This window comes from Numida meleagris, chromosome 11, assembly GCF_002078875.1.
Source record: "Numida meleagris isolate 19003 breed g44 Domestic line chromosome 11, NumMel1.0, whole genome shotgun sequence".
NCBI classification, from domain to species: domain Eukaryota; kingdom Metazoa; phylum Chordata; class Aves; order Galliformes; family Numididae; genus Numida; species Numida meleagris.
Window position 1 is genome coordinate 441,763 of NC_034419.1, and position 62,658 is coordinate 504,420.

The 62,658-nt window shown below is 43.6% G+C and overlaps 3 protein-coding genes across 10 annotated transcripts; 2 read left to right on the forward strand and 1 right to left on the reverse strand.

Annotated features, from left to right (window-relative positions):
* On the forward strand, nt 13,002-15,263 carry RPL29 (ribosomal protein L29). The gene is made up of 4 exons (XM_021409718.1): nt 13,002-13,110; nt 13,275-13,319; nt 13,961-14,025; nt 15,031-15,263. Exons 2-4 carry the CDS (start codon nt 13,283-13,285, stop codon nt 15,142-15,144), a joined length of 216 nt encoding a protein of 71 aa, XP_021265393.1. The 5' UTR covers nt 13,002-13,110; nt 13,275-13,282; the 3' UTR covers nt 15,145-15,263.
* On the reverse strand, nt 21,169-28,215 carry TNNC1 (troponin C1, slow skeletal and cardiac type). The gene is made up of 6 exons (XM_021409437.1): nt 26,966-28,215; nt 23,864-23,894; nt 23,539-23,685; nt 22,632-22,746; nt 22,386-22,522; nt 21,169-21,818 (listed from the first exon to the last, which is right to left on the reverse strand). Exons 1-6 carry the CDS (start codon nt 26,987-26,989, stop codon nt 21,787-21,789), a joined length of 486 nt encoding a protein of 161 aa, XP_021265112.1. The 5' UTR covers nt 26,990-28,215; the 3' UTR covers nt 21,169-21,786.
* NISCH (nischarin) lies at nt 28,418-59,365 on the forward strand. Of its 8 annotated transcripts, none has more exons than XM_021409429.1 (21): nt 28,418-28,681; nt 34,092-34,175; nt 34,468-34,650; nt 37,870-37,918; nt 39,433-39,596; nt 41,160-41,255; nt 42,000-42,095; nt 42,676-42,828; nt 43,635-43,703; nt 44,095-44,280; nt 44,480-44,608; nt 46,013-46,126; nt 46,934-47,042; nt 50,996-51,117; nt 51,603-51,646; nt 52,136-53,449; nt 53,855-54,029; nt 54,841-54,994; nt 55,574-55,702; nt 56,577-56,738; nt 57,976-59,365. In XM_021409429.1, the coding sequence occupies exons 1-21, from the start codon at nt 28,433-28,435 to the stop codon at nt 58,602-58,604; spliced, it is 4,410 nt and encodes a 1,469-aa protein (XP_021265104.1). In that variant the 5' UTR covers nt 28,418-28,432; the 3' UTR covers nt 58,605-59,365. The 8 variants fall into 8 exon arrangements, 7 of the variants coding, with proteins under 7 accessions (XP_021265104.1, XP_021265106.1, XP_021265105.1 ...); XM_021409431.1 differs by having other exon boundaries at nt 56,582-56,738; nt 57,976-58,110; XM_021409430.1 differs by lacking the exon at nt 51,603-51,646 and having other exon boundaries at nt 52,233-53,449.

Sequence of the window (62,658 nt, forward strand, 5' to 3'; positions counted from 1 at the left end):
GGATTATTTTTCATTCCCTTCATGTATCACTGAGCCATATGCAGACTGATCTCCGCTTCACAGATCCTGAACTCTTGAAGTTGATTTTGCCTCTTTGATAATAAGGCGAATTACATGATTTGGTGCCAGAAGAAAGTTATGTAAAGAAAAGAGAAACACAGCTCCAGAGAGGGGTCATCGCTTGAGACAGGGCACTTGATTCCCAGGAGGTCCTGGTTAAAACTGAGTCAATCAAGCAGCTGCAGCATGGCTGTTTTCTATGCATGGCCTGCATCTGAGTACTGTCCTCCAAGGAGAGAAAGCACTGTTGAACTCAGTAATTGGCAATGCGTTACTTCAAAGCCAGCGGCTGTTGCCCGCAGTGTCCCATTGGTTCAGCATGGCCTCTCTGGTGGCTTTGAGATGCTCATTGTGGTTGTCTGAGCCTCTGCTGGAAATCACTAGGAATTTTTGGACCGTGTGATAGCATTTTCTACATGCAAAGACTCAAGAGAAGGACATACTCCATTCACTCCTGTGTTTGTATCATTAGAGAGATGGCTACTGCCTCTCCTTCAATTCCCACAGAATGATGAAAACCTGAATCTTTGTTTCCTTCTCTTGCGAATTACAGATCAGATTCTGGTCCGGAAGAGGCTGGGTTGTGGATCAAGCACATAGCACATAGCTGATGGAAAAGCCGATGATGATAAATAAGAGGGTTTTGGGGGTCATCTGTTTTCAGCCAGCCCATTCAGGCAAGAATAAGCTTTTATTTTCTTCACCATGACAGCATATGTCAAGCTAACAATGGCTGGGTATTCCTCTGAGGCTGTAAAATAAGCTCATTCATACTTTCTCTCTCTTTGTTGCAGACAGAACAGAAAAGAAAAAGAAAACCCTACTGAGCTCCTGCTCGCTCTCCTGACCAAGTGTTCTCCCACTCACCACTGTCATTGTCATTCCCAGCAGCATCACACCAACCACAGGAGCAGGGCTGGGGTTTGAGTCCATGGCCATGTTCCCACTGAGATAGGGCTGAGTCAATGCCCTGTGCTGGGGCAGGGGGCCCTGGAGCCCATCCTGCATCTTAGGCAGCAGCAATAGTACATCCGCACCTGGAGAATGCCCAGCACCTGGGGATGGTTGGCATGAGACCTGATTCAATAACACCCCAAATTTCAGAGCTTGTGAACAGCCATTGAAATCTTGGTAGTCTAATTTAGCTGAAAAGCAGACCTCACCAAAAAATAAATGGCCTCATAAGCGCTGGAACAACGTGTCTCTGCTATAGAAACTGCAGAAATTCCCTGTGCTTTTGGGATGTGGCTCTATATTTGCAATTCAAGTCTTAGACCCTTAGCAATGAGACCCAGGAGGTATTGTAGGGCTGGTGCTGAGATGTCACTCTGTAATACAGGAGTGATTTTTATCTGCTGCCCCTCAAAGTACACACCCCAAGAAATGGTGGTAAGAGCATCTAAGTGTGGGTGAGCTGCTCAAACAAATGAAGTGACATTTGCATTGTTTTTCAGCTGTACTGAGTCATCTTTGCAGAATTCACCTGTGATAGCCACGTATTCTGTGGACACCTTGGCTGTGAGCTCTGCCAGCATCACTTCCCACTGGAGACAGTGCTGGTGTGTTTGAACTTTGTACGGAAAAGGAAGGTTGTGGGTGCTTGAAGGCAAAAGCCTGGAGAATTAATTATCTCAAGAGGCACTGGACTGGACTGGATTGGGATTAACCTTCATTGAGTAGTTTCCCCCCCTCTGGATATTTCAAAATTTACTAAGAAACACCAGCTCCCACTGGCACTGTCTTGAAGGTCTTGAGATGTCAGACCTCACCCCTACCCCATTTGTTTGCAGATTTAAGGAGGTGCTTTGTCTTGACTAATCCATGGAAATGTCCTAGTGGCTATGCCAGTAGGCAGGGCTGGCTGCAGCAACATGGCCAGGGCACGCAGCCCAAAAGAAGAAATTGCATTGCAGAGGAAGGAAGACTCATGGGACTGGCTGAGGAAGGAAGAAATTGGAGTGAAGAACCCTCCTCTCTATTCAGCAGGTTTAGGACCTGCTTTGGTGTGTTTTACCGGTCCAAAAAACAGAGCAAGCATCATCCATCCACTGAATTCCTCCCAGATTCTCCCATTGCAGAGTGACCTGTGCAAACGCCAGCAGATGGGAGACTGAAATAGCAGCTGCCATTGCTTAGGCCCCACTGATTTGTCCTGTGGTTTTTCCATGTCCTTTAATCTCCAGTAAATAATCCCTCATTTCCTTGTGGTCTTTCTAATTCCATGGTCTACACCAGCTCTTCCTGTAAACAGCGGGTCTGGTGGCCCATAATTGAGGCTCTCGCCAGCTGTGCAAAGGGCACGTGGCAGGGCTGTGCTTTGGGCTGGATGTGGCAGTTCCAGAAGGCAGAATAATGGAAATGAGGAGCCTGGTTCTCCTCTTCAGCCAGGCAGAAGGCAGGGGAAGCCATGGTGCAGCTAGTGAGTAATTCAGGTTTAAAACAAGGACATATGGAAACACCAGCTATATGGAAACATTAGACATATGGAAACATCAGCTTGCCCCAACACTTCACACAATCCAGTCTTAAGAAATCATGGGTAGCCCAGTGCTTGAAAACACAACTGGAATATGAAGTGTGGAATATGGAATGTGAAATGAATTCCCTGTGGCACATGCAAGATTTGCAGCCTGTGCAGAAGCCATGAGCAGACCTTGCTCAGCCCTTAGTTGCTACATTTCCAGTCTAAAATCTGGAGTGAATTCCTGAAATGAAGGATAGAGATGAAGGCCTGTGCTTGCTGAAGGCCCCTCTTGGTGCTTGTCTGCACAAGGTCTGGATCTTTCACAGTCTTGTGGATACAAATCTTCCAAATCCTCCTGTGTGCTCCAACAGCAAGGGAGGCAGAAAAGGCATTTTCCAACCAAAATCTCCTCAGTTGTATTTTGACTTCAAGTTTTTGAAAGATTTGCAGAGTCAGATACCCCTCCTCAAGCCTGTCAGAGTTTATTTTCTTCAGGTGAGTTCAGGTTAAAGTGATAGTGGATCAAATAGGATTTCAGTTTTACCTCCCATCTGAAAGCTCATTGTCTAGGTTTCTGTTGACTGGTTGCTTACATGGAACTTTTCACAGGTACCAGAAGCATCCAGCAAACCAAACTGTATTAAAGGTGTACATTTCAAAACACAGTCTGCTTCCACTTCAGAAGGCATGGAGCCTGTGCTAACCCCTCCTGGTGCCAGCGTGGCAAAACGCCAGCAGGAGTGATCTCAGCATCCTGTGAAGATAAGATGGAGGAGCTGAGGTTTCTCGTAACCTTGCAAAGCTGATGCTGCATTCTTGCAGTGTTGAGCTGTTGGTTGATACGTAGCCCTGCACAAAGTCAGACTAAAACAAAGTTCCTGCAAGCTATGAGATGGCTGCCTGAGTCCTGCTGAAAGCATCATAAGCGTAGATGAAATTGCTCTTTATGTATTTATTGGCTCTCCCTGGACTCAGGACAGCAATGTGCCTCCACCTCTCTTTTTTTTCCAACGACAGGATGCAAGCAAGCCTTGAGAGGGGCAGACAAGCTTTGCCCAAGCAGCAATAGGAGCCCTTGAGCCCTGATGCCAATAATCCTTGTCTGGAGTCGGTCCCATTGGCTCCAGCCACTGCAGAGCTTGCTGGTGGAGAAAACCACTGCATTGGATCAAACCAGTGTTAAAGGAGACTTCACAGAAGTTAATAGCTAGCGGTCAAGAAGAGTTGCCAGACTCTTGCTTTCTCAGTAACTAATATAAGTGCTTTTTAACACAATTAATGTGATGTCTTGCTGAAGACTGAAGGAAATTGGAATTAAGACATTTCTATTTTGACAGACTCAGTGGAAAACTCCTGTTCAGACTGGTAGGAATGAGACCAATAAATTTCTGTAAAAACTTTCTGAATTCAGCCTTCAAGATAATAGATAGGCTGTTCTGACTGTGGATAAATAAACTCTGTTTTAATAAGTGTTTAAAGACTTTCAGGATGACGAAGTGGAACATACTTCAAGTCTCCAAAGATGGGAAGTGGCTTCTGAGTCAAATGCCAATCCGTGCCAAGGCTCGTATTTTAGACTGAGATCACTCTTCTGTGACTTGTTGACCATGTTTTTGTTGTGTTTTGAAGAAAAAAAACAGGAAAACATCTCAGGCTGAAAATAGCAGTGAAACATTCCTGCAAGCCTGTTCTTAAAGAAAGCTTCCCAGGGGACATAAAGCTTCAGTTACAGCCCAGAAAACCGGCTCATCAAGCAATGAGTGAGGTGGAAAACCCTATCTTGGGTGACAACAGGCCCACCTGAGCATTGCTCGTTTCTGTCAGGGCACCAGAAGAAAGCAGGAAGACTGTTCCCACCAGCAAGTGCTCAAAGGGTGGCCTCAAGGTGGGAGCACCTCTCTGCCTTCCCATTTGGTGTAGACCAACCCGACTTGCAGCTCTTGCCTGCTCTGGCCATCCCAAAAGCAGGTGGTGGAAAGGCCAGATCAGCACCTTCTGGAAAAGCAAGGCAGGTCTCCCCATTTATGCAACCTGGGGCTTAATTCTCCAAATAAAACCAAACTAGACTTGACCCAAACAAAATGGCCGAGGAGAAATTATGAAGCTCTGCTTGGTCTGTTCTACTCCAGCTCTACCAGCTGATATGAATTGTTAGGCATGCGGGACAGAGGCCAGCAATGTGTGCTTTGCTTGAGCTGAGGCTAAAGTCCTGTTCCTGGGGAAAGGGGTGGTTCACATACAGTGGACTGAGCAGAGGTTGGTGGGCTCTGAAGGGATGTAGATGTCTGATGGCATGGGGCCAGAGGACTGCTATAACCTGAGATATACAAGTGGGGCATCTTTGGTAGGCATCAGAGGTTGTGTGAGCACAGCTCTGGCCAAATGTGCCCAGTTTTGGTGCCTCGAGAGCAAATAGATTCTTGAGGGTCTGAGAAGAAGATGGCCCAAGGAGCTCTGTCTCTGGTTTCCCAAAGTAAAGGAAGGAATATTTGGACACAGCTTGTGATGTACAAAGGTGATGGGAACAGGGGAGTAATGGGATTTTCAACTGAGTAGGCAAAGTCCTACAAGATGGCTGGAAATAGACGTAAATGAATCCAGCCTGTGAATAAAGCTCTATTGTTCAGAAGTCATTAATCAGGAAAGTAACTCAGCAAAGCTTGTGCAGATCCTCTACTGCTGAGAATGCTTTCATTGAGATTTATTGTAATTTTTTTCCCTAAAGCAGAAGCTGTAAGGCAAGGTTGTGCTTGCTGAGGAGCCAGAGAGGAGCAGCAGAGGCTTTGGAGGAGGCTTTGACTCATGCTCAGAAGATCACCTGGGAGATGGCAGGCACAGCAGCATCCCTCCAGCTCAACACGTTTCCCCTGTGCCTCTGCTGCTGCTTCAGCAACAGAGCCTGATCTCTAGCTGCTGATGGCTGGAAGGCAGGCGGGGGGCTTTTTTTCTAGCAGGGGATAGAATATCTGCATTCAAGTAGCAGGCTCACACTGATGCTGGCTGTAGGAAGTGCGTGCTCCTGCTGCCAGAGACACCACAGTTGCTACAGCAACCGCAAAGCACTGAGACAAGTATCCTCCCTCCACCACCCTCCATCCCCCCAAAATAAAGCAGAGCAAGGGAGGTGTTGGGGTGTGAGAGACGAAGGCCCTTAGCACTGCACTGAAGCTCCTGTCCTGCAGCGGATGGTACTCGCACACTGCTCCATGACCATCAGACGCTTTGAGCGTTGGTCCATTCCCAGGTCTCCATTTCATTACCTACATTTGCAGCCCATCTGAGCAGCTCAGCCTGCCTTTTCTCCCCACAGGGCTCTGCTGGTCAGATACTGCACATTTGCTGAGTGCCCAGGCTGCGGGGTTGAGGATGTGATGCTGGAGATGCTCCAGGGAGCACTGCAGCAGGTTGGGGAATGGGAAGATCCAACCCAGGTGTTTTATGAATGCCTGCCGTCTCATTGCTACCTAAATCTGGCTCACCAAGGTTCCCAGCACTGCAGCAAAAGCATGTGTCTTCTCATATGAATATTTAATGGCAGGAGGAAGAGCTGCAGTAAGAAATACTTCGAGGCTTACATAAAAACAGAAGGTTGTTTCAGGTAGCCAGAGCAGAAGAAAAAAAAAATCTTTAGCTGTAATTTTTCAAGATTGCTCCACAATTGAAAGAGTGGAGGTGTGATGAAGCAGGGTAGGGGGAAAGGAGGGAGAATGGACTGCTGGTGTCTGCACTGCATGCTCTCGCCTACCCCATGCAACTGCCCCCTGCTTTCTTACACTAGAGTGGAAAATGCGTGAAGACTGCCTGTCCCCAGACTTTAGCTGGGCTCTCTGCCCTTCCCCTCCACTCTGAATGCATCAGGTATGTACTGCAGATGAGGATTTAAGGGCATCCATCTGCCAGAAACTTTCTAGGGATTTATTGCACTTCGCCCTGAAGTGGCTTGAAAAGCCTGGCTGAAATTGCAGCAAAAGCAAATGTGTTTTAATCACCACCAAACCATGGATCAGGAGAGCCTTAGCACAAATGACAGCTTGAGATGGGGCTGATGCAATAGGAGAGGGCCAGCCCCAGACATCTCCTGTGGGATGCAGCTCAGGTGCTGCCAGTGGATGGAGCATGGCTGTGCCCACACAGATGTACTCATCCTGGGTGGGATGCCACAGTTCAGGCTATGTCAAGTCCCTAATGAAGCCCACTTCACAGTGGGACAGCGGGCATCATGCTAAAATCAGTAGATTTAAGCACCATTTCCAAAACATGTTGGGCACAAGTGCTATTTGTTTCTCACTGATGCTGACACCAAGCACAGTACAACACTGTGGTCTACGCTGGGCTGGGGCACAAAGAAACACATTCAAACCCATGTTAAATGTCATGAAAATGTAGGCTTTCCCAGTGGGGATGCTGAACTCTGCAACAAATTTGTTTGCAAACCCCATCCCATTCAGCCATAGTGCAATCAGATTTTCAGTTTAATTATGTGCAAGGAGGATGTCAGTCATTTATCAATGCTGACTTTGTACAAGGGCAACACTACTGGGCTGTTTAATAATTTATGTCCTTAATATCAGGGGGTGGTGTTTGGGAAAGTTCCTACTGCTGCCAGCAGGATATTAATCATACTTCCAAGAGAGCTGGTCTGAGTGCAGCAAACTCTTACAGCATTCATGAAGCACACTGAGGTGCATTTGCATTAGGGGTTCTGATGGAAATGTGATCTCTTAATTAGCAAAACCTACTGAAGAGATCCCAGCACAAAACCAACAGTAGGATCTAGCATCGGATGCTGCACCCAAAGATCAAGCAACTGCTGCATCAGTGTAGCTAAATGAAGGAAAAGAAAGAGCACAAGAGATGTGTTGTGCTGCAAAGGGGAGTCCTGCCTTGCTGCTGGTATCTTGCAGGTATCTCTGCTTAGCATCCCAGGAAAGCCAAGAGGGATCTGCTGGAGCATTCCAGACAAAGGACAGCAGGAAGGTGCAAGGAGCACCACTGACTTGCAGAAATCAGCACCTGAGTTACCATCCTACTGATTTCTGATTACTGATTATATAGCCAGGATATGGGCAGTACTGGCTGTTCCATAGAAGAACATTCCATTTGAGTAAAGAAATGCCCTTGCTTCTAGAAACGGGGAAAGTGCCAAACGAGAGGCTTCTTTGACTCTTTTTCCAAATATGTGCTCCTGACATGATCAGCAGTAGCATCCAGTGGTGGACAGGTCTTTGCGCTGCCTGGGCAGCTGTTTGTCAGATAGTTGGCAAAGAGCTGCGGAGCTGTAAATCCTGCAAGAGATGTCCTGAAGTGTTGTTTGACACTGAATGCAAATCCCCTGTCCACATCCGTATCATCTGCGTTCATGGAAAAAGAGTTGAGAGCACCAGCCAGGGATGGTGGTCATTAAAACCCCTTCCTGCAGTGCTTATCTTCCCAGAGCATGAGAGAGTAACTGGAACCCGGAATGTCCTGTGTCATCTGCCTGTTCTGGGAGTGCTGGTGACAGGTTTGAAAAATCAGTTTGGAAGAAGTCCTGAAAAGGACCAAGCCCATGTCCCATAGGCCCCTGAGGCATCCCACTATGTTAAGCAGAAGAGCTGTGATGTGGTGCCCAGGAAGGATGTTGAGGTCATATGAGCATTATTTTAATGGATTAGTCATCTATTTCAGAGCTGTGCAAAGTCCTAACGAGGTCCAGGGAAGAAGACAGACATTTCTAGGGCTGTGCTTACCTGGATCATCTTTATTTTAGATATATTTATGTCCCAGAGTCACTGTCCTTGCATGGCACAGCCTTGGGGAAGTGCCTTGCATTGGCTTCTACCCAATGAACCAGAATGGTGTCCTTGGCTGAAGTTCCTAAGCAAAGCACTGGTGTCTCAGAGCAGCAGCCCTGAGTGTGACTGCTGTCCCCCTTCCCTAGTGTACCATACCCACTGAGGGCAGGAAACAGCACAGAAGAGCATGGGCTGTGCTCAGAGCAGGGTTTGTGGGATGATGCTGAGCACAGTGCAGTGCTACAGGTATGAATTAACCCACTTAGCACCTTTGCTTCTCTTGGTCCACACACTGTTAAAGCCTGTTGTATGGAATGCCAAGCTCTTCAGCTTGATTTTAGCATTGTGGTCTTGCCTTAAGAGAAGACTACTTGAGTGATTTAAGTCCATGTCACTGGTGATAAATAGCTGCAGAGTTAAGAGAGATCTTCCTCACTGTTTTTCTTTTTTTTTCCTTTTTTCTCTCTTTTTTTAGCCTTCTGCTTAGTTTGCAGCTGGAAAAGAAAAAAAAAGTGTTTGTTTTCAAATTATTAACAACTTGGTAAAATGAGCTCATAATAAAAATGGGCTAATAGTACATCCAGGCACAATCAGATGAAATGCCTGACTCTGAGCTGCTACAGAAGCAACTTAGCAACACAAGCTCCTCTTGATGCATCAGCTTCTGTTTTACATGCTCAACTGCAGCAGTGAGAAGAAATGCTGAAATGAGCTGAGACAATGTAGCTATTTAAAATGTGATAGGGGAATAGGGATGTCCCAGGCCAGACACATCCTTTGAACCTCCTTCATGGTATTCAGACAGCCAAGCTGCAGGTGGTGGGTGTTTGGTGCCTCCTGCCTGCAGGAGGGGCAGAAGGAGCTGGAAGCAGGGCTACCTCCAGCAGCACCCATCTGGGCACTGTGGGCTTTTACCAAAAAAAAAAAAAAAAAAAAAACAGGGTCATAGCTCTGCTCAGAGTATATGCAGGATTAGGCTGTGCTTATCTCTTTCCCCTTCCCCTGCCCTGCCTGCACGCTAACCTACTTTCTCGTTTTGTGGAAAGAACATCTTGGATTATGGTGCTGCAAATGAAAGGCTTCAGTCATTGTATCAGGAGAATCACAGGTAAGCACAGAGTTTAATGTCAGCTTTTTGGCAGCTTCTTTATTCCCTCCCTGCTTTGCACAAACAAGCTGTCTTTGTGCGGAAGTTCATTTTTCCTTTTGAGACCGTGGTATTTGTCAACACGGTTTTTCAATAATCCTTGCCGACAAAGCAGTGCCAAAGCAGATCTCTTTTACTGTTGCTGAAAAGCTACCTGATCCTGCTGCAAAGTGCAGCTCACTGAGGTCTGTCCCCTCTATCCCTGCCACCAGGCAGGAGGATAAAAGCTGTGCCCAGATGACAGGTCTGAAATCCCAGTGCAAAATATAACCCCAATGTAATTTCTTCCAGTGCTGGCGATGTTCGGAGGGAGCTGTGTTGGTGTCTGGGGTGATTTGGGTGATTTTTTGCAGCATGGCTGTATTTCCTTGCATGCATCCTGTTTCCTCTGGCCCCCTTCGCTCAGCTTCTGGAGTCCATCAAGAACATGGAAATCTCCAGTTCCCTATTTGCTTATTGCTGATGGTTCCCAAGTTATTCTAAGGTAAAAGTGTAAAATGGGAAACAAGCTTGAATGGACAAAAAAAGGCCATTAAAGCCAGCTGGAGTGTGGGGAGGGACTGAGGTGCAGCAGAGCTGCATGGAGGAGCCAACCTGCTTCCAGCCTGCTGCAGCATCTTGGTGGCCCTGTTCATCACCTGATTGCTTTTCTGCCCTGGTGTGCAGTCCCAGCAGAACCTCCACCCTTGCAGACCATTCTCCCCTCCTAGAAGGCACTCCAGGCTCCATTTTTGCAATTGCTTTTGGAGGCATCCAGACAGATCTGCAGCTGGACAGGACTGACACAGAGGGAAATCTTTTAAATCCCTAAGCTGCCCCTAAATCCACCAGCATCATTTGAACGTCTCAAATAAACAAAGAAACTCTACAGTTCTGTACATTTATAGCTATGATGATATATTTTGTTTGCAAGCCCTGAAATGTGGAAGATCTAATTTATGTGTAACTTTGGGTTCACTGAATTCTAGGTCATTCTCCAGACAGGTCAGTAAAGGTCCACATAAGTCATCCAGAGCAATTTCCCACTCCAGGTGGCTAACACGAACGTCCTAGCACCTTCAGTGAGGATGCACCAAGGATGCAGCAGCCTCTGCTTTGTCTGTGATGGGCTGCTCCTGCTGCCAGGCTCTGAAGCAGCTCCTACACCACCATACCAGCTCCATCAGGCTCCCTGGGCTTCACAACATACTGAAAAACCCTCCCCATTTCCATCATATCCAGGTGCTCTGGGGAAGCCTTACTTCTTTCATCAAGGAGGAACTTACCAGCATCAAGGGATGCTCCTTCTCAGGGCAGCACCACTAGCTGCCAAAACACTCAGAGACACTTCTGCTCCAGGAATTCCCCTTCCCTTGGACCCTCATGATGGTTGTCACCAATTTGTCTTAGCTCATTAGGAACAGCTCTCCCAGGTTTCTCATGCAGGGGACATGGTATTTGCTGGCCCAGTGAGGGGCAGGTTTAAGGAGAGCCTTACTGCAGATTGGCTGGTATTTTCAATATGCAAAATGATATTTTTAATATTCTTCTTTGTGTCTTTATGAAAATTATAATGGATGTCAGGGCAAAATACCACAGTTGGGTAGGATGCCAAGTTATTTGGAAAGTTTCCACATGTCCTACTGTTATCTGCTGGAGATGTCCCTTCTCCCTGAGGGGACTAGTACTCCTGCTCTGAGCCCAGAGTGGCATCCGTTATGCTCAGGCTCCCTCTAGTGCCTCTATGCCCTGGTGTCCCCATCCCTCCAGGTGGCTTCTCCAGGTCCATTTGTCGCCAGGAACTGTCCTTCGTCCCCACTGCCTTCCAGCTTTGCTGCTGTGGACTTAAATCACAGCCAAGCCTTGCTTGCCCTATCCCTCAGCCCAGTAGCTCACCAGTTTTAAGGAATGCTCCACAGCCAAAGCAGAGTCCTTCTGGGATCCTTCTAGCCAGCACCTGAACAGGATCACAGATTCATAGGGGTTGGAAGGGACGTCTGGAGGTCATCTAGTCCAATCTCCCAGCACTAAGACTTGTTGGCACCACAGGCACCCTGTGCATTTCACTGTGAGCTGGGGCAGCCCTGGGAAACACTGGGAGAAGATTATCCCATGCCAATCATCCATTAATATCAGGACACCACAAAAACATCACTTGCCAACACTTGCCATCACTTGTCCTGTTAATCGCTCTTTTGGGCTAGTTCCTCCAAAAGCAGCAATGCTTTTTCTGATCTGTACCCACAGGCCTCATCACAAAAGCCACTGAACTGTGTGATGTAAGAACATTGACAGAGAGGACATGGTTGTCAAAGAAACTTTATTGTTTTATGTTTATTTGGGTTTTTTTAGTTGTTTTGCAGCAGGAGTAACTACCATCCTATTCAACGAGCACAGCCCCTGTAATGGGTGATACATGGGGTAACGAATTACATCTGTAATCTATAAAAGTGTGGCTGAAGGTTTTGAACTGTTTGATCAGCCTTGGTGAAGCTGTCTCTGGAGGCATGGCTGCTCTTCAGAGCCTGGGAGAGACTTGACAGATCCCAACCACTCAACAGAGCAAGATGGTCTTGATCCTGCCCTGGATCATCCTTTCTTTTTTGGAACTCTTTGTTGCCTTACAGTGTGTTACAAACAAAACTGAACACATCCATGCTCAAACTCATAAAAGGAATGCAGTACTACCGTTTTACTGTAGTTGCAAGAGGCTTGCTGAGACCATAAAATAAAAACATCTGCTTCTTCCTAGGAAGGAAAGTTCAGAAATGGGTGAAAAAGAGTTTTCGTAATCCAACATGAAGGTAAGGGGGCCAGGCAGTGTTTGCATCTCCCTTCTGCAACATAGTGAGGGTGAATGCTTTCCTGGGATCTGGTTTTAGGGCTGCTGAGTTCCTCTCATTGGTCAGGGGACTGGGAGAGGAGATTTGCAGGTCAAGGAGGATGCACAGTGCCAGCAGCTTTCCTGCTTCCATCTTTCGTACATGCTATGTCAGCAGCAGCTGCCCAGACAGAACTGACAGCATCTAAAAACATTCTGTGACTTAGAGCTTGCTGGAAATAAGGGATGTGCTGAAATTAAATTATGTTAGCTTTCTTTTTCCTGCAGTCTTTCATTTCAGCTTCATCACTGTTCCCACTTTGCCCATTTTGCCCGAGGCCCGTGTATTTTTTCCCTGTTTTTGTGACAGGATGACATGCACACAGGCAGAATGCAGCAAGGCCGATGGCTCCACAGGCCATTGGCCACCCGAGCGCCTACTGCTTCCCCTCCCGTGCACTGCCCCAGGGACTTCGGGCAGGAGTTCGTTCACTCTGGATTAGTTTAGGCGATTTCAGCAGTTTGGCAGCGCAGGCGCCATGTGGGGACCCAAGCACGGGAGGGGCTAGCGTTGTCGGGGTCATTGTCACCGGGGGGAAACGTGCGGCCGGGGAGCGATCGCGGTTCACACACCGCCAGGACTGCGGGGCCGGTGCGGACTCGCGGGCTCAGCCGCTGGGCGGGGAAGACGAGAGAGAGGACAGGGAGGAACGGTCGCGAGGCGGAACCTCCACGCCAGCGGTGCTTATTGCACACCCGACCGCAAAGACTTCCGCAACAGTCTTCCGGTGCGGCCGAGCCCCATTTCCCAGCGGCCTTTGTGCGGCCTTTCTCTTCCGGTGTGAAGCTGTCCGCTGCGGGCGCGGTACGTGCGGCTCTGCGCAATCCGGTTCCATCCGCGCTCCGCCGGCCGCTCCTGGTGCTGGGCTCCGGCCCGGCGGGCTGCGGGGGGACCGCGGGAGGCGGGGCCGAGCCGAACGAAGGCTGCGGTGAGCCGAGCTGAGCTGTGTCGTGTCTTTTGTCCCGCAGGTGCCGCCATGGCCAAGTCCAAGAACCACACCACGCACAACCAGTGTGAGTCGGGGCCCGGCGCGGGGTTGTGGGTGGTGCCCGGCGGGGATTCGTGGCGCCCCTTCTCTTGCTGTAGTGAGATCAACTAGGGAGGAGGAGGTAGCAGAAGCTGAGCGGTGGCTGCCACTGCCAGGGTTACAGACTCCATAACCACGGGAAAGCAAGTGTCACGGCTCTGCGTCTTCCTATGTGATGCATCGCATCCAGAGAGAAGCGTGGTCATAAAGTCATTCCTGTTCTCTATTTTCTTTTTTGCGTTCCCTCAAACTAATTGGTGTAAGCTTGCAGTGTTCATGGTCAGGTTCTGCTGGTCCTGGCACGGCCAGCACTAGTGTCTTATTACTAATGCTGCACATAGGCACTGGAAGGTGCCTCAGGCCTTTGCCTGTGCACGTGGATGCGTTGCTTGTATTTTAATAATAAATACGCAGCCTGAAATCCTTGAATTACAGAGGCTTGCATTACTGAGAATACAGCATGCCAGGGTGTGGGAATGGAGGTGCTCCCCTTATCTGACTTTAGCTGGGATTTGAAGGGCTAGCTGATTTTTCATTCTGCATTATTCTTGCAGCAGTATTTAAAAGAAAGCTAATGCAGCTTTCCAATAATAATTGAAGTTGTAATTTGTATTGTTTCTCACATAGCCCGTAAGTGGCACAGAAATGGTATCAAGAAGCCCAGATCCCATAGATATGAGTCTCTCAAAGGGGTGAGTATTTCTGTTCACATTTCTAACCTGTTCAGACTCAAGAAAATCCAGTAATGGTGTTTGTTTGACTGTTGGCATTTTTGCAGATGAGGGCTGTGGGCTTCTCATGCATTGTTTGCTCACCTTACTTGCTGCTGTGATAGTTCTAACCCATGTGAAACACACTGTATTTCTACAGAACTGCTTTTTACCTATTGCCCACCTTTGTCTCTGTCCTGCTTGGGATCAGTGTCGCTAAATACTGCTCCCAGTGAAGCAAACACAAGTCAGTGTTTCACTGCTCTCCTTCGCTTTAAATCCTGCTGTGTCTGTCTCCTCCCTTCCCTTCAGTGTTATTTTAGTGTCGGTACTAATACACAGGAGTTCCTTCAGAAGAGAATTGGCGTTGCTGGATGGTGCACATGGAAATGACAAAATTGTGAATTTTCTGATACTGAAGACATGGTACACCACTATGTTTCTCTGCACAACAGAGAGGCGAAAAAAAAAAGGATATTGTTCTGGTTTGGGAGAGTGCTGTGATTCTGTTTACCTTGTAGATGTGATAACTTGCTTTTCAGAGGTGATGTAGAAGCCTTTGCCTTGCTCACTGAGGGTTAATTGCTCTGCAGATACTCATCTACAAGTGTTGCCTTGTACCAAGCGCACATGAGTTAAGTTGGCTAAAATCCTGCTAGTTATGTGTACCAGGGAAAATGCTCCTTGTTGTAAAGAAGGTGTGTCTCAGTGGGACACTGATAGTTCTGAGGATTGCTCCTAGCCTTGAAAGGATGTGTTAGTGACCCAGTAGCTGTCAAAAGACAGGAGCAGCTCTTTATAACACAAAAATGAAATTTGTCTTGTTTGCAGCATTACTCAGTTTGTTCTTTCTGTATATTTATCTGTTGATGTACCAAACCAGAAAATGTTTCTGCATTAATCACAGCTAGAATTGCAGTAACTGGAATATGATAGAATCATATGCGTCCCTTTACAGTGGGGCTCATTTTTCCTTTGTTTTCGTAGGTTGATCCCAAGTTTCTGAGGAATATGAGATTTGCCAAGAAACACAACAAGAAGGGGCTGAAGAAGATGCAGGCCAACAATGCCAAGCAGGCAGCTCTACAGAAGAAGGACTGACGTGGTTTAAGACAAAGAACCAGTTTGCCTTTTGGCATGTGTGTTTAAAGCATTTTTGTACAAATAAAATTGGACATAACAAAGTCTTCACCTCCTGAATTTGAGGAGAACCCTCAAAAGTGCCTTGAGTTTTATTATAAATGCCAATTGTGTGTCATCACATCCACGTGTAGTGACCAGTGTGTGGTTTTGTTCCCAGTCAGATAAGCTGTAGAGGTTGTGTATTGGTGTTCTCAGCCTCCACAAGTCCTAAGTAAAACAGCTGCCCCTTCCTCAGTAGTGTTCTACTGCAATTGTTGGTATAGAGTGTGAACATCTAATAACTTAGCTTGTTTTCAAGTTGTGAAATGGATACTGAGTGAAGCTTTAAAATACAAGCAGCAATGTGTTTTGCATCACACAGACACTTAGATGACCGTATTCAGTATAGGTAGAACTGGTTTTGATAATGGACGTGTGTGTTCAAAGCTGTCTCATACTGCAGTTTTTGCTGTAGTTCTTAGTGCTGTTAGGGCACAACCAGACTTCTGAGTGCTGTTCCTTACTCATCCATATTACTGTTCAAGAAGGGTAGCTGCAGCAATGGAAATCTTGTTAACTGCAATGTAAGAGATCGTAGCAATTAATGTAGTAGTGGTATGTGTTGTCTTCTAAAATGCTTCAAGTAATAATGTGTTAAAAGATGATAAGGGTTATAAGTCTGTATAAAATACCTAGATTTTTCAAAGCTACTGTATTTCAATGAGAGTCTTTCACTGCAGTAACACAAGAGTCCCTGTCTGATGTAGCTAGTTGGCTGATCAGATCAGGGAAGTTGCATTCGAAAGCATAAGAAGAGGTGGTGCCATGACAGGGTTTTGCTACTGCAGATAAACAGTGAACTTGCTTTTCCTGGTCCTACCAGTCAGCAAAGTTGGCTCAAGATGAGTATTTTCATTGCTGAATAGAACCATGTGTTAAAAGGCAACAAACCTGTCTTGAAATTGCAATTGCAGCACTTGTCCACTTGGTGGTGTAAATCCACAAATCAACGCAAGGGTTGGAAGTACATAAGTACAGCAGTAAAAGACCGGTTGGTTGAGAAATAAATGTTTGACTGAAACATCCAATGAATGAAAATGTTTTTTTAAAAAATACCTTAGCCAATTACTATAATGAAATACTTCGTTGAAATAAGTATTTTGAATTCTTTGTGGCCTGAAGTGCTTCTACAAGACTTTTCCCAGTTTACAAGTGATTTTTTTTTTTTTTTGACTGGTCAGCCCTAGACCAACCAACACAGAGATTTACTGAAATCACAGGAGTGTCTTTGCAGCCGGAGAGATGTGCAGCCTCCATCTGCATGATTCCTACTGCATGCATCTCTTGGACTCTTCTCAATGTTGAAGTTTCTCAGCTTGAAGAACTTAATTTCTGGGCAAGAGCAACGTGCTAGTAGGGAGGGGTGGTGTGCTGGTGTAGTCATGTTTGGAGAATGCAGTCATGAGTTCATATCACTGGATAAAATCTTTTAAATCTTTAAGACAAAAAGACCAGCTGGTCCCTGCTGCCTTCAGGTGAGCCAAAAGCCTGTGCTTGCCTGGGGAGAGGATCCTGGAAATGACAATCATCCCTGGAAATGACAATCATCCCTGCAAAGCTTTTTGGCAGCTGGTTACATTATCTAGACACAGCTCTATGGTGTTTAAATCCTGATGGTACTGGTGGTAACTGAGATCAGAGGTCTCTGAGTTCCATGGCAGCTGCCTTCCTTGGTTCAGTGAGCTTGTCTACAAAAGCACAGCCGCATAATTGTGGTTCCCATTAATACGCACATCACCTTGGGATGCTGCTAGTGCTGGAGGAGGCAGAGTGGCTGGTCCAGCTGCCTAAATGAAGGTCAGTGTACTGCAGGGCTGTATGGTGACAACGGTAAAAGAAAAAGCACAAACCCTGGAGAGGACTTGGCATTTGTTTTGCTGCACCTTCACCTGTATGTCTGTAAATTTTCAGTCTGCTTTGAGTTCTACATTTTACATCTTGCACTAAGGCTTTTCTGTCGAGGAAGGGGGACTTCATCTCTAACTCCTCTTTGTGTCTTCCACTAGAGGGCTTATATTGTGAGAGCATCTTACCCACAGCATGTGGTTTGAGGGAAGAGAGACAAGGTTTGGGCTGAGAAAGGGATGTCAGCACATTAATGAGAAGCAAAAAATGGACAATGTGCTGCCAGTGGCTCTGCAGCTTCCCCAGGGCTGACTCAAAGCGGCCTTTCCATGCTGCCCTTCATGTCGCCCTTCAGTGGGACAGCTTCCCAAATATGGGCTTGCTGACTTTCTGACCAAAATAGCGTCTGCGTGACAAAATGCAGCACAGAGGAATGTAACCTTAATCCAGGCATCATTGTGTAGCAAGAGGCAGGAGTCTGCGAGCTTCCACAGCAGCTTGGTGTCAGGTTTGTTGTCATCTACCCCTCTCTGTGATTTCCCTGCACACACGATAGTCCTGCGGGAAACTGCCTGGATATTGGCAGTTTGTAACCCCATAACAACTCAATTCGTGAGTTCTCTCCCTTCCCTTCCTTAAGGATGATGATGTGCCAGCCCAGAAGGGAAAGCTGTGAATGGGTGCCTGTGCTGGCATGCCCCTGCAGTGGGTCTTCCTGCACTTTCATTTGCGTGTGAAATCATGTAATTTCTGTCCTGGTTTCTGTTGGTTGAGGGAAGCTGACAATCCTTTTGGGGAGGATTACATCTGCAGAGCCCAGGGGATGGAACTGGCAGCTTCACACCACTTGAAACTATTCCCATTATGCTGAGCTCTGTGACCTTTGACATTTAAAAACTTCAAAACCCGTATGATGAAGTCCTTGGCATCCCACTGGAAGGTGATGTTTCTGAGGGAGTCTCTCTGCTTAACCACTACCACACATCAGGTAATACATTTCATACTTGCTGATGATGATTTCTCCCCTTTGCAATGAAGAGTGCTCAGTATTAAGTTCTAGGTTGGCTCCTGTTTTCCCTACAGTGAAAAAAAAATAGGGCGCAAAGGGCATGTAACTGAACACTGACCAGCTCATTTTGCAGAGGTGAGCAATTGCACTGAAAGTCCACAGTACAGAAATGGGGAGGAGAACTAAAAGCAGTGGGAAATGCCCTGATGGGACGCAGTAATCACCAGGGACATTGATGTTTGCTGTGAAAATAAAAAGCAGGTCTGGATGCACATTGTTCTGATCCCCTTCACCACCTTTCAGTAGTGTGCTCCAGCAAAAAATGCATGAACAGAATTTGAGTTCCTCTTTGCCCGAGTTTCAGAGCTGTCACAGGTGTTCCTTCACAACAGTGGATTTGGCACAGTGAAATTTTGTGTATCTGATGTAGCTTAGCTCACTTCTGTTGCCCTTGTGGCAAACTTGCTTCAAACTAGTGTAGAAATCAAATCTGCTACCACCAAAAGGAAGCAGAGCAAGTGGCCCAAGAGCTGTGGCTGCATTCAGTGGCACATGTTGCTGTCACATGGCAGCACAGTTCTCTGTTTCATGTGGGTAGTGCAGAGCAAGAGCATACAGATATGTGGGCTGTTTTACAGAATGGCTTTTGTCTGATTAGGAAAAAAAAGTGGATGTTTTGATGACTTTATTTCTTGAAGCAGTGCTTGTGAACATGACACATTCCTTAAAGCCCTCTAGCACCACAAGTACAACATCCAGGGGAAACTGCAAATTTCTGAGTTACATACATGCATAGGGTTCTGAGTTTTCTTCTTAGCACATCTCCAGGCACATCTCCTGCACAGAGGCTTTAACGGGGCTGATCGTGTGCCAGCTACAGGTTTGTCTAAGCTGCTTGGCTGTCTATCAGGTCATGTTAAATTCCTAATGCAGTTGTTCCTGTGCTTTAGCCAACAGTGAAATCTACCCACACCACCCCATGGCATTTGCCGGCTTACACTTGGACAACAGTCAGCATGTTTAGAAAAACTGGTCTTGCAGTTTTTCTGACTTTATGCTGAGCGCACTGACCTGCCAATGCCTCTAAGGACAGAAAAAGCCCAAATATTGCCCAGCATTTCTGCTCTTGTAGGAATAAGTTTCAGCTGCTACAATGCCTCGGTCCTCTTTCTCTCCAGCCACCATCATCCATGTTTTGTTCTCAGGGAAAAGAGTGGGGCAGCTAGTGAGGTTGTTGTGCGTTGCTGCTACCTGTGCCTGTACTCCTGGTGCTCCTGAACCAAGGGCAGAGTGCTGAGGTGTGGTTGCATGGCTTCTCTTAACCTTCACAGCCATCCTTTTCCCTGAGCTCATGATGTTCAAGGAACGTTTAGATGTTGTATTGAGGGACATGGTTTAGTGGGCTTGTATTGGTGGTAAGTGGATGGTTGGACTGGATGATCTTGTAGGTCTTTTCTGGCCTTGGTGATTCTATGGAGTCCAGGCCTCCTCCCAAGCCACCAAGTTGGCTAAAGGGGCAGAGGTTAAGCTGGGAAAGTTCCTTATTTCCTCTCATGTTCATAATTCAATGAGCCAAAGCCTATTCCTAAATGGTAGTAAATGTCTTGGAAATGTCCATGTTGAGTATTGGGATTTGGTTGGGACAAAGGAAGGCAATGGGGCTGTCAGTGGTGCCTGCTGAGATCTGATATGGGTGTGGGTTGCCTGTTGGCTGAGTGGCTGTGGGGAAATTCGGTGTCCCTGCCACCTCACTGGGCAGGTCAGAAAGAAAAAGGCTGAATTTTACAGCTGTAACATTGCTGTGGTTATAAGCGTGGCTGAGACCCAGTTGTCTGCACCTCTTGTACAGATTTCTAGGCCTTGGTAAAACATTCCAAAGGTTTCCTCAGATGCAGGAGGCCTCAGCAGGACTTGTTAAATGACTTGCGCTACTCGAGTGGTGGAAAATGACAGTCGTGGAATCATCCAGTTGGAGAAGACCTTCAAGGAATCAAGGCAGCAGGCTCACTGGAGACAAGACAGTAACAGCAGCGCTTCCTACCATAACGTTCAACCCAACAACTTTCTGCACCTTTGTTGGCTTCTGGTGCATCTTCCGTTCTGCAGAGTCAGCAGAAACTTGGGTGTGGGCCCAGAGGGGAGGCAGAGAGCTATTGCCCCTTCCCTGAGCCTTTCCAAAGGAGGCTCAAATACAGGTGTGTCTGAGGTGTGTCTGGGGTTAGAAGGCTGGCATGACTCTTGCCTTTGAGTAGTAGCACTGAATGCACACGGAGCACATGCTCCTTGCTCTGGGCTGCATCTGGCCCAGGAGCCATGGCACTGAGGGCTCAGGACCCTCAGGGAGGCCTTCTGTGTTTTCCAGGTGTATGCATTAGAGATGTTCCTAAAATATCCTGGGTTTTAAGGAAAATCTGCTGCCCTAGCTCATTTCCTTGTTTCCTTTGATGTTACAAGCCCTGCTTGGGCAAACCATTTGTTGCTCCTTGTCCAGAGGAAAAACGCAACCCCTCTCACATCTGCACTTCAGCTGTTTTAACCTCAAGCCTGTTTGGTGTGCATTAATAATATTCAGTACTGATAGAAATGACAGCATGTGTCAAGACAAAGCTACAGCTGCTCGGTGTGTTTTTTTGTTTGTTTGTTTTCCATTGGGAAGATGTATTTTAGGAGAAAAGGCAAAAGGAAGGAAGATGGTGACACCTGCCCTGGGGTCAAGAGCAGCACCTGCAGGGCTTGCCCAGGAGCAGCCTGGTGCTGTGCCCTGCCCCTGCCAATATTTATTTTGCTTGAGTAAACATTTGATTTTAGCAACATGAACACAATGTGTGAGCCGTGCTGGGATGTAATTCGATGGGAGGAGGCAGCTATGTGCAGGGGGAGCTGCTAATACCATAGGAATGCCGCACTTCCTTGGAGAGAGAGAAGACGGTGCCCAAGGCATCAGAAACAACACCACTCGTCCTCCTGACCCTGCTGCCACCCTGAATATGTCTGTTGAGATCATATCAGGGTCATGCCCTGCTCAGAACCCTTGGGGCCCAAACACATGTGATTTCTAAGGGAAAAATGTTGGGATTCAGATTCAGTGTGAGATGCCATAGTGCTATGGCGTGGCTCCCTCACGGGGCAACCTGCCTCCCTCCATACAGAGTGAGACAAGAAAGGTGTTTCCAAATCAAGTAGATGTTTTCCTTCTGTATGTATCACAGGGTAGCCATCAGGATGGGGAAGAAGGGAGGGGTGTCTTTGGGACAGTTGTGGTGACATCAGGGAGGAAAGGAGATGTTCCTTTCCCAGGGTTTTAAAAACGGAATACATGGTTGTTAATTCATGTTTCATCACTAAAATGTTGCCAGTGCTCCAGTTAAACCAGCAGGCACCAGTGCAGGCCCCCGCTGCCCTCACCATGGTGTGATCAGTGGGGCAACGCAACATGGCGGTGACACAAAATGGTGGCTCCCTGGCAGTTACCCACAGCCACAAGGAGCGTCCCCTTTGGTTGTGAGCCTATGGCCAAGGTGCAGCACTCACCTAACTGCCAAGGAACAACTATCAGAGGCACTTGATAGCAACGTGCTTTTATTTTCCCTATGGCCACCCTTCTCAGTGCTCAGTCTTCATGCTGGCAGCCAGGGGACGGAACTGAGGAGCTGAGTCACAGAGCGGAAGGGGTTTCAGAGATTTGGGCTGTCGATCCGGCCTCAGATTTATTCAACTCCCTTCATGAACTCCAGGAACTCTGCCAAGGGGGAGACATCAGAGATGAGGGCTATTAGGTGGCACTGAAGTACTTTCACAGCTGCCATAGTACGCACTTGGCAGCTCTCCACATCCCTTTCTCTTTTTCCATCTCTCTGAGGCACAAGAGGCCAGGCAGATGGCTACCACTTCTCTGGCCGTGGCCAGAGCTCCTCATGCCTGACGATGGAAATGTCACCAGTGCCTAGTGTCACGCCTAGCCACAGACTCCACTCAAAAGTGGTCTGCGGATCATTTTGGCAGCACTGTCTTCAAAATAAGAGCCCTTCAGTGCTGATGCTTGTGTTTAGGTGGCAAAAGCAGATGGGCAGGTCTCAGTGAAAACAAACCTTGCTGTACAGCATCAGTGGGGAGTTAAGGGAGGCCTAGGCCCTTGTAAACATTTTCCAAGCCTGAGAACCTCCCCAGCTCCAGAAGAACCCAGGCTGGGATCAGGCGTATTGCCCAGCTCTGCCTGCACAAGTTCACACCTGTCCCCAAAGACAGCTGAGACCATGGGAGCTCCTCAAGGACTCACAACCAAACTTCAGGCAAGAAAGACTCCTACCGTCATAGTCAATCCTGCCATCATTGTTTTTGTCCCCATCTTTCATCAGTTCTTCTATGTCATCCTCAGTGATTGTCTCTCCAGTTGCCTGTAGCATGATCTTCAGTTCCTCAAGATCGATGTAGCCATCAGCATTCCTGTGCGAGGACAGAAGAGCTTAGGAAGGGACCCAGACCCACACACTGGAGATGTGAGCTAGGGCCATCTCACCTCTCCCATCACCCATTTAGTGGCCATGGCTCTTACTTATCAAACATCCTGAAGAGATCTGAGAGTTCCTCTTCAGTTTTTCCCTTGCTGTCATCTTTCATACACCGGACCATCATAACAAGGAACTCATCAAAGTCTACAGTGCCGCTGCCTGTGGGCAGAATGAACACTGTCAGACAGTGGGTGCATGGGTAAAGCCAGGTGAGAGGACAAAGTTCCTGCTAGGAACTGAGGGACAGAACTCAGAGAGCAGCTCTGTGTCAGGAGGCAGCTTGCAGGCTGGAGAGAGTGACTGAGGCCATGGACTGAACTCATTACTCTTTTTTTTTTTACCTTTTGCAGTCATTTTGCTCCAGCAAACCAAACATACTGCTGGAAGCGTTGACGAATATGAATTCCTGCCATGGAGGCACCTGTCCATCTCAATAATAAAAACTCCAGCAGGCAAGTATTCATGCGCTATTTTTGCACCAGCAGTATAGTACTGTTGTTTTCAATGACACTAAGATTTTGCATGATTTTTGACTGCTTTTATATTTTCCAGTTACTTAGTATAGTATTTCTCTCCAACCTGCACACAGTGTTTTTTGTGTATGTGCACTGATTTGATCAGTATACATGTCTATGTCTGTATACGTTTGAGCAGTGAAAGACTTTCCTGCTAATAGAAATCTAATTGTGGCATTTATAAAATACCAGTTGCTACCAAATTGGTTCAAGCAGTCTGGTCACAATAGGGATAATAATTTTTATAGTGTTTATTAGCCTGGAAATTTCCAAAAGGAACCACACTGAAGCGTGGGGTGTGTTGTGTCTGTCAAAACCCCAGCCCCTGGCTCTCAGCAGGTGCCATCCCCAGCACGGATCCTGGCCGAGACCCATGGGCAGCAGGGAACACTGGGCATGGGGACGGGGCTTGAAATGAGAAACCAAAATCTCTCACCGTCCTCATCCACCTCATCAATCATCTCCTGCAGCTCCTCAGGGGTAGGGTTCTGCCCCAGCATCCTCATCACCTTCCCCAGCTCCTTGGTGCTGATGCAGCCATCCTCTGCCCCTAGCACGAAGATGTCGAAGGCAGCCTTAAATTCTGGGAAGAGAGTGGAGAGGAGATGTGGGGGTCCTGTCCCATGCTGCAGACCCAGGTGGGGGGCTTGCCTGTGGGAAAACCCAGGGGACACAGAAGCTGCCTGTGATGTGATCCTAGTGGATCAAAAGCCCTGGGAGCTCATCTTCAGGCTGCCGTGTCAGGTTAAATATGCACCTACCATTTTTTTGTTCCTCTGTCAGCTGCTCAACCTGTAAGTAAAAGACAGAGAGCAATTCATTTTAATTCCTCATCACTTCTAATTGCTAACCCTCCATGAGCTGCTCTCATGGCCCCATGGCCAAGACCATTCCCAGTAGTTGTTTTCAGCCCTAGATTCAATAAACTATCAAAGGCATTAAGATCTTGTCTACTTCCACCAGAAGTATTTTTTGTAGAGGTTCTGCCTCTATTCCCTTCAGCCTGTTTTACTTCACCTCGTAGTCCCAGCACTTGTGTAAACTCCTTGGTCTATATATGCACCCCAAGCAAAATGGGCTCCTGGGGTGAAATGGAGACATGCCACAGGCAGGTTATTGTGCATGAGGAGCAGGCTCCAGTCACTGCTGTTCCCTGCACCTGAGTGCTGGAACGCGGAAGCAAACTGAGGCAGATGGGAGCAGCTGGAAGAAATGGTCCCTGCAGCCACCCAGCAATGGATGAGATGAGCAGGCAGATTGCTCCCAAGTCCGGTGACTGTCAGTGGGAGCTTATTAGTTAGCAGGAATTAATGAAAACTGATGAGGAGAGCAAAGAGGAATCCACCAGATCCTCGTGAAGTGCGTTTTTTTTCGGATCTTCTTGGAGCGCACCACCATGCTGCGGGCTTTGTCCCTGCCTGCAGGCAATGCTCAGCTCGCGCTGCTGACCCCACCGCCATATCCACCTGCCCCTTTGGTAACATCCATTACAATGACTTGTCCCTCCCACACCACCTCTCACAGCCCCCACACCCATTCCCACCAGGTTTGGGTTGAAGCAGAACCCCTCAGCCCAGCAACACCCTGTCTTTGAAGCCAGGTTTTTCCCCAGAAAAGCAGTGATTTGGCAAAAAACAACTGGAAACTCTTCCTGCTTGCAGAGAGAGACAGGGAAAGTGCTTTATCTTAGCAGGAATTAGGAAAAGAGCCCTATCCAGATCCCTGCAGAGCCTTTTTGGGGTGAGAAGGCCCTGCCAAGAGCAGCAGGAAGAGCCCCAAGCCCTCTGCAGGCATCATTTGGGCAGCTCAGCCGATGGCCACGGCCGCTTGGGTAACCTGACCCCCCGGCAGTGTTTGCTATTTATAAGCCCTGATGAGAGAGGTGCAGGAGATAAAGATGAACCCTGTGATTGTTCCCAGGCTTTTGGTATGCATCCCTGGAGCCTGTTATCCTGACACTTGTCCCTGGCAACACTCTTAGCACTGCTCAACAGAGCTGAAAAATGCTCCTGAAATAGCTTTGTGCTTGCACACCCTTATCTAGACATGAGTGGGTGAGACTAAAACCCATTGGGTTCTGTGGCTGCACTGAGGGAATTCAGCACGGATATAATATTAGTATATACCCTCATAGGTTTGCTGACATTACGCAGCAAATAACAAATCCTTACTTCTAAAGGTTTTTTTTCGACTACTGCATGTTGGCTTTCTACAGGATGTGGAGCTGTGCTGAACGGAATGTAACCACACAACGACACTTTTACTACACAGCTTTCTCCCAAGCTGTTTATTGTGCCCTCTGGTCACAGATGCAGTTCACAGCTTTCTCTCTTTTTTTTTTCCTCTGCCTCCTGCTTGGGAATGGCTTTCTCCTGCGGCATTCTGGGAAGGCAGGCACCAAACCCACAGGATTTTGCTCTTTCAGCTCCTTTCTTCATCCCACATTTCCATTTGAAGTCAGGCAGGGAAAGTTCTTGGTTTTTTTTGGTTGTTTGTTTTTTTTTTTGTTTTTTTTTTTTTTTTTTTTTTGCCAGAGAAATGTTTTCCTACAGTTAAATTCTTGGGAACAGACCCATGAAAAAGCTGTCGATTTCAGCCATGCACGCTCTGTTTTGCCTCTTCTTTTTTTGCCTTTAAACTGGCAGCTCCCTGTCAGAGCCCACCAATTCATTTCTCAGGTCAAGGACTCTACTTGCAGTATCCGATGGAGGAAGTTTGGGTTGAAACCCACAGGCTTCAAGCTAGAGCTGACCTTCACCATGGATTTTTGCCCATTTTGGGGTGGAAAGGCACCCCAGGCTTTCTTCCTAATCCATGCATGAAGTCCCTAAAGAATACAGCAAGGACCTGTTCCATGAGGGAACATAATTAGTTTAAAGGCTAAATTATAGTGGGCTGGATTTTCATTGATTTTACAGGGCATGTTCTTCTCCCTTTTGCATGCTCCTTGGGGCACACAGCACATTGTCGTACGCTATCCACCTCATTCTTCACACACTATCTGGATCCCAGGAGGGTGTCACTGCTACAAGGTTCAGGGCTGACCAAGGGACAGGAGAAGAGGCAGCATCTTGTTTCTGTCAATTTTGTTTCACCAAACAATGTCTTTTTTCTCTTTAAACCTCTTGGAGTTGTACTTGTAGAATTGTATTTTTCAAGCTTTTTGTTAAAAACAAACCTGATCAACCTTATATTAAAAAATATATATATTAAAAAAAAAAACAAAACCCTTACACTGTATTTTAACTCCGGGCACACAGCAGTGATTCACACAACCCAGAATCTATTTCATCCTTATCACACCCGCATATCACTCTCTGTCTAAATTACAAACTGATGCACTGAGCTTATTATGGACCAGAGCGTTCTGGGTGTGCAGGGCAAGCGCTGCGTGCAGCTGCCGGGATACTCCGCATTCCCAGAGAGCCTGCTTCCCAGCCTGGATTCCTGCACAGCAGACAGCAGGGGGGTAACAGCGGCAAAGCAGAGGGGGACATTCGGAAATACTAGCCAAAGCAGAGAGGTTTTAAAAGTCTCACTGAAAAGCACTCTGCGGAGGAAGGGGGAACTTAAGCAACGGTGGTTAGAATTTTAAAGCACCAGAAATGGGAGGGTTGAACCCATGAAAATCATCCTCGCTTTGTAGGAAGCGCTGCTCTGCCGGGATGTGACCGCAGCCCGCAGCCGCCCCTTTCACTTCGCGGAGGCTCGGAACACCTCAGCGCTGGCAGGTTCACACAGACGAGAAGATGTGACTCTTCCCGAGCCGCCCGCCGGCGTCCTGTAACTAACAGCTGCCCCGCTACCAACATCTCCTCGTCGTCCTATTCCTCCCCAGAATCCCAGCCCGGGCAGGCACTCACCGCCGCCTTATAGATGTCATCCATGGCTGGGCAGAGAGGGCGAGGAGCCAGGGGGCGTCACCGATGCGCTCTGCCGCTGCCGCCCCGCCAGCCCCACTGATATAGGGGGCTGTGGCCAGTCCCACGGGATGCGCCAGCCCACTGCAGCCCGGCCCCGCAATAGCGCTTCGCCTCGTGCCTGGGCTGCCACGCGTGGCACCGTGCCTGCTTGCAGCGAGCAGCGCGGGACGGCCCGGACGGCCCCCCTGCATACCCCGGGCAGCGGGAGTCTGTCCCCTGCCCCGGGGCCCGGGGACGACGTCCTTGGAGGAGCCGGGAGAAACGTGCAGCATGCGGCTGCGCCAAGTAGCGGGGCAGAGGCAAATCGGGAGCTTTCCCCGGGCCTTCTGCATTCCGCTGGGGCTGCAAACAACCACGGGGCGCTGCCAAGCGGTGCACGTTGGGATGAATTCCCCATCCTTCAGGAAGCGGCGACCTGCAGCCCATGCCCGCGCGGATGGAGCAGCCCACGTTCGGGGCCGGCAGCGCTTTGCCCCCAGCGACAAGCAGCGGTTTCAGGGCAGGGAGAAGCCCTTACCCCGAAGCAGCCCGTCCAGGCCGCGCTTCTGGGGGTGCAGCACTCCCTCTGGTGGGCTTTGGCCTGCGGACAGCCAAGCCGCAGGGATGGATGCAGCTGTTGGCTTTCTCTCCTCCAAAAATAAAAGCCACCTGCCTTCAACAGAAATCGTGCTGCAAGCCAAAAATTGGTTGTCCCTGTTGAGCACCCAGTGGTGGTGGTCAGGGCCACGGTGGGTTTCTGCGCTCACTAAATAATTTGCAGCAAAGGCTGCGATGGAGAATGCTTCTGCAAGCGCCGCTCCTCAGCTGAGCTCTGGTAGCCTTTGAGATGAGGACAGCTCAGTCCTTCAGTGCCTGGGACACAGCAGAGGCACGAAGGCCACTTCAGCCCCCGCGGCCTGGCTGCCAGCCCCAGCCCCAGCCCATCAGAGTGCAGCCGAGGCCGATGCTTCCCACAACGCCTGCCTGGGGGGGTTATTTCCCAGCACGCCCCGTGGCAGACGTGAGGCAGTCAGAAACTTGGCCCAATTTGGCCCGCACAGCGCTGCATTGCATTGCACAGCACTGCACTAGGCTGCACAGTACAACACTGCACAGTGTTGCACTGCACAGCTCAATACTACACTGCACAGCGCACGCTGCACAGCTCAGCACGGCACCGTGTTGCATTACATTGCGCTCCACTGCACAACACTGCTGCACAGCGCGCACTTACACAGAACTGCGCCGCCTTCCCTTACGGGACACGAGCATCCTCCACAAAGAGTAAGCACGCAGGCGCAACAGACACACCCAAGCCGCGCCCCCTTGTCGCTTAGCCACGCCTCCCGTGCGCAGACGGACGCGGGGCCAGGCCAATCCCACCTCTCCCTGAGGCAATCCCCGCCCCCCAAGGGCCAAGCGAATAAAATGGCTGCGGGCGGGGCCAGCCGCACCCTGAGGGGGCAGAGCCAAAATGGCGGCGGCGGCGGCACAGCGGGGCGGCCGGGGGGCCGAGGGGGGAGGCGGCAGCGGCGGCAGCAGCAGGAGGGGAGCGGCGGCGGCGTGAGGGAGGCTGCGCGTTTCTCCCACATCATGGAGGCGGCGGCGGGCGAGGATGGCGAGGAGCCTCTGCGGAGCGCCCGGATCCTAGGCTCCGAGCTCGTGGAGACCTACACGGTAAGGGCCGCGGCCGTCGTTCCGTGCCATTTCCAGATGAGATCACGGGATTTGGGGTGGTGTTGGCATTCGGCGGTGCTTCTCCTGGAGGAAGGCAGAGGGGAAATGTGGTCCGCAGTGTTTTTTGTTGGGAAGGAGCTCAGGTTTTGGTGTCTCACTTCCATTTTTCGACGGGTTGCGTTGTTGCGGAGCTCTTTGCTGTGTTTTTCAGGAAGCTTCTCATGAAGCCGACCTCAGCGTAATAGCACACACGCATCTCCAGCACACCGCCCTTGGTTTATGTAACGCGAAGTGCTCGCTCCTCCTGCTGGCTTTTAGCGTGACCGCATCTGTTGGATGCAGGAGGTGGGCCCGGTTCTCTTCCTCTGAAGGGGAGGAAGAGGAGAGCAGCACTGCTGGAGCAGGGCAGTGCTTGTAAATGGTTGCTTCTCGTTCCAAGTAACGAGTCTTCCATGTTACTGCTCCTGAACAGGTTCCCAAAGAAAACTTAGAGCAATTTCTGTCTTTAATAGGACAGAGAATGTGCACAGCTGTAGTACATGAAGAACATAACTACTCTCCATGCTGCCATCCCCTAAACCGTCTTTGTCTGGGGAGGTGAGGAGCTGTGAGCAGTCAGTGGTTGAAAGCTTGAAATAAATTCTTGAAAATAGCTTCAGCACTTTCTGGCAACTACAGGATGTGTATTCATGAGAGCTGTGCTTTTCAGGATGTGATTCACTCCTGAGCAGAGCTGTTGTTCCAGTCCTGTGGTGAGACGTGCAGCGTGCTGGCTGGAAGCTTCCATGCCAAGTGTGCACTGTGACTCTGAGCTGTTAATGTTGGTGTTGAGGATTTTCACCAGTATTTTACAATACCTGTGCAAGACAAATTACAGTGAATTTGAGGAAACGTCTAAGTGTTATTATCACTTGCTCTGCCAGAGGTTACAGGTAGGGGAAGGGAAATGCTAGCTGCTTTGCTGCTTCAGTGCACAAACTAGTATCGTGGTACCTTGGGCGATGCCGTCAGAGTGCAAGATGGAGCTGTAATTCAGGCATATGGCTTTGTAGGTAGCATTCAGCAAATCAGCTGCTGATTAGGCTGGCAGCTAAGTTAACAGAAGTCTTTCAAGATTTCTCTTTTAATGATTGGAGTTCTGGAAATGTGCTATTAAAATGCTACTTTTCTTGGAGGCTTTAAAAGTAGCCCACTAGGAAGGGAAGTTTGAAAGTAATTGATCCTGTTTTTTGATTATCTTGTTGCAGGTTTGAAGGTGTCAAGATGTTAAGCTTGCTTGTTTGTACAGCCATGAAGAGTGTTAGCAGGACTGCAAACCTGCAGCAGCTTGTATGAGAAGGCTTGAGCAATTAGATGTAGGTGTAATTTTAAATGAAGACAGAAATGATTTACAAAATGATTGGCAAAGTGAGATGGTTTGCAAAAATTGGAATTTGTTTGGTTTTAAAATTGAGTTGTGTGACAGTAAGGTCTTTACAGTGACCTGCACTGGAGCAGAAGTAAAAATATCTAAGGGTGTAAGAGTGAGTCGCATCTGTTAAAGATTAGAAAGGAAGTAGTGGTAGCAAACTGCATCATTAACCATTAATGCGTAGCAGACAAGATAGTAGCACTTGTGTTTACATCCTTGTCTTTGAAAGAATCTTTTTTTTTTTAACACTGGTGCTCCCCATTGTACTCTGTATTTCAGAGTTTATAATCTCAGCAGAAGGGGGCCTTATTTTAATGGTATCTGGATGATGGTTAGGGGATTAAATTCTGTAAATTTTATAGGGAAGACCCACAGTTCTGTGTAATCTTGAAATTATTTTTCAAATGTGGTTCTTGTTGGAATTGTTAGGTAGGAAGGCAAGGTATGGATTAACCCAGCAGAGAAGATATGCAGTTACTGATAGTGTTTCTGTTGAGTTCGAAAAGCATGAGCACCTTCACCAAGCATTTCCCCTGTGTATGCTGGTTGGACTAGGTGCTGACTGAAGACTGGCTGATTGCTAGAAGGCCTCAAGGCTGCCAGCACTTCAATTGTTTCCTTCTGTGCATTTGTTTAGCCTGAAATTGCTTTCCTGCCTTTCTTCTCTTGTGCAGCTGTTTTTAATACAAGGTTTGATATTTAAGGAAAAGACTGTGGCTTCCTCAGGTGGGTGTAAATGGACTGCCTGAGGAGGCAGGGAGGAGCAGATGCAGTTGTGTCATTGCTCTGCAATTTGGGAACTGCTGGCTGCAGCTGCACCTGTGCCCTAGGCTTTGGCTGTAGGCAGCTTTGCCAGGTACTTGTTTTTCTCTCAGTGATACTGAAGTTTGTGGAGTTGGAAGAAGGATACTGCAAAAAGGCAAGTTCTCTGTACAAAACAAGATGAACAGGTTTTGCTAAGCTTTTTGTAGACAAGAAGAAGTCTGAGATCACCGATGTTTGTTAACAGCTGCTTTAGAAGCTATACATCTTAATTTGCTTAAGTAAGCATTTCACTTTTAAGGATTTAGGAAGGTAAAAGGCGTGCTGTAAGGGAGTGAGTACTTAACTATGAAGACCTTGATGTTATGGGTAAGAAAATAGAAATACAGCACTAGATATGGTAAACCTTTGCCTAAAATAACATGTAGAAAGGCTTACAAAAATGTATTACAGATAAGAGTTTAGTGAAGACACTGGGAGGTAGGCTCCCAGGTTGAAAACCTGTGGATGTGAATGTTTTCATGTTTAGCTGAAGAGTAATGCAGTTTGTCATAAATACAGGTGGAAGTTTCACATGGTAAGCTGTCATGCCTGGGAGAAGGTGCAGCATGGTGTTTCATCTCCCCATGTGTGCCTGCCAGCAGGTGGCTTGGTGTGTGGGCAGACATTCATGAATCTTGAACTGCTGGCCATGTCCTGTTAGTCCACTCAATTAAATGAAAATGTAATTACATACCTGGCTTTTCTTAAAAGCCCAAGATGTTTTTTTGCTCTAGAATGAATTGAAACAAGGTTTTAGAGCACATAAGTCTGTTGCATTGGTACTCCTCAAGATAATGACAGATTGAGGATGAATGTGCAGTCTGAGGGGTGGGTCTGTATGGCTGGCTGCAGCTGTGTTCTACGTGAGGAATGCTGTGAGGGGTTGGTGCATCTGAAGAATCTGCCTTAACAGATCTTTTCCTGATAAGACTGTCCATTTGGCTCAGTGCTCTGTTTCTGGAAGTGCTCGGGACCTTGTCATTTTGGTAAAAGCTTTCATGGAACCTTTGTTGTATGTTTGCTTTGTATTGTATGCAGGGAGGAGGCATGTAGCTTTGTTGTCTGATGAGCTTGCAGTTGGGAGCTGTGGAGTTCACTGGGTTTTCAGTATCTCATCTGAGATTTTATTCATTGCATATTCAGTCTGCATTGCATTTAGCTATACTGCCTTAATATACTAATACATAATATATATTATGTACCGTATGTACCCTGCCACTACAGTGGCAGTATATATACGTAATATATACTGCCATCTGCCATAATTTAGCACACTCAGATTTAAAAATAACTAGTATTCTTATGATGGCTTCTTTGCATAGTACTTCTGTGGTTCTGAATTTAATCTGATGATTTCTTTTAGTCTCCCCTTGCATATGAGGTACTGCTGACACTCAGGTTATTCCTGTTTTGGTTTGTCATCAGTGAAGTAAATGATCCAGACTGGTGGTTTCTCAACATAACCTGCCTGGAAATCGTATGCAGGCTTTAATTGAGATTGTAATTCTTGTAGGCATTCATCTGTGTTTGCATTACTCACCCAAACACTGACATGTCCTTCGCTGTACGCACGAGTTGGGCATCTTGATTTGCTCCTCCGTAAGACGTTTTGTTCAGCAAGCCTGTGCATCAGATGCATCTCATACCTATTATATTTTTTTTGAAGTAACTTCACTTTTAAAATGCAAGAGGCATTCTGTTTAATGTGTGGCATTCTCCTGGTCCGGGCTAAGAGTGAGTGCTAACTGTCTGCCTTTTATGCAGCAAATTGAAAATTCACTCTGGTTTTCATTTCTTGAAGTTGACTTACCAGCTAAGCGTGCATCATTCTCATAGTAGCTATGAATCATGTCTGTGTTATCTCTGATGGGAAGCAAGTTATCATCTTTATTAAATGCTTTCAAGATTTGATTAAGATCTTTTCCAAGGAGTGAAGTTGGATTGGATAAGTTTTGTGTTGTTTTCAAGCAGATATGGAACTAATTTGGTGATCCTTGTCTGTTTTGTACTTTGTGTTTTCTTTTCTACATTTAATGTTTCTTTGGGATTGCCTTTGTCCAAAGGTGGAATGTGAACTTCCTGCAGAATCAATAGTGCTCAACGGGGAAAGTCACCTGCAATGAAAATCTTGTGTCCTGCTTTTGCTACATGTGAAGCTTAAAATAGCTTTGTCTAAATAAGTGTTGGTTTTGTTTTGAGAATTGCAATAAACATTTGGGTGCAATTGTAGTGATCAGGAAGCTACATTAGGTGTTTTACTCTAAAAGGAATTAAATCCCCCAGCCAACTGGAGGATTCACCTACATTTCTGAAAAGTTCACAACCAGATTCCTGCCTAACTGTGAAGTGGCAACAGAATGTTCGCCAGGCTCCTCTCCCTGCTCTGCAACTTGGTAGATTGAAAAAGGGATGCTGCTAACTCAGGCTTGTTGTGGGTAGCTATGAATTCTCACTTGGCTAGCAGAAATGTTAAGAAAAAGTGGTTTAGAATTCTTGTTTGCTTTAGATTTTGGATTGCAAGAGTAACTTTTCTTTAAAAGAAGCAGCATCTGCATGTTTTAGTTTGTGGAACAACCTTGTGTGTGGTGTTAGATAAAGATGGTAAAAGGCCTGGAGCATCTCCTCTATGAGGAAAGGCTGAGCGACCTGGGTCTGTTCAGCCTTGAGAAAAGAAGACTCAGAGGGGATCTGATTAATGTTTATAAATATCTTAAGTGTGGGAGGCAAAGGGACAAGACCAGACTCTTTCCAGCGGTGCATGGTGATAGGACAAGGGAAAATGGCCACAAACTGAAGCATAGGAAGTTCCGCACAAATGAGCATAAGAACTTCACAGTGTGGGTGGCGGAGCACTGGAACAGGCTGCTCAGAGAGGCTGTGGAGTCTCCTTCTCTGGAGATATTCAAGACCTGCCTGGACACCTACCTGTGCAGCTTGGTCTAGGGAGCCTGCTTTGGCAGGGGGGTTGGACTCGATGATCTCTAGAGGACCCTTTCAGCCCCTGAAATTCTGTGATTAGGTGTCCTACCTCAGCAGAGTCACCTTAGAGTTTGGATTAGCTGTTAGTTAACTGCAAGATTAGATGGAGATTCGATTCTACATACTTTATATGTAGCCTTATAGTGTACATGTCAGCTTTCTGTTAAAATAAATGCTTTTCAAGTTCCTTTCTCTACTTTACATTCTTTGTTTCAGGTGTACATCATTCAGGTCAGTGTTGGCAATCATCAGTGGACAGTCAAACATCGCTACAGTGATTTCCATGACCTACATGAAAAGGTAAGGGTATTAAAACTGTGGCCTAAGCCTCTTACAAAACAATTTCTGTAGATCTGTTGTATAGGACATCTTTTCTTCCCACCGTAACAGTGGGAATATCTACTAGATACCACTGCACTAAATCCTACTTGACTGAGCAGTTTTAACTGCCCATGTTGCATTTTCCTTTTGAACTGTGAGAGATGGGGATGAATAACTATAGCCTCAGAAACTTGTATTGATACTCAGTTGCATCTTTCCTGTAAGTTGTTACCACACATAGGAAGTAGTAAGTCTGGTCTTTATCTTTCAGCTTGTTTCAGAAAAGAAAATAGATAAAAACCTGTTACCTCCGAAGAAGATTATTGGAAAAAATTCCAAAAGCCTGGTGGAGAAGAGGCAAAAGGAATTAGAAGTCTACCTGCAAACACTTCTTGTCAAGTTCCCTGTTACTGCTCCAAAAGTTTTGTCTCACTTCTTACACTTTCATTTTTATGTAAGTTTTGGTTTTAGCATATAAAATGCAGTCCTGAATGTCCTTCTGTAGTTCTCTCTTAAAGAGAATTTCATGCAGTCTTTTTAAAATAACTCTCTTTCAACCTTTTGCATAATATAATAAAAACATGAAGTTGTTGGGTTTTTTTTACACCAATTTTGACACCAACCTCTTTGCAGTAGGTACAGTCCCTGCCCACACTGCTTGCCAGCATAGTAAGATCAGAAAATCCCTAGTAGAATAGTTGAAGTGGTGAATAAATCTGCAGCTGAATTGGTTGTTAGGCTGAAGTCAACAGCTCCAGCTCTCAGAAGGAACATTGTGTAATTGATCCACTTCCTCCCCTACTCAGCAGTTAATGGGCAGAGCTGTGGTTCACACTGAAACAGTTTCCAGTAGACCAAACTAAGGAATATAGCACTTCTGTAGGAGAGCATGCTAATGGTGAGGCCCCTGGAGACATAGCTCCATTCAGCTGACAATGTTACAGTAAGGAAGAAAGAAGCCATGGCTTGCTTTCATGTTCATACTGCAAATTGTTCATTTGTCTCTTGTGCATCATTAAGCTTTTTTTGTAGTACTGCTTCATATTGCAAGGGAGAGAGTGGACTTTATTTTATAGAGAGGAAAATGCACTGGAGAGAGCTTAGTGGAAAGAAAAAGCAGTAATTGCTTTGGTGTGGGGTGTGCTGAGATTGCACTTTGTAGTTTCTTATGAAGGCTTCAGAAATGAGTCGCAAATGGTCCATTAGGTATGTTGATTAAGCCTTAGCAACAAAAGTAAAAACTACTAAAGTTGCATTGTGTGAACATAAGCATCCTGGTTAGAGTTTAGACTTAAACTCAGGTAAAGCTGTGGGTTTTGTCCATAGCATTACTATTACCCTGCAGAGTTGATTGAGAAGCACTAGATTGTATAATGATTGAGTCCTCTAAATGAATTAGAAGTTTTAAATTTATTAAAAATATGTATGATAATGTAGGGGCAGTTCTGTTCAGGTGGAACAAGCTTTCTGATGACTGGAAAGTTGCTTTTTCTTTCTCACTGACTGTTCTTTCCTAAATGCTATTCAATGTTTCATTAATGTTTCAGTGCAGCAGCTTCAGCAAAGTTTCTCTTATGCAGGCTGAACTTCTTCCTATTCCTTGCCCTGTTTTTCAGCTAATTTTTTCCTCTTGCTGTAGTGTTCCTGTTTTTTAAGGCTTTCTCAAAGATCTGGTATTATTTGTGTATGGAAGTTTCTGTTTTTGTATTTTAGAAGCAAAGGTGTTGCTTACTCTGCATTTTGTTGGCTCAAGGGAATGGAGATTGAATTATAAACTCCAACTCAATTGTTTTTGCTTGGAGCTTGCAAATATTTACAGAAAAAAAGTTAGCTATTCAGCAGTAAAGCTAAATATTTACCACAGCAATTCTGCTGGAAAATAATCTTCCTGTAGAACTTTGATCTTTTAAAATATCTCTATCGGATGACCTACATGTGTTCTTGAGGCAGTAAAATCCCTGCTCTTGTCTTGTTACTTTGGGTAGAAAGGCTGCTATACTTTCTCTTGTAGTGTTTCCAGTAGGGGCTGTTTAATTTTATTTCCCGTAGTAATAGAACTATATGGAGTAGAAATAGATGTTTTTATCATAAATATATTTAAAGCGCTTTCAAGCCCTTATGTATTGCAGGGACAGGTCAGGTACAACTTGGCAAGGAGATGCAGTTGTATGTGATAGCAATGCATCACCTTGGCATTGAATAGGATGTCTGTGGAGATACAGGGATGCTGATTTTGTTGCAGTCTTATATTTTGTCATCTCAAAAGATTTGCTTTAACTTGCAGATACGAGCTTTTGCATGAAAATAGAGTGTTCTGCAAACAATGGGGCTTCTGTGGGGTTGAAGCAGAAAAGTAGCTGGAGCTAAGACAGAGGTCTCTTGTAAGTTTGACAGAGGAACAGAGTAGCATTTCTTCGCGTGCTAGTCGCTAAGCCATCCAATTCATAATCTTGTTTTAATTATGAACATATACAAATATCTTCTGTGTGTCTCAGGTGATGAAAGGGATAATGTGAGCAGGCTAGATGAGTGTAACTGGTTGGTTCAAAGAAGAGGTAGTTGTTGAATTTTGTTTGGAATGCAGCTCCTTCTAGCTTGTTGTTCCCAGTACAACAGTGTGGAGGCTTTGTTTCATCCTCTGAGTGGGGTGTCAGTTACAGTAAGAATGTGCTTTTCAAAAATGGCTGCCTCATGAAATGAGCTAAACTGTTTCAGATGCCCTGTGAATTTATCCTCTCCTTATAAATGGAGGGATTTGTCAGTGAAGTAAACGCATCAGATACTCATTTCGTGATGATTTGTACTATTTGTTTATACTGCAGCTATGTTAAAAAGAGGTGTGTGTGTCTAGGGGAATTTTCACTATCACAAATGGTTTTATGCTTTTTGTGTCTTTGAGAGAGAACTGTTAAAAGTGTTCAGAACTATTTGTGAACTTCCTCAAAGCATGTGTTCTTTTACGGAGAGAAGTATGCTCAGATAGGAAATAAGTGCACTGATCTTTGTGCACCTTCAAATTTAGAAGGAAGAAATTCCTGCATTGGTGGTCCAGTGTTTTGCTTTCCTCCTGGAGCTGTCAGTGCCTAGAATGGAAGATGAGCACCTAGGTAGGCCCAGAAAAGTAGAGAAGGTGGAAGATGGGGAAGTGGTCTTTGCTTTGTGCAGTGGGCTTAATAGAGAGTAGAAGTTCACAAGCTGAGTTATTTTATCTCTTCTGTGTAGGCCTGTTAATGTATTGGGTTTATTTTGTCTTATTGGCACTCAAAATCTTAAAATTCCTGGGTTGTTTTGTGGTTTTTGTTTGTTTGGAAAATGTTCTACTTATAATAGCTTCTCCATAACTGAACTCTCTTTCAAGCTGGGCTGTTATGACTAGTAATAGTTACTGTAGCTGCTGTTGCACTTCTAATACATGCAGAATCTGGTTATTTAAATGTAGTTCAGTATATTCCATCTAGGAAATAAAAATCATATGAAATAAGTAATTAGGGAATATTTGTATGAAGTATTTTCAAGTTACAAAGAAATCAATAAGACATGGACACAGTTCCGTTGTATTTTTTTTAGACTGTACACTAGTGAAAAAGGGAAAGCAGCAATGGTGCACACTGGAAAAAAATTGCTATTAGAAGTATATAAATAACATTTAATTAGAATGATTTATTCTTCGCAGGAGATCAATGGGATCACTGCTGCTTTGGCTGAAGAGCTCTTTCACAAAGGTAAATAACTTGGAAGAATTAGCTGTGAATTAAGTGACAATTTTCCTCTGTCTGTGTGCATTTGATACTTAATTTCCAGACAAGCAGAAATCTGAGTTTTTGATACAGGAAGATTTTCTTTTCTTTTTCCTCTTTTTTTCATTTTTGGAATCAAAAGAAATTGGCGAATTCAGATTTTGAGAAGAGCTTGCTAGTTCTTTAAAGGATAAGCTGTGGTACTGGCAATCAGAAGTTTTCATTAGCCTTTTCATCTTGGTGTGTTGTGTAGAGAAGTTTGGTTTATATCAGTGAGTGCTGAGATGGAGTGTATTAATGCTCTTTATCTAAATATTATTGTTCCAGAATTGAGGAAATGTGAGACCTGTCAGTTAAATAAAGGATTTACTGATGCTGGCAGATGAAAATGAGATGCACTTCCTATACCTGCAATAGCTCTAACTGTTCAGTGAACAGCAGAGGTTTGGAATGATTAGACTGTGCTTGTTTTGTCTTGAAGGACATGCTAGATGCTAGCAGATGTTCCAGACGGCTGAGGTAATAGGTGAAGCGTGTTTCAGAGTGCTGTTCAAGATTGTTCTGGCTCAAAATTAACTTCAGATACAGCCATTTCAGAGGGTCCACTCACCAAATTTTGGAACATTAAGACAATTGCTGAAGAAATCTATCCAGTCTTTGTAGCCCATGCAGTCTCACTGCTGTATATGGGTATATTCTTTTTACGTGCAGATGAACTCTTGGACTTGCTCCTACTGAAGCCAAAGGGAATTGTATTTCTCAGCATTTCTGAGAACTCTGCTTATGATGAAAGGTGGTGCTGTCTTGTCTATGAGTCAGTCTGGTGTCCCTAAAGGGAAGAGCAGAGGGATTCATTCCATGTGTGTGTTTTCTACTGTGCTCCATGCTAACTCTTCAGGTGACTGTGGAGAGGTTGCTGTTTTCTACTGTTTAATTGTAGTTCTGTAGTAAAACAAGATTTTACGGATATCAGATTGTGCATTTCTGTCCAGGGAGCTTCCATTGGTTTTAGTGTGATGAAAGATCTCCTGTTTTCAAAGAAATTGTGTTTGCTATAACTGAGCATTTAGGCAAAATTGCAAAAGCTGCAAGAATTATTGTTTTGATGACAGGCACTGCATTTTCTGAACGGATTGAAACTTTTTTGGGAAAAAAGTTTGTTATCTCTTAGAGTATGTGAACTTTGTCTGATTGTACTCCTGTGAAGGAGGGAAGTATTTGCAGTTAGTTGCACTAGGAGCTTCAGGCTTGTATAATTAGTGCCTCTTCAAACAGCTATATTATTCTGGTTTTAAAAAATTCTAATTCAACTGTTCTAGTACCTGTTCAAAGTGGCAAAAATTGAGTTGTTTTGATGTGTTAGTCTTGAGCTTTTAAAGCATGAGACAGCTCTTTCCTCTCTAACCTTAGATTTTTCGTGTACCACTTATTCTTTATAATCACTGAAATAGTGCAGCTCACTGCAGCAATGTGTTTAATGTCATACTCTTGTTTTTCAGGAGAGCAGCTATTAATGGCTGGAGAAGTCTTTACCATTAGACCACTGCAGTTATATGCTGTCACTCAACAGTTGCTACAGGGGAAGCCTACGTGTGCTAATGGAGATGCCAAAACAGACCTAGGTCATATTCTAGATTTCACTTGTAGGCTTAAATATTTAAAGGTGAGCTATATGTGCACAAATGCTGGAGGCATTGTTCCTATCAGACTTTGACATTACTCTTAGCAAACTTTTGGAGCTTAGTTTGAATGTACAGGAGCTTTTACTGATAGTAAATCCCAACAATCATTTAGAAGTTCATGTTAAACGTGTTTGTTCTGCCACCTTGAAATATGTATGTTGTTCTCTAACAAAGATGCTGATTTGCTGTGTGGTGTGGTCTTTTCAGTAGTGCTCTCTGTAGAGCCGTGGTCACAGATTGTGGGTGCTGGTAGGACTGTGTGGATAAGTATTACTTTCTCAATCCTGTATTCTTTGCTGGCACTTGTTAGGTCAGTGTATCTGTACAAATACATGCATGTATATGTATGCATATATAACTAAATTCTGTCCTTTTTCTCATCTTTGATTATCTAAAAAAAAAAAAACCACCAAACAAACACAAGCCCTCGCTTTCATAGTTGAAATTGACTTGAAGTTTTAGCTAAAATGCCATGTCAGAATAAATATAGATAGCCCCAGAACAGATATATGTTTTTACTACCTGTTAAGTGCTGTGGAAAATGTTTCCCTGAGTAACAAGCAGAGGAAGCGTCACTGGAAACCTAACAAGCTGTAGTAGCAAAACCACCCTTGTACAGCTATTCCTATTGCTCTTTGGTTGCCTTTGCTGTTCTGTGGGTGTACAGAATCCTCAGAACTGATGATTCACTGGCTGGAGAACAGTGTTGTTTTTAGAAAAACCATCTTCAGAATTTCTGACCTTTCTGATCATTTGAGAGTTCTTTCAGAGCTTGTGTGATTCAGATTAGACCGGAGAAAAACATTAAAGATTTCTCCCAAAATTATATTCACAGAATACATAAAGGAAATAACCCTTCTTTTTTTGTGCTGTTAGTGTTCTCCAGGGGCCAGTCTCCAGTGGCCACATGGAAGTTTTAGATAGTTTTATTGGATGTGCACCAATGGAGTACTGTGTTTTCTCTAAACCCATGTTGTCAATGCTCTGAACTTTTCCCCTTGTACTGGTGTGGAAGGCAGTTCTGTCTTAGAAGAACCAGATCTTTCAGAGAAGTTCTTTTCAGAGAATGTGGCTCTGCCACGTTCAGCTCAGCATGAAACCTTGGTTGGTCATGGAATCATAGAATGGCTTGGGTTGGAAGAGACCTCAAGGATCATCAAGCTCCAACCCCCCTACCGCAGACAGGGCCTCCAACCTCTCATAGTAAAGAACTTCCCCCTGATATCCAACCTAAGACTTCCTTCAACTTAAAACCATTTCCCCTTGTCCTGCCATGGTGTCATTTTTTCTGTGTTCAGTGTGCTGCAAAATGCAAACACAAGGTGGCAGTTCAAGGTCAGTGCTCTATTTTTGCAATTAGCTTGTTCAACTAAATGTTTTTTCCTAAAGACTTGAGACTACAAGGTTCTTGAATCAATCCATGCTCCGACTTTGGCTGTTTTCTCAAGATACTGTGCTTACGATGTTGTCTGAGTAAGACCTTCTGAAATGTGGACAAGTTGTGTTATGTGCACTAAAACTCTGTTCTTAAATGTTAATAACAGGTCACTGGAACAGGAGGACCTTTTGGAACCAGTAACATACAAGAGCATCTCTTGCCATTTGATCTATCAATTTTTAAATCACTTCATCAAATAGAGGTATGGCTGAGGTACTGCTTACTTATACAGGCTCTGAATCCAAGCTCTGCTGCATATCTCCTAATATTGGTAACTGTATCCTTAGACTTGGTGCTGGAAATTGAGTGCAATCTTTAGATGGAATCTTTCCTTAGAGACTTGTTTTTTTTAATGAGCCTTGGATATTAGGGTACCAAATTAAGACTACCTTGCACTGTGTGTCTTCAAAAAGAATGAGATTTCCAGTATATACCTAAACAGAGCAGCTTTTTATTGTCTTGAATATCTTACAACTATAGTATGATGTGATCTTATTACACAGTGCTTTTTATTTGTAAACCACCAAATAAGTGTGAAAATATCCTGACATTCAGTTTCTAAAAGTGCATTTTGGGATATGGTGCTTCTTGCTTGATAATTTCCTGAGTGTTTTCAGTGGTGTGCTTCTGCAAAGGATGAGGTTTCAGTAGTTGTTCACTGAATAAGTATTTTCTGAAATATTTTCCTCACCACTTCAAATCTTTGTTGAGAAAGAGTAACCAGTTTTTTTACCCTGTTTATGGCATTTGATTTGTGCTGGCATTTCTGGTCTGAATCTCTCCTGGTTGTTTGTTACCAAAAGGAGGTTTTAATGGGATGCCATATCTACTTTCCAAATGGGTAATAGAGTGGAGAATCTGATATTGAAGCTTCTAGCTAATTGTTCCATTTTCTTGTTCTAGCATCTGTGATTTTTATACAAATTAAAATTTTCTTCTAAAATAGGTAAATCATTGTGGAGGAAAGCTTATCACAGGGTTGACTTCTTCAAAACACACTTTAGCCACAATGAGTGTTCGATTTTCAGCAACATCAATGAAGGTAAGAGCAAGTTCCTCTTTCTGGTGTGTGTTTAAAGTGCATGCCAAAATAGCATGCGTGCTGTGGAAACATCCATTTGGAGTCCATGCACTTTTCTGTGTTACTTGCACAGATTCTGTTTTTACAACCATGGGACTTGAAAGGATTTGCTAATCTTTCTGTGTCTCAAATTATTTTAACACTGTTAAAAAGTCTCAACTTTTTTTAAACACTGGAAGTGTTTACATGTGTCCCTTCAGAGGAACATTTGTGATGTTTTTATTGGAATGTATTTTTCTGTTAATGCAGCGCTGAATGCTTACCTCGTCATTTCTCTGTGCTTTGATTTGGTGAGGGGTATCTATTTAGCATAATTTTCAGTCCTTATGTTCTTCTGTATTCTCCAATTTGACTGGCTGCTAGTGTTGGCATTCCTGTAGATATAAAAATTCCTGACCCAGCCATCTCATCTTTGTTAAGGCCGACAGCTTTAGATTATTATAAAGTTTAGAAGCATTCCTTAGGGAAGTCTTTGGACTATTTTCAAAGTGGCTAGCTCTAATTTGAAGACATAATGTTTTACTGTGCTCATCTTAAATAGGAGATCCTAGTACCTGAGGCCTCAGAGTTTGATCAGTGGGAGCCAGAGGGTGCATCGTCAAGCTGTCCAGTGACAGCAGTTATTCCAACTTGGAGAAATTTAACAACTTTGGATATGAGTCACAATAACATCTCTCAAATTGATGATTCAGTGGTAAGAAATGTTTCATTTTTGAAAAAGTATGTCTTGTCTTTTGAGGCGCGTTTCAATAGAAAGCATTTTGCATTTCCTTTATCTTTTTTCAGTTGCACCTACTGTTTTTTCTAATGTTGGTTAGCTACCCTCATTAATACTTGGGATAATTTTTCTTTTACTGCCTTGATATTTTCTTTGCTGCAGGAGAAAAGTTTGTCATTCTATTCTCAACAAGCAGTGCTTTCATGAGCACTGACTTCTTGGAACATGTTTTAAAACAAAAATCCTCTTAGGCTCGACTTCGGAGTATTATCAGGGCTGAAACTTCCTGCATGTTTGAACTTGTGGCTTGCTGGTAGCCTTCTTGACATCAAAACAATATGAAGAGCATGGAAACTGGTTGAAGTATTTTTGACGGTCCCTTAGTTTTATGTTTGATAAATCAGTTCTTAAGGAGAAAAAAAGATTAGCTTTCATCACAAGAATGCGTGTCAAATATGAGCATAGGTTGTTGTTTTTTTTTCACTTTACTACTCCTATGAAGAAGGAAATAATTACTTCTGTAACTCAGCCAGAGAACATGAACTAGCAGTGCAGTTTACTTGTTCAGGATTTTTTTGTGATATTGTTTTTTGTAAGAGCAATTTTCGGTTCTTTTGCTGCACTATGCCATAACCATTGCTTTTTTTTGAAGCAAATGCTGAGGGATTGTGTGCAGGATAGTTTTCTTTACCTTTTCCTTACCATCAGCTAATAGTGAAACAAATCTGGCCTGATTTATGAACTAAAATGTTTCACCCCAGGCATTTTTTCTCATCTTCTAGAAATTAATTCCAAAGATTGAATTCCTGGATTTGAGTCACAATGGAGTGTCACTAATAGAAAATCTACAGGTAAATGATGCTTTTGAAGGTCAGTTTTTCTTTTCAGACTGCTTAGAGAACAGAAGTATTTTCTTTGGAGTTCTATTGCTTGTTTTGTTATGGAAAATTGTTTAAGCCCAAGTTGCTTATCCCTTGTAACATCCAAATACTCTTACAGTGGATGTTTCTTACTTGCTCTCAACACTGGCAAAGAAATTAAAGTATAGACATCTTTGCATTCATTGCAGCTGTTTCTCTGGGTCAGTGTAAAAACAGTTGAGGGAATTTCCATCTGACAGGCTTAAACCTATGTCCAGCATGAAAAATACTGTTGAACAAGAAATGAGCAAGCTGTAATAGTGTTCCTGATACTGTCGAATTTTAATGTATTGCATGTGATAGATTTTCTTTTCTTTCGTAGCATCTTTATAACCTTGTTCATCTGGACTTATCCTACAACAAACTTACATTGCTGGAAGGTGTTCACACAAAACTAGGAAACATCAAAACTCTGAATTTAGCAGGAAATCAGCTGGAAAGTCTGTATGGTCTTAACAAACTTTACTCATTAGTCAACTTGGATCTCAGCAGCAACAAAATAGAACAGGTAACTGTTGATTTTTTTTCAGTACCAAACTGAATTGTGCTTTGGAATACAATGTATTTTAGTGGGACCAACTGCAAATAAATCCAACTGTAATTATTTTTTGCCTGCTATCGTGTGTTGTAGCTTGGGCAAGAAATGCTCTGTGTGTGTGCTGATTTTCATTTAACTGATTTGTGTTAATTTATTCATAAACTTTCAGATTGATGAAGTAAAAAATATAGGAAGCCTCCCATGCTTAGAAAAGGTGGTCTTATCCAGCAATCCATTGAGCATCATCCCTGATTACCGGACCAAAGTACTTGCTCAGTTTGGGGACAGGGCCTCAGAGGTAAGCCACAATGTACTTCTTCCTTTGAAGCTGGCACCTGAAAAAACTTTTTTTAAAGCATGGTAAGTGAAGCAGTGTGAATGTTACCTCAGCACAAGAAAGAAATGGAGCTGTTGGAGCAGGTCCAGAGGAGGACCATGAAGATGACCAGATGGCTGGAGCACCTCTCCTACAAAGAAGGGCTGAGGCAGCTGGAGTTCTTCAGTCTGGAGAAGAGGCGGTGCAGGGGAGACCTTATTGCTCTCTATAACTACTTGAAGGGAGGTTGTAGTGACCTGGGGGTCGGCCTCTTCTCCTGTGTAACTATTAATAGGACAAGAGGGAATGGCCTCAAGTTGCACCAGGGAAGAATCAGGCTGGACATCAGGAAATACTACTTCTCTGAAAGAGTGGTCAGGTGCTGGAATGGGCTGCCCGGGGAAGTGGTGGAGTCACCAACCCTGGAGGTTTTCAAGGAACAATTAGATGTTGTGTTGAGGTACATGGTTTTGTAATATCAACTATTGGTGATAGGTGGACGGTTGGACAGCATGATCTTGCACGTCTTTTCCAACCTTGGTGATTCTGTGATTCAGCCTGGAGAAGAGAGGGCTCTGGGGAGACCTCATTGCAGCCTTCCAGTTCTAATAAGCTTATAAAGATAAGGGAGACTGACTTTTTATATGGTGTGATAGTGATAGGACAAGGAGTAACAAGGAGTAATGGTTTTAAAATAAAAGAGAGGAGATTTAGGTGTTGGATGTTAGGTGGAAATTCTTTACTCAGAGGGCAGTGAGGCCTTGACACTGCTGCCCAGAGCTGTGGGTGCCCATCCCTGGAGGTGTTCAAGGCCGTGCTGGATGGGACTCTGGGCAGCCTGAGCTGGTGGGTGGCAACCACCCCATGGCAGGAGATCTGGAACTAGATGATGATAGAATCATCAAGGTTGAAAAAGACTTGAGGATAATCAAGATGAGCTGTCAGCTCATCAGTACCATGCCTGCTAAACCATATCTCTAAGTGCCACATCTCATTAAAGTCCCTTCCAACCCAAGCCATTGAGTCTAAAATCAGATGGATTTTTCAGTGTGAACTGGAAAAGGTCTTCAGAGGACAAAAGGATACTGATATTATTCTACCACACTCCTGGATCTGAATGAAACTTTACTGTCTTCATTGGATTAAAAAACAGTATGTTAATATTTAAATAGTTGTGCTAAAAGGGTACTGAAGAAACTTAACCATTTGAGTTCACATTAAATTCATATCCCCTTGGAGCAAGGTCAAATGTGATAATTTTTTTTGCATCTAATATTTACTAAGATGCGCGTAGTTTGCATTAAGCTAAGCTAATTTTTTATTATTAAAATAAATTGTAGAGCTGCTTTGTTTCTCAATATTTTAGATATTTTTTCATTTTTTCAGGTTTGTTTGGATAACATTGTTACCACAGAAAAGGAACTAGACACTGTTGAAGTTCTAAAAGCTATACAAAAATCAAAGGAGGTGAAGTACAAACTGAGCAACTCTGATAAAAGGGTAAGTATGAGTAGTGCTGAGAGGTGCAAGTAAAATGCACTGCTTATGACATTTATTGTGTTTTAAACTTACAAAGACTTTGATAAATTAGGTCTGAGGGAAATTCATTCAACTTACCTGCAGCTCTTGAGTTTTTACTTTCTTTGCTGGTACTCTAATGTGGTTATGAACTTGTAATGTTGCCTCTTAGTTTTCAATGTAACTTCAGTAATTGTGACCTTCCTTTTTATGTTGATCTGGGAGAGAGGAAGTGGGAGGAAAAGATAGGATGACTTCATAGTGTGCACAGTGGATGTGCAGTTGACAGTAAGTTGATTTTACATTTAGATGGGTAGAGATACTGAAGAGGTGTAATTTTACTGCTTTTGCTGATGGATACTAAAGTGACATTCTCAAATGTTGTTCTTGTGGATGCTTAGAGGTGGGCAAGAATCAAGAACCAGAATCCTCTTTACATTCTCACACGTTTGTGTGCTATGTAGCTAGTCAGTATTGTTTTGGTATTAAAATTAACAAAACACGTTCTGTCCTTGCAGTAAAATTCCTGGTTTTATTCCTTTGTGGTTTATAAAACTAGCTGTTAATTTTGTCAGGAAATACAGTGATGAAAATAACTTTTCAAACTGAATTCTTAGTGGTATTCCACTAAGGACGTGAGTAACAAACTTCAGTGGATGTGACAGAAGGTCACAAAAAGCTGTCGCTGACTTACTAAAATTGAATAAGCTTGTGTAGACTGACTTTAGTTCAGGTTCTAGTGTGTCCTGTATAGTTTTTTCTTTAATCACTGCATACTTTCTTTATTAGATCAGTGAGGACTTCAGGCTCACTGCTGCCAGTTCCAAATCAAACTGTTCTTCCCTTACTGTTCGTCCTTCCTCTCCCTCTCTGCCTCGTCCTGTCAGCTCCAGCCAAGGTAATCATGTATGTATCATGCTGCTGGGCTGAGCCTCTAGGTTCTGCTTTTTTAAGCTGCATTGATATACATGAATATTGTATGCATGGATATAGGGCTTAAAACAAAATGAAGCAGAAAGTCTTAGTAGTGTTGACTTAGAAGCTGGAAGTTGCATGTGAATCAGCAAAATTGACCTGTTTGCTGCAGTGCTACTTACCTGTACTGGAAGTTTGGATACAGGACTTTTTACTGTAACATCCTGAAGAAACCAGTGGAGGACTACAGATCTTCTTTGCAGTTTAGATATGTCCTAGATTCTTAATGGAAAACTGACATGTATAGGCATGTTCTGAAATTGTTTATCTTAGCTGCACTTGGTGTGCAAAATGTGAGTTGAAGGAGCATTTTTTTCTTTTCCCAAAGAGCTGCATTTCATCAGGCAACTTGAGGGAAGACAGGAAAAGGTAGAGAAAGGGCTGTTTTGGGATCAGTGGTTCAGGCTGAGCCTGTGATTTCAGCACTTCTGTAGTGCTTCAGCACCTGCTCACCTTACCTGAAAATTACTTCTGCTGTCTCTTTCGAAAAAGAGTTCCTTTTGCATTTGGAACTTAAAAGAATGGCTTTTTATCTTTTGCAGAAGCCTGTGACTTACTGGGAAGATTTTGGGGGGCTTTTAAAGTGCAGTATAAAATGAATAGTGGGAGGAGACCTATTCTGAAGACATGGCAGTATATTCACAATAAATGTCCAAATGGAAGTTTACTTTTTCTAAAAAATTAATGGCTTGGTGAATATGAGAGAAACATGGCTGAAAGGTTTGGTTGGGGGAGGGATGCAGAGGAAATGAATTGCTGTGATTTCTGCAGTCAGAGTTTTCTTAGTTCACTCTACAAATACTTTTTCTTTTGAGTGACTTAAGGACAAATAACTTAACTGTACTTTATTTGCCTTTGTAACTATTCTTGGTAATTTTTCATTTCCAGATAAGATGCTGACAGTTTTTCCAAATTGTGTGTGGGAAGTACTTAAGGATAACTTGAAGTCAGTTGCAGTTGGACTAGATCTTTGAAGGTCCTTTCCCAACTGAACTATTCAGTGCTTGCTTTAATGTATTAAGCATATAATTTACAGGATTGAGGCAGTTTGGCTATGTAACGACCTGCAGTTCTATACAGAGCAAACCGTAAAAATGTAATGTGAGCCAGAACTGTGACGATTTCAAAATTGCTCAATAGTCCTTATCTATTACAGTAAATGTTTAAGAGAAAATGAGTTTAGAGAGGGGGGAAAAAAGGAAGCGTCTTCCTTTCCTAAATACTTAAGAGTTTTATAGAAAGATTTGTATAAGATTTAAGGTGTTTTTCTTTTTTACTACAGTTGTCTTCATGAGGCTCCTTCAGTAAAATCTTAGGGAAGGCTGCTGTAAGTGGTGGGAAAATAAGTGAGGACTGGAGCAGGTTATTTTTCTGCTTTAACAATACTAATTTATTATTTTCTACATATTTAACTATCAAGGGTTGCTTTTAAAACAAGATCTGAGAGATCTGTTTAAAAATTCTGAAAAATGCTGAGCAATTAATTTAACTGTTAGACCTTAAATCATGAATGGTAGAATTCATTTCCTGAATCTATTTCTATGAATTGCTTTCTCTGCAGTTTTTCTAGACATCATCTGTTTCCGTAAAATATTATTCAAATTAAATGTCACTGGCTTATGGAAGAAGATGAAATATTTATATAGGAAATAGAAAACAAAAAAGTAATGTTTTTCCTGTCAATTTGAATTTCCTTCTTGCTAACGCAGTGTTTTGTCAAGTAATAAATATCTTCTGTACTTCCTCTATGAAAAAAATTTGATATAACCTGCTAAACCTTGCCATCAATCCAGAAAGATATGTGCAGGAGTTCCTATGCTCAGGCTGGAAGCACAAATCCAATCTAATTCTGCTGGTTTTATTTTCTCATTCATGTACTTGAGCAGGTTGGCTCCGTGGTAATCCTGAAAACTGATTTTCTGTGTTGCTTCAGTGCAGCACTGCAAGTATCACAGGCAAAAATGTCAAATGTTCCTTTATGTCCGCTAATGATATGCATTACTAATACTCAGCTTTGAACTCCTCAAAAAGGTTCTGAGTAGGGTGGGGTAATAATCATCTTTGTATGCCCTCAGAGTGTAGTTAACTTTCTGAAGGATTGACACAGATTCTAGTTCACTTGACACCTTCAGAAATTTGAGAGAATGCTAAAAAGTTGCCTAGAAGTGATTTCCTGCAGTTTTTGCCAGCAGAGCAATTGTTTGTGAAAACTGCGGGTTGCTTCTGACAAAACTGACCATTTCTGTTAAAACTAATGTTAAGAATTCTTACACCTGATCATAGAATCAAATAATGAATTGGGTTGGAAGGGACCACAAGGATCATCAAGTTCCAATCCCCCTGCCACAGGCAGGGTTGCCAGCTGCTAGATCAGTCACTAGATCAGATTGCCCAGGGCCTCATCCAACCTGGTCTTAAACACCTCCACAGATGGGGTATCCACAACCTCTCTGGGCAGCCAGCCTGTTCCAGCACCTCACCACGCTCTCAGTAAAAACTTCCCCCTGACATCTAATCTAAATCTCCCATCCTTTTGTTTAAAAAAAATTCCGCCTTGTCCTGTCACTATCTACCTGTGTATAAAGTTGATTTCCCGCGTGTTTCTAAACTCCCCTTAAATACTGGAAGGCCGCAATGCGGTCTCCCTGCAGCCTTCTCTTTTCCAGGCTGAACAAGCCCAGCTCCCTCAGCCTGTCTTCATAGGAGTGGTGCTCCAGCCCTCTGAGCATTTCTGTGGCCCTCCTCCAGACCCTCTCCAAAAGCTCCACATCTTTCCTGTTTTGGGGGCCCCGGACCTGAACACAGTACTCCGGATGGGGCCTCACAAGGGCAGATTAGAGGGGAACAATCACCTTCCTCACCCTACTGACCACCCCTCTTCTTATGGAAGCCAGGATAGCATTGGCCTTCTGGCCTGCAAGAACACAATGCTGGCTCATGTTCTGTTTTTTATCAACTATCCCCCCTAAGTCCTTCTCAGCAGGGCTACTCTCAAGGAGTTTTCTCATAGTTTGTATACGTATCTGGGATTACCTCGATCAAGGGCAAGACCTTGCACTTTGCTTTGTTGAACATCATTAGGTTCCCAGGGGCCCACCTTTTGAGTTGATTGAGGTCCTTCTGGATGGTATCGATTCCTTCTGCTGTATCAACTGCACTGCTCAACTTGGTGTCATCAGAAAGCTTGCTGAGGGTGCACTTAATCCCATCATCTGTCATTGATAAAGAAGTTAATGAGTACTCGTCCAAAGAGGGACTCCTGGGGGACACTGCTCGTTACAGGCCTCCACCTGGGCAAAGAGCCATTGACCACAACCTTCTGACTATGGCCTTCCAAGCAATTCATTACCCACTGAATAGTCCACCCTTCAAATTCATATCTCTCCAAGTTAGAGATAAGGATGTGGTGGGGGACCATATCAAAGGCCTTGCACAAGTCCAGGTAGATGACATCAGTTGCCCACCAATGTAGTCACTCTATCACAGAAGGCCATCAGATTGGTCAGGCACGACCTTCCCTTGGTGAAACCATGCTGGCTGTCTCGAATCATATGCTCATCCCTCATGTGCCTTAACATGTCTTCTAGGAGGATGTATTCCATGATCTTCCCAGGCACAGATGTCGAGCTTTAAATTGTTAGCAGTCTTTAACACAGTTTTGAATGCATTTAAAGATACTTCTGTAGTTCAACTAAACTTGTTTTCTTCTGTCCTGTCCTGACTATATGTGAAGATATCATTTAGCTCTAATAATTTATAGGTTATGATAAATTACGGTAATTGTGCAACTTTTATTCCACTCATTTGACAGATAATGTTAGACATTAATTTTGGTTTTAATGCAGTGGTTTTAAGAGCAGTTCGTATTTGTTCCAGAAATAGTTTGTGAAGAAACAGTCCTAGCGAGCAGTTCTTTGCAATTCAACGCATCGACTCCTACAGACCATACAGTTCCCCAAAGATGCTCTGAAATACCAGATTCCAGATGTAAAAACCAGGTAACTGTAGTTCTTTAGTTTATGGTATTTAAGTCTTTTTGGAAGCTTTTCTGATATTAAACTTTTATCAAAGTAATCTGTAGGACTGCTATCTTGATTCCCCTTTAGGGAATGAGAAAGGGCAAGAACTTGGGGGGGGGGGGGTCTTCCTTTACCACCACTGTGGTTGGTCTTTATCAAGTTCCTTTACCTTTTGCCTCACTTTGTAGTAGTTCAGTAGCTTTTAATTTGTAGTATGCCGAAATAATACCTATCGGCTACAGGTTGGATCTGTCAGCAGCGGAGTCTGTTCTTTTCCTACCTCAATTGAATATCCAACTTAAATTAGAAAATGTAGTGTTTTAGGATCCTAACAGCAGAGCTCAGCTGCCCAGAGTATGGTAATCAGGACTTCGCAGTGAGTTTGCTAGATTTAAAAAGCTGGAGCAGTATGGCAGCAGCCATAAATAGTTGGTAGGTTCCTGATATTTTCTTCCTCTCCTTAGGCACCTCTCTCTCTATTGGAATATGGAAGAGGTGGTAATACATGGTAAGCTGTATATAAAAGTTCTGGTTTCAATCCTCGTTAGCTTTTCAGTAACAACTATGGATGCTGCATTTTTAAACTGTGGCCTTTACAGCAAAACTGTGTTTCATTGTATGCTGCATCTGTTTTTTGATCAAAAGTGATTTCATTGTATATGGTGGCTTTTAGCCTTTGAGCCCTGAAATGCATTTGGGAGTTTGAAAAACAGCAATAGCTGTATTGTAAAGTGCTTTAACTTGTAGGATATACTTATTGGGGGTGGGAAATGGAGGATGAATAAACATTTTAGTCAGATTCTCTCTGTAAAATTACATGTTACCAGCCTTTAAGACCAGTGACTGTATGTTTTACAAGGATGTTCTAAAAGTTACGCTGACTTAGGTAACGAGAGTAAGCCTCAAGCTCTGACAAACAGCACCATCAATTGTAGATAGTCATAACTGGTTTCAAGCTCATGTTTGTACTTACTGTGGTGTATTGTCTCTTTTAAAGTGTGGATCATTCAGAGGAAGAACACTGTACAGTGCCTGACCCCTGTAACACTGTCATCTTGCCTTTTAATTGCATGTCATACACTGTCACAAACCAGGATTTTACCCAGCACCTTTCTGCCTTGATAGTGAAGACTGTGCAGAGATCACCTCCCTCCTTTATAGAGAATAAAGGAAGCCTTCCAGCTGGTTCCAGAGCCACAGACAAAGAAGATGGATATTTTGAAATGGGACTTCATGAAGGAGATCAGACTTTTGAGTTCAACACTTCACAGACTCAGTCATCTGACAACGCAGCAGTGAAGAACCTTGACATAGTCAAAATTCTCTGGAGTTTTTGTATTCATATTTATAAAGGAGTCAGGCAGTTCGCTTCCTGTTTAGTTTTGACAGATGATCTTCTAGCTGTGTTTGAGATTCCTCCTCAGGAATTGAGAGGAAGCTGCCAGCATATCCCTTCTGCTTTGAAATTAATACTGTGTTTTCCATATGCTGACCTGACAGAGTTTGGTTTCCTCATGCCAGAAATCTGTTTAACACTGAAGCTGAAAAACAGTGGTAACTGCTTGTTTGTTGTTTCAGACTCCCAAAATCTTCAAGACTTTTACTCCTGCTTGCATGCATGTCATTCTCAACACTGCATGTCAGTGTTACCAAGCTCCACAATGTACTGTGGAAGTGGAAACCTCCAAGAGTTTCTCTGTCAGCTTATGGAATTGAATTGCATTTCATCAGAGGATGTGGAGATAAAAGGTTGTTTTCCAGCATACCTTGTTTATGGGAATAAAGCCAGTGTTCAGAAAACCTTGCATCAACCAGAGTCAGCTGGCAGTAACAAAGCATGGTCAAGAAATGATTTGTGTTCTGCACTTTATTCTTCAATATATAAATCTCCTGACCAGTGTCCCTGTGTGTTCCATCCCTGCTGGCTGTTTCTAACACCCCAGCATTTGTACATAGTAAAGGTGGATTTCAGTGCACTGCCAAGTAAATGGATAGGCACAGAAGACTTGAGAAGTGTTCTTAAGCTGAATAGTATTCCATTAGCATCAGTTGTGCTGCATCCAACTCATGGGTCCATCCAGCAGAAGGGTTCATTTTTGGATGGGCACGTGCTGGAGTTGCTTGTGGGATACAGATTTGTTACAGCGGTGTTTGTTCTACCTCATGAGAAATTCCACTTCTTAAGAGTCTACAGCCTTTTAAGGGCACTTCTGAAGAATGTTAAGACTATTATTATTTTCAAAGCTTCGAACAAATCAGATGTTGCAAGAAATCACGTCTTGGAGTCAAACAGACATGGTCAGTCAGCAAGGTAACACTTCCTGTGAAAGGTTTGTTGCACAATGTTGAAGTTAATGTGGCCTAGCCACTGTTTCCAGTTGTCATTGTAATTTTTTTTGGCCTATAGTATTGACGAAGTATATTTTCATTCTGCTGGTCTTCAGTATGTGTGAATGGTTTTCCTGGGCTGTATCTGTTCAGGTACGGTTTCTTTGTTTTATGGTTGCAACTTAAAATGTATTTTCTTATGGAAAGAGACTTCTTATTTCAGGTGCTTGCAGGCTGATGTAATGACAGAATAGGCAGCAATGCTCAAGAGAATTTGTTTAGAGTGAACAATAGAAGAATAGAAGTTGCCTGTTAGTAGTTGTTACATAGTGGAAGAGCTGTACATTTGTTTAAATTTTGATGATGTTTTCTGGATTTTGTCTTCTAGCTTTTACAAGCCTCATCTGACTCTGTCATCTTTATATCCATCTGAATTTCTTATTCAGAAGATTACAGAAGATAACCAGATACCAGTTCACCTTCATGTTTCTATGTCTCTGCAGTATGTGGCTGGTCTTAAAGGAAACGCTCTAGTTGAATTTTTCCACGGCAGTGTTGCGGAGGTATTGCACCTAGCCTGGCTATATAAAAATATGCCTTGTGACCTTTCAGTATTAGCTAATATTTAAAAACTAACATAACAAACTTAATTAAAAAACCAAAACACTTTTCTAATCAAACTTAGATTATCCCAGACCAGGAAGCACTTTAATCAAAAACTTGTGCAACTGACTCTCACTGCTGCAGTAATTGTGGTGCTGGCAGGCATATTTTGCCTTCAGGATGCTTGGAGCAGAGCACACGGATGTTCTAGTGTCTTGAAAATATGATTACTCCAAGAATGTTCCCATTTTTCTTTTAAAGTGCTAAAATGGAAGAATCACTAGAATGGAATTATATTTTGAGATAGTACCAAGCTAAATTGGTTTCCTGACTTTGAGTATTATGTGTGCATGAGTACAACACAACACATTGTATGGCTGTAGGGACTCCAGAAACGTGAGTAGATCTGTAATTCAGATCCTCAGAATGTGAAGGCTTGATAGCCTTGAGGAGACACTACTCATCTATTTATAAAATTGTCTTCAGTGTCTCTCCTAGGAAGTCTTTTGTGCACTAGATAGATGTTCTTGTTTTCTTTCTGCCAGGAATAACTAGACCATGACAGGAACAGTTTTCTCTCTAAAACAAAGATATTTTCAGCAAACAGTTATCATAGCGGTTAGCAGCTAGAGGTATACTTCTGTTCTGATTAGTAAGTTGTGATGTTTCAGATTTTGAAACTGTTTTCCTAGTAATCTAAACCTGCCTCTGAGATGATGAGGCTGAAAGATCAGTGTGTAAGTTATTTGTGAAATACAATTTATATCTTAGGTGGAAAATGAAGAATTGAGGCATCTTATGTGGTCTTCAGTTCTGTTTTACAAAACTCCCAATGTGGAAGTGATGGCTTGTGTACTTCTCTCAACAAAAGCTATTTACTTTCTGTTGGATGATTCTTTCAATCATGCTGATGAGCATCAATCAGGTAAGAAAGCTATTAACTTTGATCCTCTGATAAGATTACAAGCTTAATCTGTGCCTACTGGTTGTATGGAGTTTACCAGTTTTGGCTGATCCTCCTGACTGAGGAAGAGTGGCACAGTCTGCCCTATGCAGAGTGCTTGCATGGGATGTTTATCTTTAAAAAAAAAAAAAAATCAGGTTTAGAGTCCTGAGTCATGGCTAATTCTCAGCCCTTTTGTGCCATTGTGTCCAGGCTTCTTTCAGATGTCATTTGATAGTCTTCAGCATCACCTGGGCAGTTAAAGGACCTTTCAATAAGCAAAATAGTAAATGAAGGATAATGGAAATTATTGTATGTTCTACTCATGTTAGTGGTTCATAAGTGGAATTAGTGGCTGATAAGCAGTGTTTGCTGATCTGCATTGGTGATGCAGTTAGTTCAAGAAATGCTCTTTATAAAGAGAATACCTGCTTGGAAATTAACCACTATTCTGCCTTCTTTATTTACATGTGATACGCTTTTTTCCTGAAAATTAAAATTATAGTCATGGAAAGAAGTAGAATCATTCTTTTTCTTTTGACTTTACTGCACATTCAACAGATTTCTGGATCCAAGAAAACTCAGATTGTGAAAATAACTCTTTCCACCTCTCTTGCTGCCTTGTGCTAAAGCTTAATGATCTGCAGTCAGTAAATGTTGGTCTGTTTGACCAATACTTCAGAATTACTGGTGAGTATATATTATGCTTTAAGTTGTTCCTTTTCTATATCTTGCCTCAGATGGATTATTATCTTTGAGATGGAAGTGTTATTTTCGCTTCCTTTTCTTAAAAGGAATTAATAATTGCTGATGGTGCTGTATGAATAGGCTTGCAACATCATGTAATTAAGGCATCTAGGAATATTAATATCTTAACATCTTAAAATTCTTAAATTGTCCTGTCTTAATGACAGATTAAAAGGAATTCCAAAGATTTTTTTTGTTGCTTTGAGGCTTTGGCTTGCATTAAACTATAAGATTAAGATATTGTCCACAGTGCAAAATGCATAATTGGTGGTTGACTTTTTGGATGGAAAGTGAGGCCTTAGTTTCCAAGAGTGAAGATGTCAACTTAATTTTTAGTCAAAGTGACACAGGTACGTTTTCAGGGTTGTATTACTTTATCCTAGAGTCCCACTTCCTGTGAGTTGTACATTTGTGTTCTGAAATGTCTTTGCAATTGTGTTGAGACCTTGTGAAAATGGTTTTTTAAGTCAGCTTATATATGGCCAGTATACGAAGAGAAAGATGAAGGTAGGTTTTTTTTCTGTAAGATAAATTGTAACATAAGGATGAACCTGTAGAGCACTAGTCAAACTTAAATCATAAGTGTACATAATTTTAAACCAAGAGAATTTATATTCTTAGTTTTTAAGGGCCTTGTAAGAGATGTCCTTTTCCAAGGATTTGAAGATTTTGTATTCAGAAATTTATTCAAGGATGCATATTTTTAGGAGAAAAATTCTTCAAAAAAATTCATTGTAAGCACAGTTGCATGTTGGTGAAGAGGTTATAGTAATTCAACATACGAATGTATGAATGGTTTATATGGTCTTCTGTTCAGGACAGTCTGCAGATCATATAGTCACCTGCCTGACGAGAGACAGTTACAACACTCACGCTTTCATGCAGCAGCTTATGGCAGTTCTGTCATTGCTTGCACGCACACCTTCACCAGAACCAATAGATAAAGACTTCTACTCTGAATTTGGGAGTAAAAACACTGGTAAGTAGTCTTTTCTACATGGCTGGAGTTGTTTAGGATTTGTGCTGAGAGCATTTTCTGAAGTGCAGTGATGAAAAACCTTTGGGAGGGATGCATGCGTCAGTTGATTCCCATTTGTTCCTGATGCTTCATCCAAACTCCATTACCTTGTCATCTTACACGTGCCCTATCTGAACAGGATTGCTAAACGTAAGCAGTCTTGCACATGTAAAGTTTGGTTGCTTCTTCAGTCTAGCTAAAACTGCATTTCATTTGTTGTATTTTGGAGAGTGGAATAGTTCAACTCCCACTGCAAGTTTCAACCAAAAAAAACCAACCACTTGTAAGTCTGTCATCAAGGAGCAATGAATATAATACAGTCTGAAAGCTGTTTTCCTTGTTTGGTCTCACAAAGGAATCCTATCATTCTGAAATAACATACTGAAGTAAAAAGTAGACCTTTATAAGGAGCATTAAGGTCAATTCAAATGTAAGGTGAAAATTCTTTGCTCAGAATTCTTGAGCCACCTGAAGGCACAAAATAAAATGGCATTTTCCTGAAGAATAATTGTTATTGTAACTGCTTTTTGGTGTGTAAGCCCAAAAAGTGCAAGGTCTGATGGGAGGAGTCACACCATTCCTTACATCAGTTGATTTATGTGAAAAAATCAGACGACCTTCCTTCAAGCTTCACTGTGTTGTATTTAAGCATTTAATTTTGAGGGGGTAAGAGACTGCATTGTTGCCTGCTGCCAGTCCAGAACTCAACACCTAAGCAGTCAAATGTGCTCAACCAGTAAGGATAGAAAAGCAATTCTTGTAGTAGTGCTTTTTCTTTTTTTTTAAATTCTGCTTAAAAGTCATAGAAAACTTGTGTCCAGAGGTACAGTAATGCTTTCAGTCAGTTTAGAAATAGGGAGTGAGAAGGAGGAGGCAGAGGAAATCAGCTAGTAGGGAGGTGGACAGCATGATACGAGAATTCAGCTTTATTCCCTTCTGCCTCTTGTGTTGTCACCCAAACTAGTTGCGGTGAGAAAACTGCCGAAATGTAGGTAGGCAGTGCACAACAGACTCCAGTAGATGTCTGCAATCCAAACAAAATGATTTCAGTATTTAAAATAAAACTGCATATGCATAAATGTAAACCTGAATTCCAGATGCAGCCAACAGTCAAAGGTTATTGCTTATCCTTACTCATTTAAGAAAGTATTCTGTATTACTAAGTGGAAGCATAATAACGTATTATTTATTCTTACAGGAAAAATGGAGAATTATGAACTGATTCACTCTAGTAGAGTAAAATTTATTTATCCAAATGAAGAGGAAATTGGGGACCTTGCTTTTCTAGTGGCAGAGAAGATGGATGATTTGACTCATCATCAGTCTCTCCATATCCTTCTCTATGTGTTGGCATTTCAAGTAAATCCTGTTGAAGGATCTGCCCAAAACACTAGTCCACTTCAACCTAAAACACTAATATTAACCAGCTCTGATTTATTCCTCTTTGATGAAGATTATATCAGTTATCCACTACCTGAATTTGCTAAGGAACCACCAAAGAGTGACAAGTATCAGCTTGCAGATGGAAGACGAATCCGGGACTTGGATAGAGTACTTATGGGCTACCAGACATATCCCCAGGCCCTTACATTCGTGTTTGATGATATTCAGAATCAGAATCTGATGCAGAATTTAGCACTGGATCACTTTGGAGACACTGATAGTGCCCCAAAGGTAAATGCTAAACAAGAAGGCAGCAGGAGTAGAGAGATCCAGTGGTACATCTTCATTCCAAGTGCAGAAAGCCGAGAGAGGTTAATTTCACTGCTTGCAAGACAGTGGGAGATACTGTGTGGTAGAGAACTGCCTTTGGAACTCACTGGGTAATTATTGCACAGCTAAATGATTTCAGTGTCTATTATAAAGTAAAGCACAGTGTTTAAATAGCGCCTTGTCAAGTTCTGTTACTTCAGTAACAGGGGCTGAACAGGCCTTTTGTGCTTCCTAGTGCATTTAATAGTCCACACGAATATTCTGAAGTGTTAACTGGAGGTTGAACTTTTTGTAAAGTTTATTTTTTATGCAATAGTGTACAGTGACAAAATTCATGAGACATCCTGGGAAACTGTATGGCAAAAATCAAGGAGTCAACACTAGATATGCTGTCTTCTAGGGCTGTTAAGGTTTCTGCTGATTTTTCTGTATATATCAGTCTTGCTGTTCTATACAAATTCTAATGTGTAAATAATGGTAAATGCTTGTGTATGTTCAAGTGCAATGTTATTTGTACAAGATGTATTTTTGGTATGCTGCTAATGCTTATTATTTAATGACCTTAGTTTTACATATTTTTTTCCTTTTTAAGGCCAAATGTAATTATTTGCTGCCAGTCATGAGCCTAGCAGTAAAATCTCCAACACAAGCAGGTGACACTTCTTCATACAGAGTTAGTTTCATGAACATTCTTTTTCTTTAGCATAGGAGAAGGAATTGCCTCTAAAAGTCTACTCAGTATCATCTTGAAAGTGGAGATACCCAACATGACTATGTAACTATTTTGTCAGCAAATAATGAGTTTGTATCTCTGAACACCAAGTCTGTCTTTTGCCTATTTTGTCAGTACAAATAAAGTGTAATTTGGCAGTTTTTCTCTTGGCTTTGTCTTAATTAAAGTATATCTTATGTTTGCAGGATACCACATGTGCAGTTCAGCTGTGTATTTTGTTCCTGGAGTATAGCATGAAATAAAGCAAGGTGAAAGAAAATAGTTTATTATACTGTAGCAAGTATGTAATGGTTCCAAAATAGAACTGAGTCATGGAAACTGAGAACCTGCATTCTCTAAACAAAATTTAAAGAGGATTTTCACTGTTCCATCAGATAGGAGGGATTTTCTTTCCAGGTTGTCAGTCATCCTTAACTTGAGGTATTCCTGTGCCCAGCAAGTTCTAGCCTCCTGTAGCAATCAGAAAGACCAACAAGGCATTACAAAAGAGGTCGAAGGACCTGCACAATAGCAAAGTGTTACAAAGGAAGGGAAGTAGATCGCTCACCTGTATCAGAAGATTCTGGGTTCACAGGGAAAAGCTTCCACCAATGGAGGGATCTCCAGAAAGAGATCCTTCCTCAGTGGCAGTCAGCCCTTCAGTGAGGCCTAAGAGTGGCGGAGCCAGGCTCCAGCCCTTCCTGTCACACACTGAATTGCCTTCACCTGTGCTCTCAGGGCTGACTGGGTCTTTCCTCCAGGTGTTCAATCAGTGGTTCAGGCCGTGACTCAGCAGTTCCCATATACCTCCCATAACAGTTTAAAAAAAAGGAAAAATCTTTACTCAATTTGTCTTCATAATAATGAGACTTCAATTAACTGTTTTATTATGCCTGCAGGATATAGGAAGAGATTAACAGTTTTGATGTATATACATAGCCAGCTGATGCTGTTTAAAACTGATGATCTTTTAAAATATAATGAAGCAGGTTGGAATATGCACTGGAGTGTCACGCTGAGCTTGGAACAGGGCAGCCTTCAAACAGATTGCTCAGAGCCTGCTCCAAACAGGTTTTGAGCATCTATATCATCTTTAGCTTTGCTCTTTAGGTTCCAGATGCAAGAATATTGCAGTCAGTGGAAGAATGACAACAATGTAAGCAGCCAAAGTCAAAAAGTGTATGATGGGATGCATCCCATCAACATCCCTAACAACTGGAGAGATAAAGAGCATTGCTTGACTTCTGCTATCCTTAACTGTTTATTAGAGGAGACCTAGCCTCTCCTGGGCTTAGACTGAACTGAATGATTACAGTGGGGTGTGATTACTATAAACTCTATTTTCCTCTCGTTTAGAGGATGTCTTCTGTTACCTGAAATCTCAAGTGTACTTTATATATAAGCTTAACTGTAATCAGGTAGAATAAGCTTTACAATTAAAACAAAGCTAGGAGTAATTAAGCTCAGGACTTAATTCTTTCCCAAGTGACTCTCTTAATCTGTCGGTATAATTGTCTTAGGTAACACTCGAGGAGTCTGTGGCAACTCAGTGTTATTTGCGAGTGCATGAAAACCTACCAGATGCACCGATGTGCAATGTGGCTTATGGTGTGACTGTCCAACCTGCTGGCTTGCCTGGGCTGCGTTGGGTGAAGAGGAATTGTCTTGGGCCACATATACCATATATAATAGAGTTAATGTATATAAGCAACAAAACAGTTTTAAATGTATTTTTCATTCAAACATTATTAAAGCAAAAAGCAACAAAAACATAACACTAGAGGGATATTTGACTTTGTTTTAGTGGAACTAACACATCAGTCTGATTCCATGGAAGTGGTTGCAGTTCTTAGTGAGTTCCCAAGGCATTTGTCAGAGATTTTTGATGAGATTTTACTCTTCCTGTTTTTCATCCTTGAAAACAGTTGTTCACAACTGTATGTACTGCCAAAAAGCCATGACATGAGTAAGGCAGATAGTGAAGCCAGGGACATCTTCCTCTGGTAAGATGGGGCTTGCAAAAGTCTGGTAAAGAGATGTGATCAGATCTTCCTTTGGGTCGAATATCTCATTGCAACCCTATGAAGATTTGTATAAATTTAAAATTTCCTAGTAACTTATATTATGTCTGCTTTAACACACTTGTCTGTATCTAGTGGAATAACAAAGGAGATCTCCTGCATGTTGTACAGTTTGGGCAGTCAGTCTTTAAGGTTTTACCTGCAGGAACGCAGTTGTGATTAAGTTCACAGAAATATAAAATCTGTCCCTTTGGACTTAATAAATTCGCTGATTGTTCCCATTTGTGAAGATTTCCCAGCTGACCACAGTTAGCTTGTGCAGAAATTTCTGCAAAGTCAAGTGGCTTTGTAAGCAGTTTTGGTCACACAGAGCTGTTCTGATTGCTCCTCTGTTTTTGCAGGAGTTCAGTGAAGCCCTGTGTGCTGGTTTCTCTTCAGTAAGCCTTTACGTTCATATCTGTTGCAGTTTCAAATCCTGTTCATCATTCAGATACTGAATTAGGAGTGGATGCATCTGTAGGTGTCGACTTTTCCAGAAGATCTCTCAAACTAACTGAGACTTTCACAATCTGCTTTCCAGCTGGTGTAGCATGTGCCACCCTAGGAAGACCCATGTAGCTATGCTCCGTGTCATCTGCTGAGGATCTGGCCAAACATTTTAAAACTTCCCTTCTGCTGCAATTGGAAAGTTGTAAATGGATCTCACAAGGAAGGAAATGGAATGAGATTTCCCTATCCTGCCTGCACAGCATTCATGCCAGGCTGTGTTCTCAGCACTGATCTAGTGGCTGTAGATGTGATATATTTAGAATCATAGAATTGTAGAATTAGCAAGATTGGAAAAGACCTACAAGATCATCCAGTCCAACCATCCTCCTACCACCAATAACCCCACTAAACCGTGTCTCTCAACACAATGTCTAAACGTTTCTTGAGCACCTCCAGGGACGGTGACTCCACCACCTCCCTGGGCAGCCCATTCCAGCGCCTGACCACTCTTTCAGAAAAGTATTATTTCAGTCCAGCCGGAATCTCCCCTGGTGCAAATTGAGGCCATTCCCCCTTGTCCTGTCGTTAGCTGCAGGAGAGAAGAGGCCGACCTCCAGCTCACCACAACCTCCCTTGAGATAGTTATGGAGAGTGATAAGGTCTCCCCTGAGCCTCCTCTTCTCCAGACTGAACAATCCCAGCTCCCTCAGCCGCTCCTCATAAGGTCTGTACTTCAGACTCCTCACCAGCTTTGTCTCCCTCCTCTGAACACGCTCCAGGGCCTCAATGTCTTTTTTGCAGTGAGGGGCCCAAAACTGAACACAGTACTCGAGGTGCGGCCTCACCAGTGCTGAGTACAGAGGGACAATGACTTCCCTACTCCTACTGGCAACACTATTTCTGATACAAGCCAGGATGCCATTGGCCAACTTGGCCACCTGGGCAC

What these genes read in the sequence shown, in the direction of transcription:
- TNNC1 (XM_021409437.1), bottom strand. Translation starts at nt 26,989, where the DNA reads ATGGATGACATCTATAAGGCGGCG. An exon ending in GACAGAGGAACAAAAAAATG is followed by an intron (nt 23,686 to 23,863) that starts GTAGGTGCATAT and finishes CTCTCTTCCCAG; the next exon opens with AATTTAAGGCTGCCTTCGAC. An exon ending in CTCTTCAGGATGTTTGATAA is followed by an intron (nt 22,523 to 22,631) that starts GTAAGAGCCATG and finishes GTCCTCGCACAG; the next exon opens with GAATGCTGATGGCTACATCG.
- NISCH (XM_021409429.1), top strand. Translation starts at nt 28,433, where the DNA reads ATGGCTGCGGGCGGGGCCAGCCGCACCCTGAGGGGGCAGAGCCAAAAT. An exon ending in GTAGGCTTAAATATTTAAAG is followed by an intron (nt 39,597 to 41,159) that starts GTGAGCTATATG and finishes TGTTAATAACAG; the next exon opens with GTCACTGGAACAGGAGGACC. An exon ending in CTCAAATTGATGATTCAGTG is followed by an intron (nt 42,829 to 43,634) that starts GTAAGAAATGTT and finishes CTCATCTTCTAG; the next exon opens with AAATTAATTCCAAAGATTGA.
- RPL29 (XM_021409718.1), top strand. Translation starts at nt 13,283, where the DNA reads ATGGCCAAGTCCAAGAACCACACCACGCACAACCAGT. An exon ending in CCACACCACGCACAACCAGT is followed by an intron (nt 13,320 to 13,960) that starts GTGAGTCGGGGC and finishes TTTCTCACATAG; the next exon opens with CCCGTAAGTGGCACAGAAAT. An exon ending in GATATGAGTCTCTCAAAGGG is followed by an intron (nt 14,026 to 15,030) that starts GTGAGTATTTCT and finishes TTGTTTTCGTAG; the next exon opens with GTTGATCCCAAGTTTCTGAG.